The sequence below is a fragment of the Mandrillus leucophaeus genome, unplaced genomic scaffold (assembly GCF_000951045.1).
Source record: "Mandrillus leucophaeus isolate KB7577 unplaced genomic scaffold, Mleu.le_1.0 Scaffold242, whole genome shotgun sequence".
Classification (NCBI taxonomy): domain Eukaryota; kingdom Metazoa; phylum Chordata; class Mammalia; order Primates; family Cercopithecidae; genus Mandrillus; species Mandrillus leucophaeus.
The window spans coordinates 3,053,556-3,125,644 of NW_012102499.1; the positions used below are offsets into that span (position 1 = coordinate 3,053,556).

General features: G+C 38.9%; 1 pseudogene across 1 annotated transcript; it reads left to right on the forward strand.

Moving 5' to 3' along the window:
• The first annotated feature begins 30,348 nt into the window (after positions 1-30,348).
• On the forward strand, positions 30,349-33,532 carry LOC105541645 (annotated as a pseudogene). Its single transcript, XR_001006363.1, has one exon. The product of XR_001006363.1 is annotated as a probable ATP-dependent RNA helicase DDX10 pseudogene (transcript).
• Positions 33,533-72,089: the final 38,557 nt, after the last annotated feature.

A 72,089-nucleotide genomic window follows, 5' to 3' on the forward strand; every position in this document is an offset into this window, starting at 1 on the left:
CCATACAAAGTGCTGCGCAGTTTTACTCTTTAAAGTTAAGAAACTGAAAGACAGGAATCCGAAAGAGTCTCCAAAAGAACTGCCCATCATGAAAATTTCCCGATTCAGGTTCAAAGCTACTTTCTGGCCTTCTCCTGCTCCCAGATGTGCCTCTCTCTTTAATTGTGCTGTCTTTTTGCATTCCTAATACTCACTCTCTTGATCAGTTATGTCGACTCTCGAAAATGGTTGGATGCAACGATTTGAAAAAAGCATGCATTCAAAGCTTCTTTTATTAAAAATTTCATTAAGGGATTTGCAACCTTCTCCTTTGCTTTCTGCTCCAGCTTCTCTCTGAGCTGCAAGTCAGAACATTCCCCCCAGAGGCATTCACTGAAAATTCATCACACATCATCAGTTATTAAGCACACGACTCTCTGGGATTCAGGAAATAAACAGCCAAGAATTCTGAGCCACCCGTTTGTACCTTAAATTCATGAGGTCAAGCAAAGTGTCTGAAATTTTGAATCAAATCAAAATCTTCTAAATGTAAAGGATATAAAGAGAAAATTCACCATTTTACACAAATGCATTATAATAAGGGTCTGTTGTCTGATTTTCTAGTCAACCACATATGCCAGGAAAAGGAAGAAACCGGGATTTTTCCTATCAATAAATGACCGTTCCAGTTCTATCCGGGTGTATGTATGTTGCTTCTGAGTTACTTCTAATACATGTATTAAATAGCAATTCTATATTTTTGTATTGTCTAAATTTACATTCATGGAAGACAGTGTTTAATGTTTATTAACTGTGTTTTCCTTACAAATTTTTTAGCTATGCTGTTTACCCACTAAAAAAATGAGAACATAAAATATCTGGTATTCATGTAAGAAAGTCTTAAATTCAGGCCGGGCGCAGTGGCTCAAGCCTGTAATCCCAGCACTTTGGGAGGCCAAGACGGGCGGGTCACAAGGTCAGGAGATCGACACCATTCTGGCTAACACGGTGAAACCCCGTCTCTACTAAAAAATACCAAAAACTAGCCGGGCAAGGTGGCAGGCGCCTGTAGTCCCAGCTACTCAGGAGGCTGCGGCAGGAGAATGGCGTAAACCCGGGAGGCGGAGCTTGCAGTGAGCTGAGATTCAGCCACTGTACTCCAGCCTGGGTAACAGAGAGAGACTCCGTCTCAAAAAAAGAAAGTCTTAAATTCCTACTGGCTTCTTGTTCCCCTATCTGTGTCTTCCCCCCATCACGTTTTGTACGTAATAGACATCATTTTACCTAGTAGAAGATGACCAGACACCATAGTGCTGGGCATTTCTCCCCTTCCAGATACCATTTCACCTCATGATTCTCAGTCAGACTATAGAACCATGGTTCTCAGAGTGTAGCCCCTAAGCCAGCAACCTTAGTATCCCAGGGAACTTGCTAGAACTGCAGATTCTCAGACTCCAAGCTAGACCTTCCGAATCAGAAACTCTGGGAGTGGGGTCCAGCGATCTGTGTTTTAAGAGGCTCTCTAGATGATCTTTGTGTTTGAGAATCTCTAATCTAACCAACATGCCCTCAGCATGACCCACTGGAAGAGTAAGGCACTTTCATACTTTCCATTGTCATGTCTTCTGCTGGTCACTGGTTTCCTCAGCTCCCCACTGGGGAAACCCCACTTGGGTAAGTCCTCCAAAAGTCAGACCTCATATTCAAAAAAAATCCCTTCCTCTGTGCTCTCCATCAAAGTCTCTATCTCCATAGTAAGCTTTTCCAACCAGAGGGAGAAATAATGTATCCCAAAGAAATAAATGTCCAATGGTAGCATTATGATTCCTACAATAGGCATATGGGAAAGCGGAACATGCTATAAGGGACACCTCAGTGACCAATAAATCATATAAATAATCACAATATGGCTATATGGGAGGCCTCAGCAATTGTGACAGATCCAGGTGTACTAACTTTTAACGACAGACCACTTATACTTACTTAAACTCTCTGAAGATCAGTTTCCTCATCAACAAAATGGGGCTGAGAACATTTTCTTTCGTGGAATATTTGTGAGAATTAATGATTACTTCTCCCTAAAAGCATCTAGAATTGTGTCTCGCACAGCGGAGTTGCTCGATAAGCAGAAAACCTATCAGTATAATGGAAAAAAGGCAACTTCAGAGTCAAGGTGACATGAGCTCTAGTTCCTGGGATGACTCTAGGGAAATTAAAAGGCCTCACTGAGCCACAGTTTCCTACTCTGTTAAGTTGAGATAATAGCAATTTCTACCATACTATTTATTGTACAAGGTTATCAAAATGCTTGGATTAAACAACCCTAGACTATATAAATTTTGTGACACAAAAATAGAAGCTCATCTTTTTCATTCTTATACATGTAGGATGGGGAGGGAAAGTGATGACGAGTAAGACTATATATTTGGCACAAAACTGATCTGCATTATAACCTGGTTACATTTTACTAGCTGTGAAGCCTTGGACAAGTTCTTTAATTACACTGAGCTCCAGCTTCAGTATTTAACGACATTGAAAAGTTACTCTTACCTTTCAAGGTTGTTGCAAGGTTTAAATGCAGTAATGAATATGAGGAAAGACATTAACATGGTGATTGGCTTAGAGTAGGCCTCCATATTAGTGGTTTTTGTTACTACTACCACTAATTATTATTATTGTCATTGTTGTTATTAAATGGTGGCTATTTGTTGATGGGGCTGATCTATCAAAGCCTAGAGGTAGTAGCTAGGTAGACGGTTATAAAAGACAGTTATAAAACCTTCTTCGTTCTCTATTCAGTTTCCATTCGAGAGAGCAAATTTTGTTGTCTGTATAAAGTACACATATAACGTTTAATAACTTTTATTTAAAACGCATAATTTTGCAGTGGCCTTCTCAAGGAACTTTCTCGTATCCTTTATGATACATAAGGGAACTAAAGGGTCAGAGAAGTTAAGCCACTTGCTTCTCTTTTACCCACAAGCCCTGGCACAACAGACTAAGTTACCCTCTTTGGCCCTCTGCCTTTTAGAAATAAACCTTGTAGAAAAGGAGGAAAAAAACTATACATGCTCCACTCGTAGGTCTACCTCTGCCTACCTCCAACTCACCTACCCCAAGTACACTAAAGGATCCAATTTAATAAATATTTTTTAAGCACCTGCTATGTGACCAATACTATTCTAGGCACTGATTAGAACAAGTATATGTGTTGGTTCAAACCTGAATTCTTATACCTGCCAGTCATCCTTCCACACTCAGAATATCCTGAAGTTTGTCAGCTGACACTGCCAAGTCTTTGCCAGTTGCCTCAAGTCAGGAATAACACTTAGGAACTTGATCTTAATTGTTCTTGTAGTGACCAGGTGACCAGGTCAGTGTCATCCATCTGGGAGTTAGGTTAATTTTCTTACCTATGGAGTTCTCATATTCCTCAAAGATTAAGTTTGACTCCCAATTCTCCCACAAAGAATAATGTTTTTCTCTTAGGACCAAGAATCAGACATTTTAGCATTATGAGTTTTTGTTACCAACTGAATGTCCAACCAAGACATTCAATTCTGCCACTGCATCCTCATTCAGTGGGTGTACACGCATTTTACATCAACTCCCTCATTCTCGTCTTGGTTCCCAGACTCTATGTCTCCAGTTGCTACGGGAGGTTGGGAATAATTCAAGAATTAAAGATTGGAATGAGGACAGCCCCAGAGACTGTTCTTCTCAAATAAAATTTAAGTCTAAAACTCCATGGATTACAGAGATCAGGCAGATAATGTAAATATATAAATCCATTTATGTGTAACACAGAAGGGAGAGATGAGATCTGTGGTTAAATGGAGAAATCATGCAAATTCCAATTTAAAAAGAGAAACCTGGGCAGGCTACCAAGTCAGAGCCCCTGCATCCCTTTAAGGACAGGGCGGAGGTTTCTCAGGCTTTGTAGGCCCAGCACTTAGCATAGTACCTGTACTTAGCAGGTGCCTGAATCAATGAACGGATGAAATAGCAAAGAAGCAAGTGAGTAAATGAACCAAAGTGGAAGAGCTGAAAAAGTCATCTTAGATTGTACCTTCACAATATGAGAGGCAGTAAACCTCACTCATCTGAACTTTATCTGTTCCCCAAACTATCTCTGACACATTTCAAACTTATAATAATCCTAAAATTCATTTGCCTAGGGGATTTTATTGTTATTAGTACTTTATTATAGATAAACACACAGGTCATCAACAGATAGATGATAGATATTAATATTAGGTTTTTCTTTAAAACAATTCAGAGTACTGTATAATACATTTTGAAAGTTCAATATCAACTCTTCTAATGTAACCATAAGCCCCATAAAGTAAAAACGAAAGAGAAAATGAGTGATATTTGGAAGCCCACATAGCAGAAAAGTAGGAGCGGAAAACATGTAAGTAACTTAGAGTCATGGGCTCACATTATGGATCAAGTTGTTTCAGTCCAAGTCATCTTCAGACATCTGCAAACCTTCATTCTTCTCAGGCAGTGGGGATGGAAGAAGATAATGAGGACAAGGTTTGGCCATTAAGGATAAAGAGATGCGAATACTTCAGGACTATTAAACTCCCTCTTATACTGCTGCTATACTAATCCTTCGGGTGGCAATCCAAGAAAAAGGGTATTATTTTGTATTCCACAAGGCCCTATTGAGGATTCAGTATCTGGAGATGGTGGCATGTGACTTCAAGACCTTCTCCCAATCCTACAGGGACAGGTCAAACTACATGAAAGCTACCAGAATCCAAGTTCTCATGAGCCAATCCTATTCCTTAGCTTCATTTTGCTCTTTCTCTCTTTTTTTTTTTTTTTTTTGGAGACGGAGTCTGGCTCTGTTGCCCAGGCTGGAGTGCAGTGGCACAATCTCTCCGCCTCCCAGATTCACGCCATTCTCCTGCCTCAGCCTCCCAAGTAGCTGGCACCACAGGCACACGCCACCACGCCTGACTAATTTTTGGTATTTTTGGAAGAGACAGGGTTTCACCGTGTTAGCCAGGATGGTCTGCATCTCCTGACGTCGTGATCCACCTGCCTCGGCCTCCCCAAAGTGCTGGGATTACAGGCATGAGCCACCGCTCCCAGCCTGCATTTTCTCTTCTTTCTCTGTTCTTCCAGTCTCATCTGCTGCCTTTTGCCTCCTGACCTGGGCTGTGGTAGACCAGCGTCACCAGCTCCTGAACTGTTGCCTTTCCCCTAGTTTACCACCCATTTCCATGTTGGTGGCACTGAGTTCTCAGTGACTTGTCAATGATCTGATTTCAGGATTTGAAAATATATTTGGACTTGGACTGAAACAACTCCATCCAGAATAATCCTTGAATCTCAGCTGGGCGTGATGGCTCATGCCTGTAATCCCAGCACTTTGGGAGGCCGAGGTGGGTGGATCACGAGGTCAGCAGATCAAGACCATCCTGGATAAATTTATTAGTCCTATGGTAGCTGTTAAAAACAACAACAACAAACTTGGTGACCTAAAACACTAGAAAGGTATTCTCCCACAGTTCTGGATGCCAAAAGTCAAAACTCAGTATCACTGTGCCAGAATCAAGATGGTAGCAGGGCCACTCTCCATCCAGAGGCTCTATGTAGGGGAGAAAATATTCCTTGCCTCTTCCAGCTTCTGATGGCTGCTGGCACTCATTAACTTGTGACTAAATTACCACAATCTGCTTCCGTGGTCACATTGCCTCATTATTTCCTCTTTTGTTGGTATAGTGTTCCTCTGCCTCTCTCTTATGAAGACACTTGTGATGGCATTTAGGGCCCACCAGCTTGTCCAAAATAATCCTTGCATCTCAGCTGGGCGTGACAGCTCATGCCTGTAATCCTAGCACTTTGGGAGGCCGAGGTGGGCGGATCACGAGGTCAGGAGATCGAGACCATCCTGGCTAAAATGGTGAAACCCCGTCTCTACTAAAAATACAAAAAAAATTAGCTGGGCGTAGTGACGGGTGCCTGTAGTCCCAGCTACTCAGGAGGCTGAGGCAGGAGAATGGCATGAACCCGGGAGGCAGAGCTTGCAGTGAGCCAAGATCGCACCTCTGCACTCCAGCCTGGGCGACAGAGCAAGACTCCATCTCAAAAAAATAAAAAAAAAAATCCTTGCATCTCAAATTCCTTAACTTAATCACACCTGCAAAGACCCTTTTTCCAACTAAGCTATCATTTATAGCTTCCACAGTCTAGGAAGTGGATATCCTTTGGAGGGCCGTTTCGTAGCCTACTACATGGACCTTCTCACACAATCTGGTCCCATGAGCAGCCTTAACACCAAATCAAGAGTACTGTTCTCGGAAGAATTAGGGTGCTATTCCATTTGAAAGTCTATAGCTAAATGCCACAGTTATCCTGGATGGTAAAGTATATTAACGTAAGATGTTTCCAATTATAAAGGTCTATCTTGTTTAATACCTATTTCTTCTTTGTCTATATTTTCACAGATGCTTGAAGCAATAGCAATCTATATTATCTTCCTTAGTTCAAAAGTCCATACTTTTCCCATTCACCTTCTCTGATCTGGCATCCAAAATACGGCTGGGTAAGAAACTAACAGAGTCTAACGGCTCATTCCCAAATCTGGCATTGTTACCACTCCTAAAGTCAGCCTCTATAACTCATAGAAGAGATGATGTACCTGGCTGCCACCATTTTCCCTCTAAAGATTTAGACAGGATGCCAGATAGGCCCAGATGGTCTCATATCACTCTTAAGAAAGCAAACTCCACTCAGCTTTTCTAGAGATGAAGACAGAGTGACTACTCTGCCTTCCATCCTGAGAAAGCCCTCTTAGGGAGACCCATGCTGTGTTCATGTTTGTTCAGGTGGCTTGATATTTGCCACAAGACATTCTTTTCCAAGCAGCCTCAAAAGACAACCTCCTACTTCTGTAAAATATGTGGATTGAGTTTCTTTGAATGAAAAGGCATAGCATATTCAAACCACTTAAGAGGAACTCCTAAGCCTTCCAATGTAGGGAAATTGTGTGTTACCCAAACCAGCCAAAGGATGCCACTCAAGCATAGCCAGGAAAGTGGTTTCCCACTTGAATCCAACTAAGATTTCAGCTCTTTAGGGGATTGATTTATGCTTCCCTCAACCACAAAACTTAGGATAGAAGTTTCTTTTGCCAAGAAACAAAGAACATGTTCTGTATTCTTTATCAGTTCTCATAAGAGTTTTCCAATTCTCCTCACGCTGTGCTGAGAAAGAAAATAAAAATTATCCATGGCTTTGTAAAAATCTATTGCTTTTGGGAAATGTTCTTTTCTGACCAATATGAAAATCTCAGTCTCAGACTAGAACAGAGGAAAATTAAAGTGATATGTTTTTCTAATCCTACGATTTTAAGAAACAATGAGACACTCATGCTGTAGAAATTGTTAAATTTGTTCAAAATCCAAAAATAGTCTTACAAAAGCCTACAACCCTTTACAGATGTGCTGGGAACCACACTTCAAAGAGTTTGTTAATGAAGGACTAAAATGCCCAAATCCTTTAAGTAAAAGGATGGAATTTTATTTACATAGAGAATACCTCCCTCTTTTTCTTTTTGGCAGTATTTCAGGCCAATATTATGTTGGAGATTGAGCCCAGCAAGCTATAAATGAAGCTGAGCATGCATGTGGTTAGCTGTCTGCTAAAGAGGCTCATCATCAAAACAACAAAGCTTATCCCCTTTGAAATGAGGGGACAACTGTTCTTTCTGCTGCTTGCACACTTGTTTCTGTATCAGGATAATAAAAAAGTAGTCATGTGTCATTTAGCAATGAGGGTACATTCTGGACAATGTGTTATGATGCAATATTGTCCTCTTACGAACACCATAGAGTATACTTACATAAACATAGAGGCTATAGCCTACAACACACCTGGGTTGTATAGTACAGCCTATTATTCCTAGGCTACAAACCTGTACAGCATGTTACTACACTGGATACTACAGGCAACTGTAACCCAGTGATAAATATTTGTGTATCTAAACTTACCTAAACATAGAAAAGGTACAGTAAAGATACAGTAAAAAAAAAATTTAGAAATGCTACACTTATACAGAGCACTTGCCATGAACCAAGCTTGCAGGACTAGAAGTTGTTCTGGGTGTGTCAACAAGTGAATAAATGTGAAGGTCTAGGTGAGTAAATACGAAATCTAGTAAATGTTACCGTACATTACTTGGGACTGTATAAACACTATACACTTAGGCTACACTATAAATTTATAAAGAAATATTTTTCTTTCTTCAATAATAAATTAATCTTAGTTGACTGTAACTCTTTTGCTTTGTAACTTTTTAATTATTTTAACTTTTTGACTCTTTTATAATAACACTTAGCTTAAAACACAAACATTGTACAGCTGTACAAAACTATTTTCTTTGTATCTTCATTCTATAAACTTTTTTCTCCTTTTAAAATGTTTAATTTTTTTTAACTTTTTTAACTTTTTTGATAAAAACAAAGACACACAAACACTAGCGTAGGCCCAAACTGGGTCAGGATCATCAATGTCACTGTGTTCCACCTCCACACCTTGTCCCACTGGAAGGTTTTCAGGGGAAATAATATGCATAGAGCTGTCATATCCTATAATAACAATGCCGTCTTATGGAATAGTTCCTGAAGGACCTGCCTGAGGCTATTTTACAAGTTAACTTTTTTTAATAAGTAGAAGTAGTACACTCTAAACAAAAGCATGGCCTAGTAAATACATAAACCAGTAACATAGTCGCTTATTATCATGGTCAAGTATTATGTACCGTACATAACTGTAGGTGCTAATCTTTTATATAACTGGCAGTGTGGCAGATTTGTTTACACCACCATCACCACAAACACATAAGTAATGTGTTTTGCTATGATATTTCAATGCCTTACAACATCACTAGGCAATAAAATTTTTCCAACTCCATTATAATCTTATGGGACCACCATTGTACATGCAGTAGGTTGTTGACAAAAATATCATTATGCAGCACATGACTGTAATCAAAAAGTCCAGAAATACTTGCCATTAGGCCATTTGAGGAGCTATTGGAGAATATTTTCCAGGTTTTCAAGAATTGGTCAGAACTTAAACTTTTTCTTTGTTCTTTGACTCTGACAAGATTGGAGTTCTGGTTTATTGGCTGATGGCTTTAATTTTGACCTCAAGTAAGCCTCATTCAAACACTGCCTTTATTGTTTTCAGAGCACCCACTTTCCTTATATTTGAAAAAATGTGTGCATGTGTGCATATGTATGTATTTCACTTCAGGTATTTTCCTTTGGGATATTGTGCTAAAAGGAAAGAGATGATCACATGACGTTTGGGGAACATTTGCTTCTTTGCTTCTAATTCTCCTGATACTCAACAGTGTGCTATTTATGCTCTACTAGAAATGAAGGCTTTTTAGCATTCTGCATGCATCGTACTGTATCCTCCTTATGACTTCAGCTTCCCCCAACTGCAACTCCTTACCTTAAAAAAATAATAATAATTCAAGATTCAGCTTAGATATTTCGTCTTCCAGGAAGACCTGGAAGACCCTAATCCTCGCTCCCCCATTCACTGTCATAGACTGAGTTAGATTTCTCTCCTCTGTGCTACCATGGAAATCTCCACCACTCTAACCCCAAACTTCCTGCACTATATACACCTGCATGTTGACTTGTTTGGCTTCCTCATTAAAGAGAATCATATCTCCAGTGCCTGGCAAAAAGTAGATAATAAATGCCCATTTGTAAGAATTTGTGAACATTAAAAACTTAAGAATGATTTACCTTTGTCAGCTGAATGTCTTTGTAGACCACTTAGGTAAAAAAAACAAAAAAAAAAAACTCTTTTTCCTAGGCTAAGCCAGAGTCATGGGAAGAGAAATATTTCATCTCCAGTTATAGACTGAGCTTTTCCTATAGCTAAAATGCCCTGAATGTTGATTTCTACACACAGTGCCTCTGGCACTTCTGAAAGAAACATTGTTCTTAAAGAGACTGAAGGGATTTAGACTTTCAGTGAACCACGATGCAGGCTGCCTCGGCTGGACTGTTGAGTCTATTTGCCTGACACCAGAGTCCAGTCCCCAGAATAAAGCAGATTAAAAGAAAATTAACCCTCATAATTGCTTCCCAAACAGATTTTATTGTCCACATGGGATTACACACAGGATGGCCAAGTTTCCCATGACCATAACCAATGGTCCTGAACTCTCCATCCTGGGCTTATGAGCACAAGTCAAGAATCCAAATCCCTTTTCTCTCAAGGGCTAATCCTTTTCAATGAGATGTTCACAGCCCTATGTTATTAATGTAGATTTAAAGAAAATAAAAAATGAAAAAATCACATTCTCAAGGAATTCAAGGTTGCATGACTAAGAAGGGAACTCAAGATTTTCATGCATAACTGAAGGTCCTGCCAGGTGTAGAATGTGTGCACATCGCTTATACCAATGGACATCTTAGATAAAGGAGATCATCTGGATTTACATTTAATAAAATGATCTTTCAGGGCACTAAAGCTACGACATGAGAAGCTATCATTGAGCTTTCAAAAGCCTACAATGGCCTGATTTAAAATCAAATGAAAAATTTCATTTCAGATCAGATTGGTAAAAATCTGGATACAGGCCAGGAAAAAAGTAGCAAAACTTAAACGTATGAGCAGAAGTACTTAATCATGAAGTGGAGGTCCAGAAGGAATGTTAAAAGTCATTTACCTCTGCCTGTAGCCTCCAGTCCAACTCACTTTAACTCCCTCCGAGAGGTGAATGTGTAGACCAGCAGCTCCCAGACAAGAACAACCCTCCTCTAGGTGGTGGGGCTCAGTTACTAAAACCGGTTCAAGAATCCACAAGAGCAGCAAATATTGGCTAGGGCTAAAAAACAGTCTGTCTTACACAAACACAAAATACTTTTTAACTATACTTAGATACTGACTTTAAAATGTTACTGATTTCCTAGCAGTTTTTCTTCCTCAGTGGTTTCTCAAGAAACAGACACTAAAAAGCAATACCATACTCAAGGTTGGAGGCATGGGACAAATGATATGTGAATTTCTTTAAAGTTAATTTTTTATAGAAGAGTAAGATCCATCCATATAAACATCTAGGGCATTAAAATATTAGAAATCACTGTTCTATACATTTTTATCAATGATCCGGGAAACATTTGCACATTCTCTATATTTAGTTTATTCCAAAGGTTTAATTTTTCATGTGAGAAGGACTTCAAAAGTCTATCTAGAAGCTGAAGGCCATTATCCTAAGTGAATTAATGCAGGAACAGAAAATCAAATGCTGCCTGTTGTCACTTACAGGTGAGAGCAAAACATGGAGTACACATGGCACAAAGAAGGGAACAACAGACACCAGGGCCTACTTGAGGGTGGAGAGGGGGTGGAGGGTGAGAACTGAAAAACTACCTATCGAGTTATGTTGATTATCTGGGTCACAAAATTATCTGTACACCAACCCTGCCCCCAACACGTAGTTTACCCATGTAATAAACCTGCGCGTATACTCTTTGAACCTAAAATAAAAGTTGGAAAGTAATTTAAAAAAAGTCTATCGAGGCAGGGCGCGGTGGCTCACGCCTGTAATCCCAGAACTTTGGGAGGCCGAGGTGGGCGGATCACGACGTCTGGAGATCAAGACCATCCTAGCTAACACAGTGAAACCCCATCTCTATTAAAAATACAAAGAATTAGCCAGGCGAGGTGGGGGCACTTGTAGTCCCAGCTACTCGGGAGGCTGAGGCAGGAGAATGGCGTGAACCCGGGAGGCGGAGCTTGCAGTGAGCCGAGATGGCACCACTGCACTCCAGCCTGGGTGACAGAGCGAGACTCTGTCACAAAAAAATTAAAAATAAAATAAAATTTAAAAAGTCTATCTGAATCCTTCCTGCCACAATTTTACCTGGTCCTAATTTATTATTCTTCCTTTCTTAAACTGCAGGATGATTACCAAAGCTTCTCATGTAGTCAATGACTATTAACTTAGCCTCTATTCCAAGCTCCTCTTCTTGAGGCTAAAAAACTCAAATCTGACAGTTATATCTCAACATTTACTTTGCTATTCTCGAAAACAGCACGGTCCAATGGAACCTTCTGAAGTGACGAAAATATTGTTTCTGTGTTGTCCAATAGGATAGCAGCTAGCCACATGTGAATACTGAGCACTTAAATTATGGCCAGTGAGACTGAGGAATTGAATTTTGAATTTAAATTTAATTTAATAAATTAAATTTAAAATAAATTTAACTTTAATTAATTTACATTCAAATTTAAATATAAACATATGGCTAGTGGCTACCGTATTGGACAATGTAGCTCTGGACATTATCCTTTTCCTAACCATCTTATTTAATTATAGTATCCCCAAATGCAGAAAATAGCTCAATAAGAACCTAATTGATTTCATACACTGTATTATTTAATTTTACACATAGCACCATGGTGCCAATGAGGCCAATGACATAAATTTAATGGCTGTGGGGACATATTAGCTTTACAAAGAAAGATAAATATAAACACAACCTAGTCTAATATAACAAGGCCTACACAAAAGAATGCAGCTCATAAAAAAATTGTATATGTTCTTGGAAAACAGTATGTCCAAAGACCTCAGAAGGTCACCTTTCTAGGCAAAGACCTGCTTATTCCATCAATTGTATCTTAAATTATCTTAATTTGGTAACCCTCAGTATGTGATGTTTGATTCTTAGCTCCTTTTTTCTTATATACTTAAACAAAAACACGAAGAATTTATTTGATTGATACTGAGATTCTTTTTCCCGCTTTAAGATAATTTGTCTTAATGGGTCCCCACTGAGTTGCCCAAAGACTGACTGCTGTGGAGTTTCATTCAAATAATAAATATTCTTATATTGACACTGAAGCATCACAAATTGTATTGTCAACTAGGTTTGAACCCACTTAACAGTAATCTAATTTAAACCATATTTTTCCAGAAATGCAGATACAGGAACAAATCTCTCTCTGAATTTGTATTAATACAATTTACATCCAGCACTGTTCCAGGTGCTGAAAGACAACTATAAGATGATATAAGACCCAATCCCCAATCTAAAATAACTTATACATTTCACACAAATAATCGGGAAGATGAGGAGGTCTCTCTTGTTTATCTCTTTTTCATATAATTACTCTATATTCCCTAAATTTACATTGATGAATCTTGTGGAATCTCTAAGTTCATGAGCCAAGTTTCATCGTGTGATAATTAATACCTGATCTTCTTAGTACTTCTAGTTTACTGAAATTCTATTGGTAAAGCCGGCTATGATATACCTGTAAATTATTTCTAGCCTCACCTGAGGGTATTATCATTACTCAATGTTAAATAAGCTTGTGATTGATTTTGTATTGTTTTCCTTAACATAAAAATTATTGTATTGAATAATAATCACAAAATATCTTTCAGATATAAATTTTGTAGACTAATCATAACTAACATTTTCCCAGCACCTTAAATTGTTCCAGTACTTTAAACAGTTCGCAAGATCTCACTTGACTTCAAATTATCCCAAGTGCTCTCATGGTCAATTTGCACGTTACAAAACTACAGCCTAGAGGTAAAGATGACTGACTAGACACAGCCAGGAAACACCTCTCCCACTGAGAGAAACCAAAATGTTGAGTAAACCATCATACTTCAAACAGATCTTTTGAGACAAAATGCTGAAAGTCAATAGGAAGGTGATGTAGACAGTGAGATCAAAGAGGGAGGAAGCTAGGAAGCCTGCATGACATCATTAAGCACCAGGACCAGCTCTTGATCCCTAATAGATACTAAAGAAGGGAAGAGTAAAAGAGCTCCAGGACGCAACACTCCTGCCACAGACCTCTGGGGTCCTAGCTACAAGAGATCCTACGACCTGAAAAGACATTTGAATTGGCACAGGGAACTGCTGGAGAATAGGCAGAGGCAGAGTTTGAACCTCCATGGAGCCCAGAAGGTTTAACATGCAGTTGCGGCAAAATGCAACTATATGTGCCTATCCCCAAGGCTCTCCATCTTGCTTTGAGTAACTGTAGCCCCTGCTGATTGCTGGGTCAGGAGAAACCAGGGCTGCCTTTACACAGGTCTGGAGAACATCTGACCTGTGTGCCCCCTTGTCAGCTGGCCCCTCCCAAGGTCCTCCCTGGGCACTCCTACAAGAGGGTGCACACAGCACGGCTTCCACTACCCTAAGTGTTTTGCCGGTGGCTTGGGAGCAATTCAGTGCCTCCAGCACAGGTGATACTCAACCCCAGGGGGCCAGAGGACAAAGTCAAAGGTCGGTTCGAATCCCCCAGGTTTCAGGCACACTGCCCATGGGTATCCAGCTGAGATGCGTGACCTCAGCCTAAGCAGGGAAGGAGCCCCCACTCTCAGAACACTGAGAAGAGTGAGGTGTGGGTTTGTGTGCCAGCACCAAAGCTTGGTGTCCCTCCCTCCACAAGATGGGTATAGCCTGTTGGGCAGTGTAGCTGCTACCTGAGGGAGCCCTCTGGCCTTGACCAGCCCAGAGATCTGGGCCCAGAAGGTTTGGGACAAAACTAGCTGGTCAGGCCTACTCCTGGGACAGACACCAGAAGGAGTCCCAGCTGGGGGAGCCTGAGCTAAGTGGTCCCTATAACTGTATTCTGGGCAAAAACCCCAGGCTGTAAGCGCCACACCAGCTGCACACCATTAGCCCCACCACCCTGCCCACCCTGTGGGCATCACCAGACCACCCACAGACATACCCCACAACATCCTCTGACTCTGCCAAGCTCAGATGACCAGAAAGTCCTGGGGAGCTGCAAGTCTTCTGGTGGCCTAACCTTCAGCTCAGGCCTCCCTTAAGGGAGGGGAGAGTGCAGTCACCAGGAGCACTTTGGGGTTCAGGAAATGCAGGCATAGCACCAGTGATTGGAGGCAGCTTCTCCAAGACCTGGGAATAAACTTGGTAAAGGGGTAATCCCCACTCCACCCATTTCCCACTTCGCAGAGCATTACTGTGAATGCACGGAAATACAAAGGGCACAGGGTTAAAAACCTATCTGCCAGCTCTTACTCTTAAGGGACATCTACCGGATCACAGCCTGAATTACACCACCAAACAAAAATAAATTCCTACAGCATGCATCGACTGTGAAACCCAATGCAGGAAACTAGCCACAACTAAGGAACCTGTACAGAGCCTTAACCCTCTGAAAGCACTCAGAAATGAAGCCAATCAACTATACATGATATGCACTACAGTCAAACCCTCAAGGGAAAAAATAATAGAAAAACAAAAAGCCCCATCCAAATGACAGCAACTTCAAAAAGATAAAGAAATGCCAGCCCCCTAAGATGAAAAGAAACCAGTACAAGAACTCTAGCAATTCAAAAAGTCAAAACGTTTCCTTACCTCCAAAAGATCACATTAGCTCCCCAGCACTGGATCCTAACCAGACTGAAATGTCCGAAAGGGCAGACATTGACTTTAGAATATGGATGACAAGGAAGCTCAATAAGATTCAAGAGAAAGTTAAAACCAAATTCAAAAAAGTAAGTAAAATGATTCAAGGGTTAAAACATAACATGGCCATTTTAAGGAAGAACAAAACTGAATTTCTGGAATTAAAAATTCACCACAGAAATTTCAAAATACAGTTGTAAGCCTTAACAATTGACTAGACCAAGCTGAGGAAAGATTACAGAGCTCAAAGACTGATGCTTCAGATCAACTGGGTCAGCCAAAATAAAGAAAAAATAATATATATATATTTTTTTTGAGACAGTGTCTCTCTCTGTTGCCCAGGCTGGAGTGCAGTGGCACGAACTGGGCTCACTGCAAGCTCCGCCTCCTGGGTTCACACCATTCTCCTGCCTCAGCCTCCCAACTAGCTGGGACTACAGGCGCCCGCCACCGCGCCTGGCTACTTTTTTGTATTTTTAGTAGAGACGGGGTTTCACCGTGGTCTCGATCTCCTGACCTTGTGATCCGCCCGCCTCGGCCTCCCAAAGTGCTGGGATTATAGGCGTGAGCCACTGCGCCTGGCAGAAAAAATAATTTTTTAAATGAACAAAACCTCTGAGAAATATGCCATTATGTAAAGAAACTAAAGCGACAACTCGTTGGTATTCCTGAGAGAGGAGACAGAATAAACAACCTGGAAAACATATTTGAGATGTAGTCCATAAAACTCCTGAATCTTGCTAGAGAGGTAAGCATGCAAATTCAAGAAATTCAGAGAACCCCTGTGAGGTTAATTACTATACAAAATGACCATCCTCAAGACATATAGTCATCAACACTCCGAAGTCGACACAAAAAAAATCTTAGTAGCTAGAGGAAAGCGTCAGATCAATTACAAAGAGAACTCCGTCAGGCTAACAGCAGACTTCTCAGCAGAAACCTCACAACAGGAAGAGATCGGGGCCTATTTTTAGCATCCTTAAAGAAAAGAAATTCCAACCAAGAATTTCATATCCTGCCAAGTTAAGCTTCATAAGCAAAGGAGAAATCAGATCTTTTCCAGACAAGCAAACAGTGAAAGAATCCATTACTACTAGACTAGTCGTACAAGAAATTCTTCGAGGGAGTTCTAAACATTAAAACAGAATTATACCTGCTACCTCGAAAGCACACATAAGCACATAGCCCAAAGTCTGTAAAAGCAACTACACAAGACTATAAAGCAACCCGCTAACAACATCACAACAGGATCAAAACCTCATATATCAATATTAACCTTGAACGTAAACACTCTAAACACTCCATTTAAAAAGCACACAATGGGCTGGGTGCAGTGGCTCACGCCTGTAATCCCAGCACTTTGGGAGGCCAAGGTGGGTGGATCATTAGTTCATGAGTTCAAGACCAGGCTGGCCAAGATGGTGAAACCCCCTCTCTACTAAAAATACAAAAAATTAGCCGGGCGTAGTGGCAGGCACCTGTAATCCCAGCTACTTGGGAGGCTGAGGCAGGAGAATCACTTGAACTCGGAGGGCAGAGGTTGCAGTGAGCCAAGATTGTGCCACTGCACTCCAGCGTGGGCGACAGAGTGAGACACCATCTCAAAAAAAAAAAAAAAAAAGCACAGAGTGGCAAGGTGGATAACAAAATAATATCCAACCGTCTGCTAACTTCAAGAGAACCACCTCACATGTAACAACACTATAGGCTCAAAGTAAAAGAATGGAGAAAGAGCTATCACACAAATGGAATACAAAAAGAAACAGGAGTTGCTATTCTTATATTACATAAAACAGACTTTAAACCAGCAACGGTAAAAAAAGGTCAAAGAAACGCATTACGTAACAATAAAGGTTCAATTAAATGAGAAGACTTAACTATTTTAAATATACATGACCCCATCACTGAAGCACCAGATTCATGAAACAAGTACTTCTAGACCTATAAAAAGAAACAGCCACACAATAACAGTGCGGGACTTCAACAACTCATTGATACCATCAGACAGATCATTGAGGCAGAAAATTAACAAAGACTTCTAGACTCAAATTCAAAACTTGACCAACTGGACCCACAGATATCTACAAAATACTCTAACAACCAACCACATAATATACATTCTTCTTATCTGTACATGTAACGTATTCTAAGATTGACCAGATGCTCAGCCATAAAGCAAGTATCAGTAAATTCAAAACAAACTGAAATCATACAAAGAATACTCTTGGACCACAGTGGAATAAAAATAGAAATCAATATCACGCTCTCAAAACTACTCAATTATATGAAATAAAACAATTTGTTCCTGAATGATGTTTGGGTAAACAACAAAATTAAGGCAGAAATCAAAAAATTCTTTTAAATAAAAATGGAAACAGAGACACAACATACCAAATCTCTGGGATAGAGCAAAAACAGTGTTAATGTGTCCAGAGCTGGTTCCTTCCAGTGGGTTCTTGGTCTCGCTAACTTCAAGAATGAAGCTGCAGACCTTCGCAGTGAGTGTTACAGCTCTTAAAGATGGCACAGACCCAAAGAGTGAGCAGCAGCAAGATTTATTGTGAAGAGCAAAAGAACAAAGCTTCCACAGCGTGGAAGGAGACCAGAGCAGGTTGCTGCTGCAGCTGGGATGGCCAGCTTTTATGCCCTTATTTGTCCTTGCCCACATCCTGCTGATTGGTCCATTTTACAGAGTGCTGATTGGTCCATTTTACAGAGTGCTTATTGGTGCATTTACAATCCTTTAGCTGGACACAGAGCGCTGACTGGTGCGTTTTTACAGAGTGCTGATGGGTGCATTTACATTCTTTTAGCTAGACACAGAGCACTGATTGGTGCATTTTTACAGAGTGTTGATTGGTGCATTTACAATCCTTTAGCTAGACAGAAAAGTTATCCAAGTCCCCACTCAACCCAGGAAGTCCAGCTGGCTTCACCTCTCATTAAGAGGAGTTAATAGTGCTAAATGCCTACATCAAGAAAGAAAGACCTCAAATTAACTATCTAACATCACACTTAGAAGAACTAGAAAAACAAGAACAAAGTAACCCCAAAGCTAAGAGAAAAAAAGAAAGAACTAAAATCAGAGCATAACTGCATAAAATTGAGACCCAAATATCCACAAAAAGGACCAACAATGCTCAAAGTTAGTTCTGTGAAAGGATAAGCAATAGCAACAGCCTGCTAGCTAGATTAACAAAGGAAAAAAAGAGAACCAAGTAAGCACAATCAGAAACAGCAAGGGTGACATCACAACCAATCCCACAGAAATACAGATCCTCAGAGACTATTATGAACACTTCTATGCATACAAACTAGAAAATGTAGAAGAAATGCATAAATTCCTAGAAACATGCAATCTCCTCAGATTGAATCAGGAAAAAATTGAAACCCTGAAGAGACCAATATTAAGTTACTAAATTCAATCAGTAATAAAAATCCAACCAACCAAAAAACCCTGGACGAGATGGATTCACAGTCGAATTCTACCAGACATACAAAGAAGAGCTGGTACCAATGCTAGTAAAACTATTCAAAGACATCGAGGAAGAGGGACTCCTCCCTAACTCATCCTAGGAAGCCAGTATCATCCTGATGCAAAATATGGCAAACACATGGTGAAAAAAGAAAACTACAGGCCAGTATCCCCGATGAACATAAATGCAAAAATCCTCAACAAAATACTAGCAAACCAAATCCAGCAGCAAATCAAAAAGTTAATTCATCATGATCAAGTAGGTTTTATTCTTGCAATGTAAGGATGGTTCAACATATGCAAATCAATAAACGTGATTCACTACATAAACACAATTAGAAGCAAAAACCATAAGATCATCTCAATAAATGCAGAAAATGCTTTTCATAAAATCTAACATCTCTTTATGATAAAAACCCTCAAAAAACCTGGCATCAAAAGAACATACTTAAAAGAAGAAAAGCTATCTATGACAAATTCACAGGCAACATCATACTGAGAGGTGACAATGTGCTAGCAGCCCTCACTCTCAGCGCCTCCTCTGCCTCGACGTCCACTCTGGCGGTGCTTGAGGAGCCCTTCAGCCCACCACAGCACTGTGGGAGCTTCTCTCTAGGCCAGTTGAGGCCAGAGCCGCCTCCCTCTGCGGTGGAGGGAGAGGCAGGGGCGGGAACTGGGGCTGAGCTGCGGTGCTAGCTGCCAGTGCGAGTTCCGGTAGACGCAGGCGCGGGCGCGGGCGCAGGCTCGGTGGTCCCCCGCACACAGAGCCGCCGGGGGGCGCCCCCACCCCAGGGCAGTGAGGGGCTTAGCACCTGGGCCAGCAGCTGCGGAGGTTGTGCCGGGTGTCCCAGCAGCGCAGAACCGCCAGCGCTGCACTCAAATTCTCGCCAGGTTTAGCTGCCTCCCCGTAGGGCAGGGCTTGGGACCTGCAGCCCGCCAAGTCTGAGCTCCCCTGCTGCGTGGGCTCCCCCGCAGCGGGAACCTCCCTGATGGGCGCTGTCCGCTGCTCCATGGCGCCTGGTCCCATGGACAGCCCAAGGGCTGAGGAGTGCAGGCACAGCTCCGGACTGGTGGGCAGCTCCGCCTGCAGCCAGGATGCAGAATCCACTGGGTGAAGCCGGCTGGTCTCCTGAGCCAGATGGGGACTTGGAGGACTTCTATGTCTAGCTAGAGGATCGTAAATACAACAATCAGCACTCTGTGTCTAGCTCAGGGTTTCTAAATACACCAATCAGTACTCTGTGTCTAGCTCAAGGTTTGTAAATGCACCAATCAGCACTCTGTGTCTAGCTCAACACACTGTCAAAACGGACCAATCAGCTCTCTGTAAAATAGACCAATCAGCTCTCTGTAAAAGGCCCAATCAGCAGGATGTGGGTGGGGTTAGATAAGGGAATAAAAGCTGGAGCCAGCAGTGGCAACCCCCTGGGTCCCCTTCCACACTGTGAAAGCTTTGTTCTTTTGCTCTTTGCAATAAATCTTGCTGCTGCCCACTCTTTGGGTCCACGCTGCCTTTATGAGCTGAAACGCTCACCACGAAGGTCTGCAGCTTGACTCCTGAAGCCAAGGAGACCATGAACCCACTGGGAAGAACGAACAACTCCAGATGTGCTGCCTTTAAGAGCTGTAACACTCACCACGAAGGTCTGCAGCTTCACTCCTGACAGCGAGGCCACAAACTCACCAGAAGGAAGAAGCTCCAGACACATCTCAACGTCTGAAGGAACAAACTCTGGACACACCATCTTTAAGAACTGTAACATTCACCGCGAGGGTCCGCGGCTTCATTCTCGAAGTCAGTGAGACCAAGAACCCACCAATTCCGGACACAATACTGCATTGGAAAAAGGTGGAAACATTTCCCTTAAGAACAGAACAAGATGGGGATGCCCACTCTCATCACAGACACAGAGACCAATGGAACAGACTAGAAAACCCAGGAATAAAGCTGCACTCCTACAGCCATCTGATCTTTGACAAAGTCAACAGTAACAAGCAATGAGGAAATGGCCCCCTATTTGATAACTGGTGTGAGGATAGTTGGCTAGCCATATGCAGAAGAATAAAACTGGACCCTTACCTTCCACCATATTAAAAAACTGACTCAAGATGGATTAAAAATTTATAAGACCTCAAACTATAAGAATCCCAGAAGAAAACCTAGGAAACACTATTCTGGACATTGGTCTTGAGAAAGAATTGATGACTAAGTCCTCAAAAGCAATTGTAACAAAACCAAAAAATAACAAGTAGGACCTAATTAAACTAAAGAGCTTCTGTACAGCAAAAGAAACTATCAACAGAGTAAACAGACTATCTACAGAATAGGAGAAAATATTTGCAAACTATGCATTCAATGAAGGTCTAATATCCAGAATCTATAAGGAACTTAAACAAATCAACAAGCAAAAAAACCAAATAACCCCATTAAAAAGTGGGCAAAAGACACAGACACGTCTCAAAAGAAGACTTAAAAGCAGCCAAAACAAAAATATGAAAAAATACTCAACATCATTAATCAGCAGAGAAATGCAAATCAAAACCACAATGAGATACCATCTCACACCAGTCAGAATGGCTATTATTAAAAAGTCAAAAAATAATAGATGTTGGTGAGGCTGCAGATAAAAGGGAACACGTATGCACTGTTGGTGGGAATGTAAATTAGTTCAGCCACTGGGGAAAGCAGTTTGGAGATTTCTCAAAGAACTTAAAACAGAACTACCATTCGACCCAGAAATCTCATTCCAAAAGAAAAGAAATCATTCTACCAAAAAAACACGTGCGCTTGTATGTTCCTCACAGCACTATTCACAAGAGCAAACACATGGAATCAATGTAGGTACTCATCAACAGTGGACTGGATGATGAAAATGGGTACGTATACACCATGTAATACTACACAGCCATAAAAAAGAATGAAATCATGTCCTTTGAAGCAACATGGATGCAGCTGGAGGCCATTATCCTAAGTAAAATAAGGCAGAAACAGAAAACCAATTACTGCATGTTCTCACTTATAAGTGAGAGCTAAACACTGGATACTCACGGACATAAAGATGGGAACAATAGATACTGGGGACTACTGGAGAGGGGGAGGGAGGCAGAGGGGATAAGTGTTGAAAGATTAACTACTGGGTTCTATACTGACTACCTGGATGACTGCATCATCTGTATCCCAAACCAGCATCATGCAATATGCCCATATAACAAACCCGTGAATCTAAAATAAATAAATAAAATAAAATAGCCCCTGAATCTAAAATAAAAGTTGAAAACAATTGTATATAAATAAAAAAGATATAAAGTGACTTTCTCAAGAGATTACATGTAAATTATGATCTAGAACAATGCTTCCCATGTTGTCTCTAGTGGGTCTCAGTTTACCACAAAATAGGTGACCATGTATACTCTTCTTATAATTGCTAAAAGCATATTACCATATTTAAAGCTCTGAAAAGTCTTGGACTTAAAAAAAATTGTTTAAGTTTCTTAAGTTAACACTCTCCAAACTTATTTACCTGCAGAATTTTTTATTTTTTAAAATACCATTTATTGTTCTGTCAAATACCCTTTTAAAAATAAAAATATTAAGCTAGGAATATGTCCTTAAAATATCAAAGATGATAGAAATATTAGATGACTGAATAAAAGTTCTCAACGCCAACATACTTGGAGTGGAAGCCTACATGTAATCCCACTTTCTAAATGCCCTCCTTTATAAATATCCTCAGTTATTGTATTTGTGTTGTGCCTGTGGTAGAGGAATAATGCTAAAATGTTGTTCCACTAATGCTTAACAAGAACTATTACAAGTATGAATTTGTTTCTAAATATGAAGGCCAAGAATCCAAAATGAAATTGCAATTATGTAAGTGGTATCTACCATCTTGAATACTGATCTGACAGATCCTCTCTACAAGACCACATTCTCAAAGCTCCAGGCCTTCTTTGAGACTAGAAGCTGAGCCTCCCAGGTATTTCTAGAGGGTCTATCGGATGGAGAGCCTTTGCTTCAAGCAGAACCAGTCGACACCTACATCTACTCACTTCCTCCAGGCATTCAGGCATCTTCCTTGCCATTATTAACTTCCCAGGTCAGTCCTGTTAATGTCAGTCCTGTTTGTGTTCATAAAAACAGCAAACTCAGACTACCTAAAGTCCTTGGATGATCTCAAGACATGCCACTTCCTAAGTCAGCCCTCTGCCAGGCACAGTGGCTCATGTCTGTAATTCCAATACTTTGGGAGGCAGAGGTGGGATGATCGCTTCAGGCCAGGAGTTTGAGACCAGCGTAGGCAACATAGTGAGTTTTTTGTCTCTACAAAACACTAAAAAATTAGCCAGGTATGGTGGCGCACGCCTGTAGTCCCAGCTACTCGGGAGGCTGAGGCAGGAGGATCTGATGACCTATGAGCTATGTGCTATGATTGCACCACTGCACTCCAGCTGGGCAACAGAGCAAGACCCTGACTTTAAAACAAATAAACAAAAAAATCCTAAGTCACCAATTGAGAAAAAAGTGGCAAAGGAGCCACTAAATGGCACATCCTTTCAAGAAAGGTTGTTGAAGCAAAGCAAGGCACAGAACAGTGAGGGTAATGTAGAAGCTGGCACAGAATGCTTGTGCTTAAGGACAGGCATAACTTAAAGCAAGTGACTGTAGCCTCCAATAAGAGAAGTGCTCCAGCCTGGCTCTCCCCTACTTCATTCCAATTTCAGCTTTTATCACTTCATGAGAACTGTCCCATGGTAGAAGTAAGACCTTTGAATCTGCCAGTAATACTTCATCAGATCTGTCCTCTGCAGTCAGCTAGTGACTTCCTATATCTCACTTTCAGTTTGTGGCCCTTGTACCTTAGCTTAGTTGGCCCTGCATTTCCCTCTACTGCCCTCTCTTCCTGACAGACCTATCTTGTCCTGGGCCTCAGTTTCTCAGCTTTTAGAAACTTTAATCATTCTTTGAGGCCTGGCTCAGTAGCAGTCAGAATTAGTCTTTCCCTCCTCGGTTTCCCTCCCCTGTCTCCATGAGCTCCATTCTTCTATAGAGAGCAAAACTAAGGGCTGGGCCAGTTGGGTGGTAGCCCAGAGTAACAATCTATAGGAGGGGTTTTCATTGAAATAAAATGGTACCATGGTACCCACATGCAATTCCATAAATAGCTGAAAATATATACATATAAATTGACCTTAAAAATACGAAAATCAGCTGGGCATGGTGGCACACATCTATAATCCCAGTTGGGAGGTTGAGGCACAAGAATCACTTGAACCTGGGAAGCAGAGGTTGCAGTGAGCCAAGATCGTGCCACTGCACTCCAGCCTGGGTGACAGAGCAAGGCCCTGCCTCAAAAAAAAAAAAAAAAATAGATCTTGCTCATCAAAGCTGAGGGTACACTTTAATAGAAAATTAAAAATTCAGGCTGGTAATAACCTCTCTCCTGCTAAATAAATGCAGAACAAATATTTTTTAAATATTATTTTTTAAGGATATCGAATTATCTTTCTCAGCATCTCTGCCTGATATGATCTGCGCCTGTTTTTGTTATAATCTAACTACAATACAGTAAGTTGCATATCTGCCTTTGTCACTTTCATATTTGTATTCTCCAGAAGGTAGCACAGTGCCTTGCATATGGTAGGTGTTCAATTAAACTATGTTAGGTAAATTAATTGGTAGTCCCCCTTACAACCAACCATAGGCTATAGTTTAACAGAAATTGGGAAAGAAAGCTGAAAAGTACCGCAATTACACCAAGCGGTTTAATTACCTTAACTCTTCCAGGAAATCTGAAAAAGTAAACAAGCAAATTGAGAGAGAGAAACCAGTTCCCTTGGTAAGGATAACTTGTGCCTGCCTAAGAGACACTGCTATGTGAAAGAAGGAAGGAAGACACTGCTATGTTATTTAGCAGAGTTGATGAAAAGCACAGCGTTTCTCTTCCTCCTAAGTTGAACATTGACTAAATGGTTTCATTATTTGTTTTATAATTTTCTAAACCATTACACACACTCACAACCCAATGCCAAATACAAATAATTTCATTAATCCAGTTTTGAGATTTTCCACCAGACTCTTTTATCTCTGTTAATGCAGAGTAACTGAAAGTGAATAGCCAACATGGTAAATTAGACTAGAAGTAAATTCACCCATTTGGTTCTTTCCTCTGCCTTTCCTATGCTGTTTTCTGTTGACACCTCACCATCACCATAAGCATACACATACAAACACATACATGCACACGTGCGCATAGGTACCCCAAGTAAAATTATTATATGAAATAAATCACCTTCATTACACAGAAAACTATGTCCCATTTCTTAGGTTTCTTATGACACGTTCTTTGGATTCAGTCAGACTACCAGACCTAACTCTATACAAGCTCCATCATTTAATACCCATCTAACCTTTGGCAAGTCACATAACCTCTTCTTTGAGTCTCAGCTTTTCTTCTGGAAAATAGAGTTGATGATGTTCATCTTTCAGGCTTTTCTGGCAGTGTTAACTTGGATAACATAAAAATACCTAGTGCAGTTGCAAAGACACAGTGAGCACTCAGTAAAAGTATCCCCTTTCTTACTGTCTCAATTTTCTCCTAAGAAGTTGGGTCACATAGTCAATGAATTTCTTTTTTTTTTTTTTTTTTGAAATGTAGTCTTGCTCTGTTGCCCAGGCTGGAGTGCAGTGGCGCCATCTGGGCTCACTGCAAGCTCCGCCTCCTGGGTTCACGCCATTCTCCTGCCTTAGCCTCCGGAGTAGCTGGGACTACAGGCACCCGCCACCATGCCGGGCTAATTTTTTTGTGTTTTTAGTAGAGACAGGGTTTCACCCTGTTAGCCAGGATGGTATCAATCTCCTGACCTTGTGATCTGCCTACCTTAGCCTCCCAAAGTGCTGGGATTACAGGCTTGAGTCACTGCGCCCAGCCAGTCAATGAATTTCTAAAATAACCCACTATAAGTGTGAAATTGTTTGTATGTACTTAACCCCATGCCCATAGTGAGAGGTGACAATGTGCTAACAGCCCTTGCTCTCCGTGCCTCCTCGGCCTCGGCATCCACTCTGGCGGTGCTTGAGGAGCCCTTCAGCCTGCCACAGCATTGTGGGAGCCCCTCTCTGGGCTGGCCGAGACTGGAGCCACCTCCCTCTGCTTGCCAGGAGGTGTGGAGTGAGAGGCGAGGTCAGGGACCAGGGCTGCTCACTGTGGTCCTGGGCCAGCACGAGTTCCGGCAAACGCCAGCTGGGGCACGGGTAGGGGCACCGGCTCAGCAGGCCGGCACACTGAGCTGCCGCCAGCACTGCAGGCCCAGGGCAGTGAGGGGCTTAGCACCTGCAGTGGGTGCACAGGGTTCCCCAGCAGTGCCGGTCCCCTGGCGCTGTGCTCCAGTTCTTGCCGGGCCTCAGCTGCCTCCCCACGGGGCAGGGCTATCCGAGCACCCGCCTCCACAGTGGGCTCCAGCGTGGAGCACTGCCCCCTGCTCCTTGGCGCCCGGTCCCATTGACCGCCCAAGGGCTAAGGAGTGGAGGCATAGCTCAGGACTGGTGGGCAGCTCTGCCTGCAGCCGTGGTGCAGGATCCACTAGGTGAAGCCAGCTGGGCTCCTGAGTCTAGTGGGGACTTGTAGAACCTTTATGTCTAGCTAGCTGATTGTAAATACACCAATCAGTACTCTATGTCTAGCTCAGGGTTTGTAAATACACCAGTCAGTACTCTGTGTCTAGCTCAAGGTTTGTAAATACACCAATTGGTACTCTGTATCTAGCTAACCTAGTGGGGACTTGGAGAACTTTTCTGTCTAGGCGTAAGGATTGTAAAGGTACCAATCAGTACTCTGTAAAATAGACCAATCAGCTCTCTGTAAAATGCACCAATCAGCAGGATGTGGGTGGGGTCAGATAAGGGAATAAAAGCAGGCTGCCTGAGCCAGCAGTGGCAACCTGTTCCAGTCCCCTTCCACACTGGGAAGCTTTGTTCTTTTGCTCTTTACAATAAATCTTGCTGCTGCTCACTCTTTGGGTCCACCCCGCCTTTATGAGATGTAACACTCACTACAAGGGTTTGCGGTTTCATTCTTGAAGTCAGGGACACCAAGAACCCACCAATTCCAGACACAATAGCATTCCCAAGGTTCCTCCTAGCCTACACTGGGACTCCGTGAAAATTAGGCCTCCTATCCCCCAACCTTCTACCCTCACCAGTGTCCCACTGAACACAGCCCTGCAGGCCTACAACTTGTGGAATGGGGCCGGGCTGAAAGACTGAGTGTTTCTGCACTCTGAATCAGAGTCTTGCCAAACCTTTATCTTCACCTTATCTCCAATGAACAATTTCCCAGGAAAGTTGAGGCAAAAACTCCTGAGGATTCCAGAACTTGGAATTGGTTTACAGCACAGGATGGATGATTTGTGTTGCCACGCTAAGTCAGGACCCAAAATATAAATAGCACCAACTACAAATGAGAAACTTCCCTTCCACCCAGTTCTACTGCTGCATATATAATGAGGTGACATTGGGCCTTGCATTTAGTTTTCCCGAGTCACAATTTCCTTATCTACGAATACCTGCCCTATTCCTTACCCTCACCAAACATTATGAGGTCCAAGTAAGTTGGTATGTGTGAACTTTAAGTCAATACGAGACAATTTATTATCAATTCCTGCCCCCCTAAATTCATCAGAATCACAGTAACAACCCAGTTGCTTAACAAATGTAAAAGAAGCAAGCAAACAAAACACCGTGACTATTATCAAAATATTTAAGTGTCAATACCCAACCAAGGCATTACCTTTTCTTCTTTTACATTACCTTTTCTGTAAGCCCATCCCTGATTCTTCACACCATGTCACCCTCTTCACAGATGAAATGAACTTGTTCCTCCTGATGTTGCCTCTGCATTTATAGCTACTTCTTTGTTGCACATACCTCAAAGAATTATAGTTAGTTGTTTGCTTGTCTGTCACCCCTGCCAGACTGTGAGGTCACTGAGGGCTGGAGCCATATCTGTAACCTAACCCTGACCTGGCTCACTGCCTGGCACATAAATCCTACTGTAGGTATCTTCAGAGGTGAAAAGAATGAGGAGCATTCTGACCTGCATTCTTTTCTCAACTGTGCACCTCACTAATGTCAAGAGTGAGCTTGGACAAATTCCTTTTCTTCCATGAAATGAGGACATCAGACTAAATCAAGTTTACAAACTCTTGCCCCACAGGCCCAATCTAGTCCTTCAGATGTGGTTTTTGGGCTACATAGTTGATGGAGTTAAAAAGAAACCTCAATTATGAACATTTAGAGAGCAGAAAATTTCATGTAAAACTTGAATTTTTAGCTTCTGTTTAAAAATGAGATTTCATAGCACGGGTTGTCACTCTCTATAGCAACAATGGATGGAGCTGGCCGGTATGTCCCTTCTAAGACAGGCTAGGAGCCGCCCAGTCCACCACAGTTCTCTTGATCCAGTCACTCATTTCTATTACCTGCCTCTGTCCTTACATGCATTTCATTAGAGTTTCTAAATACATTCTAGCTGTAATAATATCACTCTGGGTCTTTAGAAATCTTCTCCTAAACAGCTAAACACACACATATATTTTTTACCATGCAGACCGGAGGCTCTGAAGCCACCATTCCTATTGCACTACTCACTATCCTCACCCTGGGCTAAAGCCCCTTGCAATTAATGAAAGAAAGGAAAATACACCAAATAGAGGAAAAAACAGGGAGGAGGAGGAGGAGGAGAGGGAGGCTTTAGCTACAAATAGTGCTACTAGAGGTATTATGATACCATGCGTGGAAAATTAGATAGTTATACAGTGCCAGATTTTCCATGCAGCAGAGCAATCATTTTGTCTGTGATCCTGGAAACACACATAATAGGGGATGTGAAAAACTGGAGGTTAATCATCAGAAATTATTATGGCTTTGGGTGTCCCACTGGTGTTCTCTCCCTCCTGCTCCCCATGGCCCTCTTGCAAGGAGCTGCAACTAGCAATTTGAAATTTACACACCTTCACAGGAGAGATGCCTCATCTGCAGCATATCCATAACCTCCCAAGGCAAAGCTGCCATTACTTACAGTATAATCAGTAGCACAGCAGGTGCAGAGAGGAGGAGAGACCTAGGTACATATTACTAAGAAGCCTGATGAGTCCAACATACTGCTCTTCTCTAACAAGTATTGCCCCAGGAAATTTAAAATAGCACATCTCGATGTGCATGGCATACATCTGCTAAACCCATGTGGTGTTTGATTGGACAGATCAACACCAACCTAGCCTGCATTTTCTCTCCAGCTTCCTTCATACTCTGGCTAGATCAATTTGAGCACAGAGTCCAGCATAAGCTCTGTCTTTGGAACGTTCGGTTGGCTTCTTACAAAACTAACTGCATCCCTAAATTCCCAGGTTTTCCCCTTTCCCAAAAGCCTCAAGTTGATAACTGAAAGAAAAAATTATATTCTTTTCCCATACCATCATCTTTTTAGACTAGTATTCTTGTCTCATACCATGGTCTTTTAGTCTTGAGACTGGTCCATCAGCTAATGAAGAGCAGAAAAGTCTTACTTTATAAATATTTTTATTAGTATTTATGCTTTGGAAGTAGATAATTTTAGTAAGATAAGTCAATAACAGGCCAGGCACAGTGGCTCACACCTGTAATCCCAGTTACTCAGGAGGCTGAGGCAGGACAGTCGTCTGAACCCAGAAGGCAGAGGTTGCAGTGAGCTGAGATCGTGCCACTGCACTCCAGCCTGGGCAAGAGACTGAGACCCTGCTACACACACACACACACACACACACACACACCCAAAAAAAACTCAATAACAAGCACAATTAAATTGCAAACTCTTCCACTGTCTCCCGAAATATCCAAAGCAATCTATCTAGGTGCAGCTTCCAGTAAGTTTCTCCATCTCATGAACATTGTTCTCAAAGGTGATAGGTCTGGAGAGAGATGAGAATTACAGCAAATCCATTAGCTACATCTGAAAAAGACATTAGCTACACATTATTGACAATTTATCCACACCTTTTTCTTCTATGTGAAGGATAACACAGGCCCACATCCACAGCGTTGGAGAGAAGCACAGGTTTGGAATTCAAGAATTTTGAATTCTAGTCCTGGCTTCATTAGCTAGAACTGTGACCATCAGTAAACTCCGTAACTTCTCTGGATTTTTCTTCAACTTCAAAATAAAACAGATGAAGTAACTTCTAAAGCAGTGCTTCTAAAATTTTAAGATGCAAATGAATCACCTGAAGATCTTGTTAAAATACAAAGATTTAGAATGGACTTGACAACCTGCATTCCTAATGAACTCTCAGGTGATCCTGTTAATGGTCGGCCTCATGGACCACACTCTGAGAGCAAGGTGCTGGAGCACTGTTCACAAACTTGGCTGTGCACTAGCACCACATGAGTAATTTAAAAATACCAACACCTAAGCATGTGCCTCTGTGTGTTTTCCCCATGCTTGTTCTACGAGCCTGGCCTTAGGTGCTTCATGTCTGGGGGTGACCCGAGCTGTCGCTGCCTCCGTAATGGGCAAAACTGCAGACTCTCCGGGTTCGGGAGCCCAACCTGACCCACTGCAGAGCTTCAATCGCTGGAAGAAAAAATATAGCCACAGGCAGAAAAAAAAGAAGCAGTTGAGGAAGCAACTGAAGAAACCCAAATGGCAGGTTGGGTGCGAGGGTATCAGCCGCCTCATGCAGAACTATGAGAAGATAAATGTAAATGAAATTACAAGATTTTCAGCTTTTTCCTTGTCCAGAAAAAACACTGAAAGGTTTGCAAGAAGCTCAGTACCGTTTGGTAACTGAGATACAGAAGCAGACCACTGGATTGGCTTTGCAAGGTAAAGATGTACTTGGAGCGGCCAAAACTGGATCTGGCAAGACTTTGGCTTTCCTTGTTCCAGTGCAGGAAGCCTTATATCGTCTGCAATGGACCTCAACAGATGGGCTGGGGGTTCTCATAATATCACCTATGAGAGAACTGGCCTATCAGAACTTTGAGGTTCTCCAAAAAGTAGGAAAGAATCATGGCTTCTCAGCTGGTCTCATCATTGGTGCAAAGGATCTGAAATACGAAGCTGAGAGGATCAACAACATAAATATACTTGTGTGCACACCAGGTCGGCTTCTTCAACACATGGATGAAACAGCATCTTTTCACGCTACCGATCTCCAAATGTTAGTTCTTGATGAAGTAGATAGAACCTTGGATATGGGCTTTACTGATACTGAAAATCTCCCCAAGAAACATCAGACTTTACTTTTCTCAGCAACACAAACTAAATCTGTAAAGGACCTTGCACGCTTGAGTTTGAAAAACCCTGAGTATGTCTGGGTTCATAAAAAAGCAAAATGTAGCACCCCTGCCACTTTGGAACAGAACTACATAGTTTGTGAGCAGCAGCAAAAAATGAGTTGCTGTATTCCTTTTTGAGAAGCCATCTGAAGAAGAGCATTGTATTTTTTTCCAGTTGCAAAGAGGTCCAATATCTGTACCGAGTGTTTTGCCAGCTACGTCCTGGTATTTCTATCCTTGCCCTCCACGGCTGACAGCAGCAAATGAGAAAAATGGAAGTCTATAATGAGTTTGTCCATAATACAGCTGCGGTACTCTTTGCTACTGATAGTGCAGCCAGGGGGCCGGATTTCCCGGGTGTGAATTGGACTCCTCAGTTTGATTGTCCTGAGGATGCCAACACATATATTCACAGAGCAGGTAGAACTGCTGGGTACAAAGAGGATGGTGAAACTTTATTAATTTTGCTCGCCTCAGAAAAAAGCTATCGTGCAGCAGCTTCTTCAGAAGAAAGTACCTGTGGAGGAAATCAAAATCAATCCAGAAAATCTTATAGATGTCCAGAAAAAATTGGAATCTTTTTTAGCTCAAGATCACAATTTAAAAGAAACAGCTCAAAGGTGCTTCGTCTCCTATACACAATTGGTATACCTGATGAAGGATAAAGAAGTATTTGATGTAAGTTATCTATACCTGAATATGCCCTGTCTCTTGGTCTTGCTGTGGCACCATGCATAAGATTTCTTCAGAAAGTGCAGAAACAACCCATCAAAGAATTGGTAATGAGCCAAGCTGATGAAGTAATTGAGTCAATGGCTCCCTCCCTCACTGAGGACGAAGTGGAAGAATTTAGAGTCTTCTCCAATGAGAAAATGTCCATCCTTCTGAAAGGTGGAAAAAGACTCAAAGGCGCAGAGCACAGACTGGCTAACAATACTAGTGATGAAGAACAGGAAGAAGAGGAAGACGATGAAGAAGAAATGGAAGAGAAACTGGCAAAGGCAAAAGGATCTCAAGCTCCATCTCTTCCTAACACCAGTGAGGCACAGAAGATCAAGGAAGTTCCTATGCAGTTCCTAGACAGAGATGAGGAGGAAGAAAATGCTGATTTCTTGAAGGTGAAATGGCACAATGTGTTTGGATTTGACCTTAAAGAGGAGAAAACATTACAGAAGAAAGAACCTTCTAAATCCAGCATCAAGAAAAACAGTGACCAAAGTTGCAGAAGCAAAAAAAGTAATGAAGAGAATTTTAAAGTGAATAAGAAGATAACAGGTACTGATGAAGGAGAGTTGGTTCAGCAGTGGCCACAAATGCAGAAATCTGCCATCAAGGATGCTGAGGAAGATGATGACACGGGTGGTATCAACTTAGATAAAGCAAAGGGAAGACTTCAGGAGGAGGACAAATTTGACAAAGAAGAATATAGGAAGAAAATTAAGGCAAAGCATCAGGAGGAAAGACTGAAAGAAAGGGAAGCCAGAAGAGAAGCCAATAAGAGACAAGCGAAGGCCAAAGGTGAAGAGGAAGCCTTTCTGGATTGGAATGATGATGATGATGGATTTGATCCAAGCACACTCCCAGATCCAGATAAGTACAGAAGCTCTGAAGATTCAGATAGTGAAGATATGGAAAATGAAATTAGTGATACCAAGAAGAAGCAGGGGATGAAGAAGAGGAAAAACAGTGAAGTGGAAGACATGGGACCAACAAGTCATAACAGAAAGAAGGCCAAGTGGGACACTTTCGAGCCTTTGGATACTGGCCTGTCTTCAGCGGAGGATGAAGAGCTCGTGTTACATCTGCTAAGAAGTCAAAGCTAAATACTTCCTGCGCCTGCCTTCTCCTTGAAACCTTGGTTACGATTGTGTAGACAGGAAGTTGAAAAACAATTGATTTGGGGGCACTTAGGTACCATATGTCCCATTCCCAAAGGGCACATTTCTGGATAGAAGCGATCGTATCTCCAAGTCCCTCTCACAGGACATGCTTTGTGCCATCACTGAGCATACTCAGATCAAGGGTGGATGATACCATTTCCTGACCCTAGTTTCCAGCATGTGTTCTGTTAGAATTTTATCCATGGGCTCCTACGGCTTGTCATTGGAAATGCTGCCTTTGTTTTACTGGCAAGTTCTGGAGCTCTTGTGTCATTGTTAGAAATTCCTGTGTTGCTTACTGTACAGAAGTTTCTGTGTTACTGTTAAAATTGATCATGATTTTGATGTATTTAATATTTGCAAAGAGACTGAGTATGATGGACCAGCCCTGAGAAAGAATATTTTCGAATTGAGATGATCAATAATAAACATATTTCCTATTTTAAAAAAAACCAACACCTAGGTTCCACATCAGAGTGTGATTTAATGACTATAAACTGTGTTTGAGCATGGGGTGCTTTTAAAGTTCCCCAGGTGGTTCTAGTGTAGAGCAGAGTTTGAGGCACCCTGTCCCATTCCTTAAAACTCTAAAATGATGACCTTTATTTTTCAGTCACATTACATTTGTAGAGTGAAATTCCTTGTTATCTATTATCTCATGACAACCCAGAGAGCTAGCAGGGCAAACACTATTAACTTCGATTTACAAAAGAGATAACCAAGCACCCAAAGGGCAGGAGAATTGCCTAATGGCATACAGCTAATGGCAGACCTTCTGCTACTAGAACAACTAGAACACAGCATTCCTGATAAACAACCTGTGTTTTCCCCCGATTGCTTTGCACTGGCTGTACAAACTAATAATGACAAAGAGAAAAAATGATAGTAGCTTTTCTGCCCCAAATTCCACTAAAAATAATATGAATGACAATGTAAGAGAGAAATACATGCAACTAGTTAAACAATTAAATGCGTAATTGGTGGAGGAGCTACTTGGCTGCTGTGGGTGATACTAACAAGGAGAATAAGGTTGCTAAGGTTATGTCAGCAGGACCAACCATTAGACGTCAAGTGAGCACAGCTAGATGGATTAATGCAGCACTAGGAATACAACAAAATGTACTGGGGAAGTGCCATAACAAATCCTGGGCAAGAGACCAGACAGTCTTCCATTTGATAAAACTAGGAATTTATTGGAACTTGTTGAGATAGCCATCCCACTTCTAAACACTGCAAAACCTACACAGAGAAACAAAACAAACTTAAAAGTTCTGGCTTTGGAACTAAGGCAAGTGGTGGAAATTAATAAACAACCAAGTAAACAGGAGGTAGAAAAGAAGAAACTGGTATTTTTTAATGCTTACTATGGACCAGCCAGTTGTATGAATTATCTGGCCTTACTCTTATTTGTAAGGTAAGCTTTATTATTCCCATTTTACAGATCAGAAGGTGAGTCATAGAGTTTGTCTTTTACACCAACTTACATTTGAATGTCAGAGATGGGTTTAAGCCTAGGTCTGTCTGATTCCAAACCTCTCATGTCCTTTCTTCTATCCAAACTAATTCCTGTAACTAAATCAAACATTTTCAGGTGAACTACTGTTCTTCCCCAAATCTTCATCTTGTCTATGTAGCAGAGACAAAATACTACTATAATGTCATAACTTGTTGATGCTGTTATTCCACAAAACAATAAAAACACTATGTATAGATTTGGCCAAAACAAAATCAAAACCAAAAAACTTTCCATTGACCTTCTGGCCTTTTGGCTTTGCAAAAGTGAAGCCCAAATCCTTTTCAACAGAGGCTGAGAAACTGCACCCTAGAGGTCAGATGTGGCCTACCAACATGCTTCATTTGAAACATACAATATCAACCCTCATAGTGTTTTTTAAATTTTGGAAGCAAAACCCAGTCACCTCATAGAAATGGGAATTCCTGTTGTCTCTCCAAATAGTAGGAAGAGTTGGGAATGCCCCACTCATGCTCTCATGTGGTGTCAAGAGCTAAAGTTGAGTCCCAGGTTCTCTGTAGGTGAAGCATCTGTTATCTACTAACCACGGTTCCCATCTTTCCCTATTTATTATATATGTCAGATGACAAATGTCATCACACTTAAGCTAAATATTTCCTAAACTTTTTCCTATCAAAGGTTGTGTTAAAAAATACACCCAAGAAGCCCGACCATTTATTTCAAAAAGACTGAAGACAGTATACTTTTTCTTATAACAAGCCCACATCACCCATATATATATATATGGATATATATATATACTTTTTTTTTTTTTTTTTTTTGAGACAGAGTCTCGCTCTGTCACCCAGGCTGGAGTGCAGTGGCACAATCTCGGCTCACTGCAAGCTCCACCTCCCAGGTTCATGCCATTCTCCCCCCTCAGCCACCTGAGTAGCTAGGACTACAGGCACCTGCCACCATGCTGGGCTAATTTTTTGTATTTTTAGTAGAGACGGGTTTCACCATGTCAGCCAGGATGGTCTCGATCTCCTGACCTCATGATCTGCCCACCTTGGCCTCCCAAAGTGTTGAGATTACAGGTATGAGCCACTGTGCTCGGCCCATCACCCATTTATATTTACCAGATTACAAAGATATTTGAATTTATAAATCCTGCTTTTCAGGAATGGGTGAGCTGAGAAAACCAGATGCTAAACTCTTCTATCTAATAACATAAAAGGCCTTCTTAAATAAAGGTAGAGTTTCATCTGAAAAGGAGGTTAGGTTTACTGCAACATGGACCACAGCCTGAAGGTAAAGAGAAAGGGTTTTGTTATTCTTTTTTCTTTGCAGTTAGCCCAAGAGAAAGTTGGGGTGTCAGGTCTCTGAATAAAAGGAAACCTGGTCAAATGTTCTCACTCCTATTGTGGAGGTAAACACTGCCACTGGGTTGGAACAGAGAAGGAAAATCAGTAGACATCATCTGATATTATGGAATTATAATAGGCAAATTCATATTTAAGATTTTTTTCTGTGTTGTAATTTCCTGAATTACCTGCAGCTCTTCAGCAGAGTTTGCAAAATGTTTGCGTTTAATCATAAGTATACTACAGAGAGTCAGATGAGAGCCTTGTTTTCACATTTGGAACAAAGTTGCAAGGGAGTGTGGAAGCAGCCTGGAGAAGCTGCCACAAGACTCCCAAATCCATCCCCCAGAATTAAATTTGGAAAACAGAATGTGTTCCTTGGGGATTTCCAGATACAAAAGGGATGAGAACCTGAAGACAAGTCTTCCTGTGGTTATGCTGTGGAATGTGGCAGTAGGGAGATCTACTATTACTATCAAGATACAAAAGGGGCCTGCAGGCCCTGATAGCCAGAGGACCTGGGGATACTTGGTTTACTAACAAACACAGTGGCAGTGAAACCTGATCTGTGCCATGGCTTCTATCTCTATAGGATGCCTCCAGAGCTGTTTATATATAAAAATAATAATAAATAAAAGAATTATTAAAACAATGAATGATATTATATGTGTGGCATGAATGGTATATGTCTTCTTGATAGGTTTTTCCAGGCACGTAGCCAAGAAAAATCCAAAAACTGGAAGGAAAATCAGTGTTTAATGGAATAAAAGTGTGACTAGTGTTTCAAATTAATGTTTGAACCTGTATAGACTGCGATGTATTTATCTTTACTTCCTATATATCTAGTACACAAATTCTTCACACATGGTAGGAGCTAAATAATTGTTCATTTAAATTGAAAAATTAAAATAAAAATTATCATGAGTATCTGAGAACTGTCTTAGTTCTCAGACAATAAGAGAATTAGTATCTGAGAACTAAGATAGCTGTTCCTAAAACTATATTCAGAAAAATTCTGGCTTTCTAGAAAGACATGTCATAGGAATTCTGAGAGATGTCTGCAGTAATTTACAATTATTACTAATAGGGTGTAGGTGCTGACAGGTAAGTAAGTCAAGTTAGCTTCATCAGCTTAGAAGTCAGCATTGGTGCTAGATGCTTCTTTATCTCATGCAATCCTCAATAACCCTACAATGTGAGTATTATTTAATTTACAAATTATTACATGGTAAAGACCTTTGTGGCCCTCCTGTATATTTGAAAATATAAATGTATTTGCAATGCCAAGAGCAAATCATAGAAAAAGGTACTAAAGGCAAAAAGCAGCTATTCATGACCTATTACTAAAGAAATCAAAAGATCTGTTCCTCACACTTGCTTGCTCTTTTGGAACATTCATACTGGCCAGAGAAATAATTGTTGATAAATGAGCTTCAAAATTATTCTTTGGCACAACAGATCAGTAATAACATCCGTGTAAATGTAATATCACAACATAAACACTCAAAGCCACAGAGAAGAAAATAATGCCGTTTGGTTTGGTTTCATTTAGGGGAGCTTATTACCTATTTTTTGAACAAGCCATTCTCTCTACAAAACCCAGCTAGCAAATCTGCCTTGCCTATTATCATTGTGAGAATAATGTAGCAAACAGATGGAGGGTTTCATACAATTTGTTGAACTAAATTTAACAGGTTTGGCTGTGAGTGTTAACTTATTTTATATTCTATTTGTGCTGTGTTTGTAATAGATGCACACACATGAATCAAAACAGAAAATCTGTACCTAGTACAGCTGGTTTGATAATGTTTTTATTATAGCACCACATACTTCTAATTAGAAGGCTTTATATTTGGGCCACCAAGAAATTCTGGCTGCAGAGCTGCTTGTGTGGCATTCACACATAACAAAAAATATAAATACTATGGAAACATTTGAACCCTTGCTCCACCTATGGCACCATATGTGAAAGGGACTAGGACCATAGTCATTAAATTAATAAAAACCTACTAAATAAATGAACAATCGAAGAGTACACTACAATATTTAATAGGTGGCATTCATTTGGCTTACAGATCCAAGTAGGACTGTATTGGTGACAGGTGAAACATGGAACACTATGTCAAAAATATGAGTCAAGAAAACTGAACGCCATTAAATGTTAAATGGTAGCAAGAATCCTCAAACTTCAACTCAACTTCACGATGTGAATTCTACTGTTAAGGAAGCTCTCATTTTATCAACACAAGGAACCAAATGGAACATAATTGAGAAACCATTTTTAAGCAATATCCTCCTAAAATTACTTATTAACTCATGTTACCCTGTGATCGTATTTCCCATTCATTGAAATGGCAGGATGGAAGCTATAAAAGTAATGTATGTGATGGTAGTGAGAAGTAAAGAGTGCAAGTCATCAGGAACCTCTCCTCTACGCCCAAAAATAAGCTGGACACATAGGAGACACATGTAAACACAGCCACATACACACCAAAGAAGATCCAAGTGGGGGAAAAAAATAGCAATGTGCAGGTCCACATTCAGAATTTTACATTCTCCAGGGATACGATAATATAATATACACAAAGCTGGCTTAAGAAAAAGCCTTCTAAATTTCTTTGAATTAAATAGTCCTTTATTTAAGTAGACTGTACTCACCAGTAAATTGCAAGGTATTTTGAGTTTGCACCTCTGATGTTTGAAAAAACATCTACAATTAGGAATCAAGGCCTGAGCCCTTCTTGCCCTTAATTAAAGGCACTGCTCTCCTTGTCAAGGCTTCATAGTCCCTCTTTCTCTTATGCTTGACAAAGCAAAGGGAGGTGAAAGAGTCACTGATTTTAATCTCACTAGCCTTTCTCCAGGTGCCAGCCTCAGCAAGATTTTTATTATTGAAGAGGAATATGACCCAATCTCATTCATCTGGCAAGTTCTCTTAAGTTACTTTTGTTTGAATATCAATAGTATCGAAAAAAAGTTAAAATAATCGTATGGATCAGACATGGAACACCCAGAGACTATGTTCTTTAAAGCTGATCAGAAGTTAGATTTTTAACACTTTCTAAAGCAAACCAGTATCTGTTACAAAGTAAGAAAAGTGATTTTTACATAATAATCACAGATATGTGAAAATGAGATAGAAAACAACATATAGACTGAAAATAAAACAAAGTGAAAAATTTGCTTGACAAAGTCACCATTGTTCCTGTAGCAAAAAACCTAGTCCATTCCACTGAGTTTATCTCTGTCTCTGGACAGTAGGAATTTACCCTTCAGTCAATCAATACTCAGTATGGAGGATAGAGAGAGGATACTGAGATATCCCTCTCCCTACGGGATGCAAAACACCCAAAATATTATTTTTAAAGTGTTTAAGTCCCTTTTAATTATATCAATCATAAATGGCACCTTTTGTTTATTGAGTGTCTTTATATTCAGAGATCCAGGACTTTTTACTGAAACTATCAAATTCAAACACCTTATTATTAACTCTCAATGACTTTTTTGTTTAAATTCTCTAAAAGTATGTACCATTACAAGGATTTTATATTTTTTTAATTCCCTTCTAAAAAAAATCCCTTCTGGCAATAATCTTTCTTTCAATTACTGTTAGCATTAAATATTTTTAAAGCCGTAATTACTCATATTCTTCATCTTTCTTTGTATCTCTGGATTCCATTTTTCTCCCCACTTCTTACTAAGAATCTATATGAGGATTTTTTTTTTCTTTTTTAAGTCCTCTGAATTACTTTAATTGCTCAATTTTCTAAACTATTCTTTTTTTCTTTTCTTTTCTTTTTTTTTTTTTTTTTTTTTGAGACAGGGTCTTGCTCTGTTGCCCAGGCTGGAGTGCAGCAGTGTGATCTCGGCTGATGCAACCTCCGCCTCCTGGGCTTAAAGGATCCTCCAACCTCAGTCTCCCAAACAGCTGGAACTATAAGCATGCACCACCACTCCTGGCTAATTTTTGCTTTTTTTGTTGTTTGTTTTAGAGATAGGATTTTGCCACGTTGCCCAGGCTGGTCTAGGACTCCCAGACTCAAGGGCTCTATCTGCCCCTCAGCCTCTAAAGTGCTGGGATTACAAGCATGAGCCACCCCACCTGGCCTAAACTATTCTTCATTGCCTTCATTTTCTGACTCTATCTTCTTACTTTAAAGTATACCTTTAAGTGTTTATCTCCCAATTTATGCCTACCCCTGTATTAGGCTCTGTGAGAAAACAAAAGAAGTCTAACAAAAGAAGTCGAACAAAACAAAACAAAAGAAGTCGAACCCAGTGTTCCTGCCTTTTAAAAGCTTACGACTAGGGACGAATATTTGGAACCGTTTGAAAATTTTATTTCTTGCTGAAGACATAAGACATCCATACAAACAACAGCAAAGGGTTTGGCATCAAGTTCATATGTAGTATACACTAAGCTGGTTACAGATGTTTCTAGAAAGAAAACACATAACTTCTTCTCAACCTCTCTTGAGATTCGTATTTCTAAGTGTCACCTAGATAAACCATAGATGGGTCAAATTCAGAATGTTTAAAATCAGTATCAGCATTTCTATGAACTCCTGTCATTACTCCAGTTTTCTACACCTGAATGAGTAACTACTTTAATTCACCAGTTCAGTCTCCTATAAGTTGTCCTTAAGGATGAACTCTCATTCTCCACATCTAGAATGAGGTCTGGTTGATGCAAGCTTCTACATACCTCTCAACTCTGACCCCACTGCCTCCCTTCTCTTCCCATTGTCATTGCCTTAATGAAAGTAAACCATCTTAACTCACATGAAGCACTGCTTCCATCCCCCAACTCATTCCTCTTCCTGCCTATCTACAAGCAGAAAGATCTTTCTAAAACATACATTGCAACAGAAAACAGCCCACTGATGGTTCCCTGTGGCCTAGAGAATAAAGTACAAATACCCCTTTTCAATCCCTAGGGCCTGTCCCCAGTTTAACCACAGCCTTCCTTTCCAATCTTGTTCTAGCCTCCATTCATGTGCACCCTACATTCCAGCTTCTCATCATTCCCTGCACATCTCAGGCTTCTTCACAGCTACAAACTTCTACTCACTCTGTTCCTTTCAAGAATGTCCTTCTCTCATCAAGAATCCCCTGAATCACAATGCCTCCTACAGGACCCAGCTCCAGTGAGAAACGTTTTACAAATCATTCAACTACAATTACTCTTCCCCTACGTGTCTTCCAAAGCAGTGTATCCATGTCTCTAGTACAGTGTTTTTCACATATAGTTCACATATATTTAAATAATTTATACCTTCTTCCGAACTCTTCAAATATATAAATTTGGACATTCATCTTTAGTCAGCAGTATCTAACTGGCATAATAGCTAGCCAACAAATTTTGAATGAATACATGGATAAATTACAGATGGCATTAAGAGACAATGTGGAACTTTAAGATTTGCCTGAAGAAATAAAAGATTTAGTCTGTTGAGGAGTCCACAAATACTCAGACCTCATCAGAATGAACTCCATTACAAAAATGGTTTATCTAAAGTTTTTTAGATAAGAAAATAATTTTCTTTCTCTACATACAGTCTGTCTAACAGCAGGTCTTCAGAACTATAAAGATCTTATGGATAAGAAGAGAACTGAAATCTTCACAGGTCATTGGGTCTATTATCAGGTAGATGTTATCTTTCAAATGCCTCATCTATGCCCACCAACTGCAAGAAGAGGACATTAGAATTCCCCAACTCCCACCACAAAGACAACTAATGTAATACTCAGGAATTCCAAGGAGCTTAGAGGGACAAGAAGGTGAACACATGGAATTTTTCTCATTTTCCTGTGAATTCAGAGTACACTCTTTTACTCATTAATTTAATTCTGAGCAATTGTGCACCATCTCTATTTCACTTCAGCTCTTTCAGACACATGAATCTGGAGAAAGGGTTTGGAGGGGTAATATTTCATATTTAGTCAAAGGAATGAATATTTTGGGGTGGCTGTAGACATCTGTTATGATTATTTTAACTGGAGTCATCTTGTGCAAAGGCAACAAATGTTTTCTCACTGGAAAGGTTTGCTCTTGGCCACTGGGTTTCCACTTCCAAAGTAAATTGGGAGACTTGGGCAAAGTTTGTATCTCTCCCATCTCAAATCTCTGATTTTACCTAGATTGATGATTCTCAAAATATGGTCTGGGAACCTCTGGGGATCTTTGAGACTATCAGAAGGTAAGTCAAGTCAAAACTACTTCCCTATGAGTAAGGAGATGCATGTTCATTTGAGTTTTCCAGAGTGATATTGCAACAGATTGAATGCAGTGGTAGATATGAGACCCCAACTGTCTTTCTGACAGACATTAGAGATTTGCAGAAATATAAATAATGCCACTTTTCTCACTAAATATTTTTGTCTTAGAAAATAATTTTCATTAAAAATATGCTATTTATGAAAGCATTTAATAGGTTTTTAATGTATTCATAAGTAATTTTTAAGCTTGTTAGCTTTAATTTCTAATATTATTAATATCAATAGACATAAACTACATAAACACAGTCTCTTTTTGGTCCTTAACAATTTTTAAGACTGGCAAAAAGTCTTGATATATTTTTTAGAATGATTGATATAAAACTTGAGCTAAACAAAGATAAAATTGTCAATTTTTTGTTCCCAAGCCAAATTATTCAAATTACTCTTAAAACACTTATCTCCAGCAGCGCTTTCTAACAGACCTAATTTCAGCATCCGACTCTTTCATTAACTTGTTGGGTAACCTCAGCCATGTCAATTAGTTGTTTGAGAATCATGTTTTTTGAATAATCTGTAAAATGAGAATAATAACAGTAATAGCTTAATGGATGTTACTAAGTGACTGACATTGTTCCCAGTGCTTCGTATGTATTAATCACTTAATCCTCATAACCACCTTATGAAAAAAGTACTTACTATATTATCCCAACTTTGCAGAGAATAAAATAATTGAAGCATAGAAAGACAAAGTAATGGGTCCCCTAATCAGATATCTAATAAGCATTAGAACTAGGATTTGAACCTATGCAATATGAGTTCAGTGGGTTCATTATATATATTGCCTCTTAGATCCCTTTAGCTGTAAATGGCTGTAAATAGACAGTGTCTCAAAGAATGCATGTCATATACAATGAGTGCTGATCTCCAGCCTTTCATCTTTAACTTTGTAAAACTTGCCTCCCCAGCCTCTTTACCTTTTCACTTTGCCTTATGTCTCTTCTTGTAAGGTCTTTCTCTAACATTATTTTCCAAATATGATCCTTTAGAAACATACAAAAAAAAGATCATCATGTTACTCTCAATGTTTATGACAAATTTCTCTATTTGTAAAATTCTGAATGGACCAAATACAGTATGTCTATGGCCTGTGACCCATAGGCTGTCAGTATGCAAACTCCGATACAACGGAACCAAATCAATTTCATTTCATATGATTTCATGGTATCACATTTCATGTGATATTAAACCAAAAATGTGGGGATGATTATGCAATTATTAAAAAAGAGTAGCAATACAACTACTATCACTTCATAGAATGAGGCTACTTGAACAGACAGGAACTATCCAGAGAACATATTATCTGAAACATTGACTCAGAAAACCTGTGGAGAAGTTGAGTGAGAAAGCACCTGAGAAAAAGCAAAGGGAACAATTGCAGGAGGAAGAAAAAGCAAATCATGTCATTCCCTGACTCAAAACACAGCAGTGACTTCCAAATTCAGTGAGAATGAAATCCAACTCTCAATCACTGTTCACAAGACCTTACACAGTCTTCCTGCATACCACTCTTAACCTGTGATCTCTACATTCTGGCCAGGCAGGCTTGCTTTCTCTTTCTTCAGCATACTAAACCCCACTTGAGGGTCTTTACATTGTGGTTGCCTAAGCCTCAGATATCTCTTTTCCCAAATCTTCAGCTCAAAGTCACTTCATTTAAGAGGTCTTCCCTAGCTGTCTAATGTAATTAGCACCGTCAACCCCACTCCCTGCATTATAATACTCCATTTTTTATTTTTATTTTTAGGCCTATCTAGACTAGCTGTAAAGTATCTTTATATATGGATTTACTTGTTTATTTTTCTGTCTTCTGCTAAATGCTATACAGGTAGCAGGGAACTTGTCTGCTCTATTCCCAATAGTGTCTGGCATCTAGAAAGTACTTAATAAGTGTTTTTGAATGAATGTTGAATAAATGAAGGACTCTGAAATATGTGCTGATTATGCATTACCATGGAGTCACAGGTTCTTATATGTATGGAGCCACTGCAGAAAAGTATTTTTCATCCTTCTGGGGGTAATTTCTTTCCCCTCATTGTCCAAAGGAAGGAGGCTTAATGCAGTCAAGATTCCCCGAAATGTATGAATAATTAGCCAGAGAGATGAGATATTGAGAGACAAGGTCTAATAGATACTCTGACTAAATTCTGTTGAGAGCTTCTAGATGCATTATTGATTATGCATGCATTCAGCCTCTTGCTGTTTGCACATCAGCATTTGCACCAATGAATAAACTCTGGGAGGATCTTTCTGAAGCTATCTGAACAGAAGTCATTTATTACAGCAATTAAAAATAATATGGTCATGATATTACTGCAAAATAATGATATTTATTTAGTACAGTCGTTAAGGAGTTATATTAAACTTTGTATTCTTGAGATGACCCTTAGATTTAACACATTAGATAATATCAGGCCATATTTTATTAGAAATGGATGTTTCTCTTGCATGTCAGTGCACAGTAGATAATTTGAATAAAAATATATTGGCTAAAGAAACAGTGAGCTAATAACAGCTTTTGATCTGGGAAATTTGCCAATCTTGATGGCATCAAATGTGCATTGTATATTAAGAAAAGTTATTATCCCTCTCTATTTAACTTCCTTATTAAGAACTTTCCCACATAATCTGAGGAGATACCTGAACAAAGAAGTACAATATTAAAATATCTTCTCCACTCTTAAACTCACAAATAGACTCCTACCCTACCGGATTAACTTATTGTTCTGGTCATTTGATGATTCATGACATCCTTTGAAAGTAAATGTCTTTTCAATAACTCTACAGGGTGTTAGACCTAGAGCTTATTCCTGCAGAATGTACTTTTTGAAAATATAATCTTCAAGAAACCATTGTGGGATCTTGGGTCTACCCGTACGAACGGAGTTCCACTACCACCAGTCTACGGAACCTGGTTCACAAAAGGTGATCTGTTGCTACTTAATAGCCAAGTCCAGTCATCTTCATTTCATCCCATCCTTTTGCTCATAACCAACCTTCCATTTCTATTATTTTTTCACTTTTATTTTAGGTTCAGAAGTATATATGCAGGTTTGTTACATAGGTAAACTGTGTGTCTCAGGGATTTGGTATACAAATTATTTTGTCGCCCAGGTAATAAGTATAGTAACCAATAGGTAGTTATTTTCATGCTCTCCCTTCTCCTACCCTCCACCATTGGTGTCTGTTGTTCCCCTCTTTGTGTCCATATGTTCTTGTTGTGTAGCTCCCACTTATAAGTGAGAACATGCAGTACTAATGTTCCTGTGTTAGTTTGCTTAGAAGAATGGTCTCCAGTTCTATATATGTTGCTGCAAAGGACATGAATTTTTTTGTTTTGTTTTTATTTTTTTTTGTTTGTTTGTTTGTTTGTTTTGAGATGGAGTCTCACTCTGTTGCCCAGGTTGGAGTGCACTGGTACCATCTCAGCTCACTGCAACCTCTGCCTCCCGGGTTCAAGCCATTCTTCTGCCTCAGTCTCGTGAGTAGCTGGGATTATAGGCACCCACCACCACGCCTGGCTAATTTTTTGTATTTTTTAGCAGAGACGGGGTTTCACCATGTTGGTCAGGCTGGTCACAAACTCCTGACCTCAGGTGATCCACCTGCCTCAGCCTCTCAGAGTGCTGGGATTACAGGCGTGAGCCACCGCACCTGGCCAATCTCATTCTTTTTTATGGCTGCATAGTATTCCATGATGTATATGTATCACAGTCTCTACATTCTTTAAGACTCTGCAATCCAGCACATTCAAAATCTTCACTGAGCCTCCAAAGCTCGTTTTTGTCTGCTTGATCTGCTCTTTAACCTTTATAACAATTTGTAGAAGTGAAATATGGCCAACAAATGTCAATAAAGAACAAGGAAATGATCACTCCATTATATAGAAAAGCCTATATATAGAGAAAGAGTGTGCACATATATAATATACATATATGCGTACATATATGTATACATGGTATATATAATATACATGTAGATGTATATGCAGTGTATATATAATACTGTAATATATTATCTATAGGTATATGTATATATATTACAGTATACATATGTATATATACATATACATATTATATATAATATACACTGTATATTACACACCATTATACATAGTATATCTATATATAGATATATACACACATATACAGATACAGCATACATAGTACATATAGTATACTTAGTATATATAGTATACTATATATTTATATAGCATACTATCTATATATAGTATACTATATAAATATATATAGCACATATAAATATATAGTATATAAATATATGCAGCATACATAGTATACACATAGTATAGTATATGTAGACAGTATGCTATATACATACAGTATATATACACTTTGTGTGTATATATCTATGTATAGATATACTGTGTATAATAGTCTGTCTATATATATCCAGTGTTATTACATATGCTGTGTGTATATATACTATGTATACGATATATTTACATATATACTGTGTATATAGTATACTATCTATAGATACATTGTATACTCTATATATATACTGTATACACACACACACAAATACATATATAAATACATATGTAGTGGCTAAACAGTTGTATTAGTCAGGGTTCTCCAGAGAAACAGAACAAATAGGATGTGTGTGTGTGTTTGTGTGTGTGTGTAGAGAGATCTTAAGGAATTTTCTCATATGATTACAGGAGCTGGCAAGTCCAAAATCTGAAGGGTAGGATGGAGACCCAAGCAAGAGTTAATGTTGTAGTCTCAAGTCGAAAGTTAATCTGGAGGCGGAATTATTTCTTCTTTGGACCTAAAGCCTTTCTCTTAAGGCCTTCAACTTACTGGATGAGTCCCACCCACACTGCAGAAGGTAATACACTTTACTTACTTATTTAAATGTCACTTACATCTAAAAAATACTTTCACAGCAACGTGTAGACTGGAGTTTGACCAAAAACTGGGGACCATGGCCTAGCCAAGCTAACATAAAATTAACCACCACAACAGTTAATATTATTCCAGTATTACAGAAAGAAACAGGTTTTGTAAGGCTTATTTAACCAAAGTTACCAACCACCACATGTTGGAGTCCACACTAGAAGATAGATCCTTTTGCTCCTCATTATATGCACATTCCACTAGTCTCACTGCATGTTTGTTATTGTATTGCAGAAGATTTTAATTTTTATGAGAGTTTTACATTCCCTCAAATAAGAGACCCAAAATTCAGGGTGTATTTAGCTCTGACTTGACAGCCAAAGACCTACACCTGCCCAATGTCAAGAGCACAGAACTTGTGCTTAAGAGGTGACTACTGACACATATAATGTGAGCCTTTCAAGGTAAACTAAGACATCAAGTTTGGAATGTCACTCAAGGGAGTACTTCAGAATTCACAAAGCTACTTCCTTTCAACATGAATTTCCAAAATTCAAAAGTATTTTTGAGTATACAGACCCAGACATCACAGAACATAAAGTTTTGTATCAAAAATTAAGTTTGATGTGAAAGACAATGTCAAGAGAATGAGAAGATAAACCACAGACTGGGAGAAAATATTTGCAAAGGACATATCTGACAAGGGAATATTATCCAAAATATACAAAGAACTCTTAAAACTCATCAATAATAAAACAGAATAAACCAATTAAAAATGGTCAAAAGACCTGAACAGACACTTCACTAAAGAATATGAAAGCAAATAAAGCATATGAAAAATCGTTCAACATTTTGGTGTACAGTATATGGGTTTTGGCGTGTGTGTGTGTGTGTGTGTGTGTAGACTGATAAAAAACAAAATAGCATTCGGCCTTCAAAAAGAAGGAAATTCTGCCATTTGCAACAACACGGATGAATCTGGAGGACATTAAGCTAAGTGAAATAAGGCAGACACAGAAAAGCAAATACTGTAGGATCTCACTTATATGTGAAATCTAACAAAGTCAAATTCACAGAAGCAGAGAGTAGAGTGGTAGTTACCATAGACGGGGGGTGAGGAAAATGTAGACAAGTTGGTCAAAGGGTACAAAGCATCAGTTATGCAGGATGAATAAGTTTTGTAAATCTAATGTGAAGCATGGTGACTATGCTGTATGGAATACTTGAAACTTGCTAAGAGAGTAGATCTCACCAAAAAAAAAAGATAACTATGTGATGTGATAAGTGTTCATTAGCTTGATAGTAGTAATCATTTCACAATGTATATATACATACATCAAAACATCATGTTACACACCTTATATACAGTTTTTATGTGTAAATTGTGTATTTTACAAATTTCTATTTGTAAATTATATCTCCCAATAAAGCTAAAAAAATAAAATGTAAAAAACAAAAAAGTTAAAATAAAATGTAAGAAAGAAAGGACATGGAGGAAACTTAAATGCATATTACTAGGCGAAAGAAGCCAGTCTGAAAATGCTATGTACTGTGTGATTACAACTCTGTGACATTCTATGAGGACAGATCAGAGTATCCATATGATACTATAATTGTGGATACATGTCATTACATACTTGCCAAAACCCACAGAATGGATGACATCAAGAATGAACCCTAGTATAAATGATAGACTTTAAGTGATAATGATGTATCAATGTAGAATTCATCGATCGTAACGATGAATTACATCATGTGCCCCAGTGGTGTTGATAGTGGAGGCGGTTGTGAGGATACAATGGAACTCTCTATACTTTCTGCTCAATTTTGCTGTGAACCTAAAACCGCTGTAAAAATAGACTATAATTAAATGACAAAAAAAGAACTTCAGTTTTGAGAATAAAAAGTAAGAATAAAAGTGTAGACTAAGAGACTACAAAGTAGAAAAGTGTGTAAAAGAATACCTTCAAATAGTGATCTGTGGTGAGTTGTACCAGAAAGCTTGTTCCTATAAATCGGGATATCTGGCTTCTAATCTCAGCTCTGTTATCCACCAGGTGGTTTGATCTGGGAAAATTCCCTCTCCGTGACTTGTCTAAATAGCTCATTAGTGGCCTGACCTGAACCCATAGTTTTGTCTATTTACAGTCCTCCCCCATTACCTAAGGTTTGACTTTTTGAAGTTTCAGTTACCCACAGTCAAGCTTGTTCTAAAATACTAAATGAAAAATTCCAGAAATAAACAATTCATAAATTTAAATTGCACATCATTCAGATTCGCATAATGAAATCTCAAGCATCATGCTATGACCCACTTAGGATGTGAGTCATCTCTCTGTCCAGCACATTCATGCTATATGTATACAGTAACCGCTGGTTAGTCACTTAGTAGCCATCTTGGTTATCAGAGTGACTGTTGAGATACTGAAGTACTTGTGTTCAGGTGACTCTTACTTCACTTACAAATGGCCCCAAAACTCAAGAATAGTGAAGCTGGTATATTTGTTATAATTGTTCTATTTTATTATTAGTCACTGTTGTTAATCTCTTACTGTGCCTACAAGTTAAACTTTATCATAGGTATATATGTATAAGAAAAACAGAATATATACAGTTCACTACTTTCTACAGTTTCAGGCACCCTACTGGGGGTCTTGGAACATATCCCACATAGATAAGTGGGGAACCACTGTATAATTAAATGTCTATATGATATCTATACTCAGATGTTGAAACAGTTCTCAAATTTGGCATGTCCAGAATTCAACACATAGTCTTCTTTCTTCCTGTCAAACTTGGCCCCCATCCAGTGTTACCCACCCATGTCCATCTATCTGCTCATGCCTTGATCCTTGAAATTACTTTGGACATCGTTCTTTCTCTCACACCTTGATACCTTTCTTTCTCTCCCACCTTGACATTACTTAACCAATCATTAAGTCTTGTCAATTTTACCCTTCCTCATTCTCCAAGACCATGATTAATTATCATGGCACTTTCCCTCCTCTTCATAGTTCTTGTGTAATTTTACATTTATTTGTGTGATTATTTTATTAACACCTAAATTGAATACACATCTGTTCTCTGAACACCAAATACCCCAGCAAATGTTTGTCACATAGAATGATTCAATGTATATTCTTAAATGAATGAATGTTCTCACAGGTGAAATTCATTTGAATAAGATACTTTAGACTTGCTAAAAAATTATTAAATCCTGAATATTGATCCTCCCCCCAAAAAATAAAGACCTAAAGTTGGTAAAAGTGAAAGTCCAAATGATTTCTCAGGTCTCATCTTATTTATCTAATCTGTGTGTTTCTAAAAGGCTACCACAAACAGCAAAGAAAACACTCTCTCATCATGGACAGGGGAAAAGTAACACAGGAAAAAGTGTGGGTGGAAACTCTCAAGGGGGGTCTAGGGGACACTTCTGCTGATGATGAAGATACGGAGCTGGATGTATCCACAGGGGAAAAACAAAAGATGACAACATGAAACCACGGCCCTTAGAGAATTCAAAAAGGGCTTATTAAAATATGAACTGAGTTTGAGAGTAAACCAAGCACATCTATCCACTGAGGAAGTGGGCAACTTTCTAGAATTTTGAACAGGGATGAGCAAAAAATAGAACAACCCAAAAGACTTACTATAAGAGCAGCAAGAAGGCAGGCACCTGTTTCAAGAAAGCCCAAATCAAGGGTACCCCACATTTAGAGCCATTAAAAACTAGATTGGCAGACTTTCAAAAGATCAAAAATTTGGCAGGATGGGAGAAGGAGGATTTGCCAGATTAATATACCAACCACTGACAAGAAATCTGTCTATGTTAATTAAGCATATTTATATACATGTATGGTAAGAGTTCCTGTCCCATATATCACACAATCTCAGGACAGCTGGGAGAGGAGACTATAACAGTCTTACCACATTCTGTAATACAGTGACATCTGGATAATGTAGTAATATCCAATATGAGTATTTCATTGCTACCCCACTAAATGTTATACCATAAAAGCATCTTCCTTCCTTTTCAAGAGCTATTAGCTGAAAAGACCTGAAGATACAGCAAACATAGATGTTAACACATGAAAGAAGATCAATTAAAGAAGATTGAATATTCCTCATGAGCAAAGAATATAAAGTTAAGATTCCTTTTCCTTTTTTGAAAAGTAATGTATGGAGAGAAATCTGAAAATTAAAAAACAAAAATTAAAAGCATAATTTAAAAAATCTAAAATTCAACCATGCAGCCATAAAAAAAGAATGAAATCATGTCTTTTGCAGCAACATGGATGGAGCTGAAGGCCATTATCCTAACTCAGTTAACTCAGAAACACAAAATCAAATACTGCATGTTCTCACTTATAAGTGAGAGATAAACAATGGGTGCACATGGACATAAAGATGGAAATCATAGACACTGGGAGCTCCAAAGGGGGAAGTAAAAAGGGGGAAAAGGGTTGGAAACTTACCTATTGGGAACAACATTCACTACTTGGGTGATGTGTATACCAGCAGCCCAAACCTGACCATTACACAACATATCCATGTAAAAATTTGCACATATACTCCCTTGAATCCGTAACAAAATTTTTTAAATTCAATCAGTAGTTTAAAAAGTAAAGCTAAGGAAATCTTCCAGGATGTGGAATGAGAGAGAATGAAAGAAAAGAAGAGGAGAGAGAGTGAAAGAGAAAGAAAGAAAAATGGAGAGAGAATCAACCTAAGAAGTAAAATATCTAATTAACAGAAATTCTAGTAAGAACAGAGAAAAAAAAGGGAAGATTACTATTAAAGCAATAAAATAAAATTTCCCAGAGCTTGAGACAGAAACTTTAAAAAAAAATCCAAGAAATAACAGAAAATCCATGCTTAAAGACATTTTTGTGAAATTTCAAAAAAATGATAGAGAAATCATACATTTTTTCATACTGAGTGATGATATTGGAACTGTATAGAATGAACACACATTGGTTCTCCAGTGTAATATTTACATAGTAAAGAGGCAATATGTGCAACAGTCAAGGGAATTGTGATAGAATGCAAAGATGACAATTCTCCACCTTCCTCTAAAAGCACACCACAACAATGTAACTTTACAACCATTCGTAACAAGAATGGAGTCTACTTCCTTTCTTTTTGAATCTGGGCTAATTTTGTGAGTCCTTTTGACCCAAGGAATGCAGCAGAAGTAGCAGTGTGCCATTCATTTCCAAGCCCAGGCCTCAAGAGGCCTGGCCTGCTTCTGCTGTCTTTCTTTGAACCCTGACAGTAGCCTTGTGAACAGACCAAAGTAGCATGCTAGGTGATAAGTCACACACGGCCTATTCTCCCCCTTAACCCCAACCAACATCCACCTACCTTCAGAAGAGAACTGCCCAGCTACACCCAGATGCTGGAATGAACACAGCCAAGACCTGAACAACTGCTCAGTTAAGGCCAGCCAAATTTTTGGCCCATGGAATTAATTGTGAAGTAAAGAAATGGTTGCTGTCAGCCGGGCGCTGTGGCTTATGCCTATAATCCTAAAACTTTGGGAAGCCAAGGCGGGTGGATCACGAGGTCGGGAGTTCGAGACCAGCCTGACCAACATGGTGAAATCCTGTCTCTACTAAAAATTTTTTTAAAAACTTAGCCAGGTATGGTGGCGCATGCCTGTAATCCCAGCTACTCAGGAAGCTGAGGCAGGAAAATCGCTTGAACCCTGGAGGTGGAGATGGCAGTGAGCTGAGATCACACCATTGCACTCCAGCCTGGGTAATAGAGGGAGACGCCATCTCAAGAAAAAAAAAGAAGAAAAGAAAATTTACCAGACTTAGTTTTTGAAAAACACTATATTTTTGACCTAAAGTACAGTTGGTTTGGGAATCTTTTGGTCCCTTACTTTTATAAAAAAGAAAAGTTATTAAAGTCAGAACAGAACTAATAAAAGAAATTTTGTTGTTTCACCTTTTCTCATCCTAGCTTCTCTGCAGAGGCAACCTATATGTTTCTTGTTATATCTCTAAGTAAACATGTATAGACCAAAAATTCTTGAGTTTTTACCTTTAAAATTCATTTGTACATGTATTCTTCTTAGTGTGACAGACAATAGATGATATGAGGATTGAGCTGCCTTACTGCATTTCCCACCTTTATTTCTCCCCATCTTCCTAATTTTTTGATAATACTATTATGATTTCTCATTTGTTTCCTTTATAAATATATACATTTTCATATAACCTCTATTTCTTATTTTTTAATTTTAGACCATATCTCTTGACTCTGTTAAACTCCCACTCTTTTTTCCACCTGTCCTTTCCTCTTTTGCCTCCCAGCTTCTGATAGATGCATTTTCATAAGACTGTTAACATTTTAATTTATTCTAAACTACAGTTAAGTCATCTATACCTTGTGGGTAATTTTAGATGCTGAAAATTAATAAGTACCATTCAAATTTTCTAATATTAAATAATAGTTAATATTTATTGAGTACTTATAGTATGTCAGGCACCATTCATTTCTGTACATGCAATAATTCAAATTTCTTTACATATGTATCTACATATATTAATCTTCAAACAACACAATGAGGTAGAAAGTATATTTTACTTATGCCACCGTGCCCAGCCTAAGTCTGGTAAATTTTCATAATCTTCGTAACCTAAAGAAATACAAGTATTAGTAAACTATTTAAATATTTGCTTACAGAGAATTTAGAAAACTAAAATTTTGGGGCCTAAGTGGGGTACATTTTATGCCAAAAAGAAAAGAAAAGGAAAGACCCTTTCTCCTCTGCCTCATGATTTCCTTACCTTGCCCTCGTATCCTAAAACCCGTGCAGTCTTTCTCCTCCTATTGGTCTCCCCTACATCCCACAGATGTTACTGTCTCCCACATTCATGCTCTGCAGTACAATGAAAAAAGCATCAACTTGGAATAAGACATCGAGTTTAAATAGCTTTGCTACTGGTGCTCTGTGTGGCTATGCTCAAGCTAACTTCCCTTAATGCAAAAGCAAAACCTCCCTCTCTGGCTATCTTTCAGGATTAAATAAATAAAATAGTATACTAGGATGCACATATATATGGATGGACTATTTTGAACACAGAAATTATTCAACAAATAGACATCCCCAGGTTGGAGAAAGACAAAGAGAGTATACTAACACAAACAGAACAAAAATTGCTAGAATTCCATCTACTACCTTTTCTATTACCTTATGAAATCCTAAACCCCTCTCAATCCAAGAACCCAGGGAAACTCCAGAACACTTCTTCTGTAGTCACTGGCAAAACTAACCACAGGTGTCTGCAAATCCTCCCCAAAGTTCATGGACAGATTTATCTCTTGTAAAAAGCTCACATTTAAGGATAAAATGGGTTCATCTTTTTATAAAATATTTTGAAAGCATTCATAAGAAGGGTAAAAAGTACTAAGAGATATAATATTTGTTCTAAAATAGGATCATTGGCAGATGTCTAATTCTAGCGCAGTAAAATAAATGGACAACAATCTCAAATGTAAGACCAGAGAAAACAATACTTGCTCAGCCTTTTGGAATGCTGATTGACTGCTTAAGAACAGACACTCAGATCCATAAAAACAGGGGTCCTTAAGGAACTGTAGTTTCGAAACGCCTTAAAGAAATGCTAAAAGGAGTCCTTCAAGCTGAAATGAAAGAATACTAACAACATGAAAACACATGAAAGTACAAAATTATCTGCAAAGGTAAAAATATAGACCAGGTACAGTGACTAATGTGTATAATCCCAGCACTTTGAGAGGCTGAGGCGGGAGAATTGCTTCAGGCTAGAACTTCAAGATTAGCCTGAGCAACAAAGCAAGATCCTGTCTCTACAAAAAAAAAATTTTTTAATTGTCTGGGCCAGATAATGTGTACCAGTAGTCCTAGCTACTCAGGAGGCTGAGGCAGAAGGATCGCTTGAGCCCAGGAGCTAGAGGCTGGAGTGAGTTGTGATCACACCATTATACTCCAGCCTGGACAACAGAGCAGACCTTGTCTCAAAAGAAAAAAAAAAAGGTAAGAATATAGTCAAATTCAGAATACTCTAATATTTTAGGGGTGGTGCCTAAATCACTTTTAACTTTAGGATAAAGGTTAAAAGACAAAAATATTAAAATAACTACAGCTACAAAAATTTGTTAAGCAATACACAGTATAAAAAGATGCAAATTGGACTGGGCGCGGTGGCTCATGCCTGTAATCCCAGCACTTTGGGGAGCCAAGGCGGGTGGGTCACGAGGTAGGGAGTTCGAGACCAGCCTGACCAACATGGTGAAACCCCATCTCTACTAAAAAATTTTTTAAAAATTAGCTGGGCATGGTGACGCACGCCTGTAATTCCAGCTACTCAAGAAGCTGAGGCAGGAAAATCACTTGAACCCAGGAGGTGGAGATGGCAGTGAGCTGAGATCAAGAGGTCAGGAGATCGAGACCATCCTGGCTAACATGGTGAAACCCCATCTCTACTAAAAATAAAACAAATTAGCTGGGCGTGGTGGCGGGTGCCTGTAGTCCCAGCTACTTGGGAGGCTGAGGCAGGAGAATGGCATGAACCCGGGAGGCAGACTTGCCATGAGCCGAGACTGTGCCACTGCACTCCAGCCTGGGCGACAGAGCAAGACCTCGTCTCAAAAAAAAAAAAAAAAAAAGATGTAAATTGTGATATCAATAACATAAAGTGCAGGGAGTAAAAAAAGTTAGTGTAGACATTGCATATGCAGTTGAAGTTGTTATCAGCTTAAAATAGACTGCTATAACTATGAGTTGTTTTACGTATACTTCATGGTAACCACAAAGAAAATATCTACAGTAGGTATGCTAAAAGCAAAGAGAAAGATATCAAATCATCAAATCATAACACTGTAGAAAAATGTCAAATCACAAAAGAAAACAGCAAGAGAGGAAGAAAGGCACAAAAAATCTACAAAATAGTCAGAAAACAATGAACGAAATGGCAACGGCAGGTCTTTACCTATCGATAATTACTTTAAATGTAAATCAATTAAATTATCCAATTAAAAGACATAAAGTAATTGAATGGTTAAAACATAAAAAGATCCAACTAATGAGAGTCTACAAGAGACTCACATTAGTATTAATGACATACATAGGATAAAAGTGAAGAAATGGGAAAAATGCAAATGGTAACCAAAAGAGAGTCAGAGTAACTATACTTAATATCACACAAAATAAACTTTAAATCAAAAACTGTCACAAGAGACAAAGAAGGTCATTATAAAATGATAAAGGGGTTAATTCATCAAGAAGATGTAATAATAATAAATATACATGCACCCAACATCAAACCACTTAGGTAAATAAAGCAAATATTAATAAAACTGAAGAGATACATAAACAGGAATACAATAATAGTAGGAAACTTCAATATCCCACTTTCAGCAACGAATAGATTGCCCAAGCAAAAAAATCAATAAGGGAACAGCGGATTTGAACACTACAGACTAAATGATCCTGAACGATATATACTAAATATTCCATCCAACAACAACAGAATACACATTCTTTTCAAGCATACATGAATCATTCTCCAGGATAGGTTATATGTTAGCCCACAAAACAATTCTTAACAAAATTAAGAAAACTGAAATCATATCAAGTATCTTTTCCAACCACAATGATATGCAATTTAGATATCAATAACAGTAGTAAAATTGGAAAATTTCACAAAATGTGAAAATTAAACAAACTTCTACACAACCAATAGATCAAATGAAAAATCAAAAAGAGAAATAAGGAAAAATATCTTGAAACAAATAAAAATGGAAACACAAGATACCAAACTTAGGAGATCCAGTAGAAACAGTTCTAAGAGGGAAATTCATAGGAATAAATGGCTACATTGAGAAAACAGATAGATCTCAAATAAACAGCCTAACTATACTCTCTCCAAGTAACAAGAAGAAGAGGAAAAAACTGAGCCCAAAGTGAACAGAAGAAAGGAAATAATAAAAGAGCTGAAATAGAGACTAGAAAAATAGAAAAGATTAACGAAACTAAGACTTGTTTTTTTGTTTTTTTTTTTTTAAATACAAACAAAACTGACACAACCTCTAGCTAAACTAAGGAGGTTTGGCACAGTGGCTCATGCCTGTAATCACAGCACTTCGGGAGGCTAAGAGGAGCAGATCACTTGAGGTTAGCAGTTCGAGACCACCCTGGCCAACATGGCAAAACCCTGTCTCTACTAAAAATACAAAAGAAAAAAAGAAAAAAAGTAGCTAGGCATGGTAGTGCATGCCTGTAATCTCAGCTACTCCAGTGGCTGAGGCAGGAGAATCTCTTGAACCTGGGAGGTAGAGGTTGCAGTGAGCCAAGATCATGCCAAGGCACTCCAGCCTGGGTGACAAGAGTGAGACTCCATCTTAAATATATAAATAAATGAAATGGGAGGCATTGTAACTGACATACGGAAATACAAAAGAGTATAACAGACTACTGAAACAATTATATCCTAATAAAGTGGATAATTTAGAAGAAAGGAATAAATTCATAGAAACATACAACTTACCACCGGGCATGGTGGCTCACGCCTGTAATCCCTGCACTTTGGGAGGCCAAGGCGGGCTGATCACGATGTCAGGAGATTGAGACCATCCTGCCTAACACGGTGAAACCCTGTCTCTACTAAAAATACAAAAAGTTAGCCGGGCATGGTGGCACGCACCTGTAGTCCCAGCTACTCGGAAGGCTGAGGCAGGAAAATGGCATGAACCTGGGAGGTGGAGCTTGCAGTGAGCCGAGATCGCACCACTGCACTCCAGCCTGGGCGAAAGAATGAGACTCCATCTCAAAAAAAAAAAAAAAAAAAAAAGAAAAAAAAGGAAACATACAACTTACCAGGGCTGAATAACAAAGAAATAGAAAATCTGAATCTGAACAGACCAATAACATGTAAGAAGACTGAATCAATAAAAAATACCTCCCAACAATGAAAAGCCTAGGGCCTGATGGCTTCACAACTGAATTCTAGCAAACATTTAAAGAATAATTGACACCAATACTTCTCAAACTCTTCCAAAAACTGAATAGTAGGGAAAACTTCCAAACTCATTTTATGAGGCCTGCATTACCCTGACACCACAGCCAGACAAAGACACTACAAGAATAGACAAAAATACAGGCCAACATCCTTAATGAACTCAGATGCAAAAATCTTTAACAAACTACTAGCAAGTTAAATTCAACAGCACAATGAAAGGATCACATATCATGACCAAGTAGAGTTTATCCTTGGAATACAAAGATGGTTCAACATACACAAATAAATAAATGTGATATACCACAATAATGACATGACCATCTCAATAGTAGATACAGAAAAGATATTTAACAAAATCCAAAATCTCTTTATGAAAAAAACTCACAACAAATTAGGTATGGAAAGAAGGTACTTCAACATAATAAAGGTCATATATGACAAATCCACAACTAATATCATGCTCCACAGTGAAAAGCTCAAAGCTTTTCCTCAAAGATCAGGAACAAGACAAGGATGCCCACGTGCTCTCAACACTCTTATTCAACATAGTACTACAAGTACTAATGAGAGAATCATACAAGGAAAATAAGTAAAAGGAATTCTAACTTGGAAAAGAAGAAGTAAAACGGTCTCTGTTTGCAGATGACATGACCTTATATACAGAAAACCCTAAAGACTCACACAAAAACTGTTAGAACTAATAAATTCAGTAAAGTTGTAAGATACAAAGTTAGCATACAAAAATCACTTTCCTTTCTATGCACTAAAAATAAACTATCCCAAAAAGAAATTAAGAAAATATCCCATTTATATATTGTGATATATCCCAATATGTCACATTTATTAATAGCATCAAAAAATAAAATACTGAGGAGTAAATATAACCAAGGAGGTGAAAGATCTATACATTGAAAACTATAAGACATTGATTAAAGAAATTGAAGAAGACAAATAAATGGAAAGTTATCCATGTTCATGGATTGAAAGAATCAATAATGTTAAAATGTCCATATTATCTAAAGTGAGCTACAGATTCAATGCAATCACTATCAAAATCCCAATGGCATTTTTCACAGAAATAGAAAAAAAAATCCTAAAATTGATATGAAATCACAGAAGACCCAGAATCAACAAAGCCATCTTAAGCAAGAAAAGGAAAGCTAGAGGTATCACACTATTTGATTTCAAAATATATTAAAAATCTGTACTGATCAAAATAATATGGTGCTGTCATAAATGCAGACATACAGACTCATAAAACAAAATAGCGAGCCCAGAAATAAAACCACACATTTACAATCAACTGATTGTCAACAAAGGTGCCCTGAAGACAAAACGGAGAAAGAACAGTATCTTCAATAAATGGTGCTGGGAAAACTGAATATCCACATGCAGAAGAATGAAACTGGACCCTTATCTCACATCATATGCAAAACTCAATTCAAAATGGATTACAGACTCAAACATAAGACCTGAAACTGTACAACCACTAGAAGAAAATATATAAAAAATATTTTGACACTGGTCTGGGCATTGATTCTTTTGATATGACCCCAAAAGCACAGGCAACTGAAGCAAAAGTAGGCAAATGAGATTGCATCAAACTAAAAGCCTTCTGCACAGCAAAGGTAACAATCAACAGAGTGAAGAGATGACCTATAAAATGGGAAAAAAATACTTGGAAACCACACATTTGATAAGAGGTTAATATCCCAAATACATAAAGAATTCAAATAATTCAGTAGCAAGAAAACAGATAACTAGATTTTAAAATGAGCAAAGGGCCTGAATAGATATTTCTCAAAAGAAGACATACAAATGGTCAATAGGTATATAAAAAATGCTCAACGTCACTAATCAACAGAGAAATGCAAACAAATACCACAATGAGGTGTCACCTCACATCTGAGGTGATAATACCCATTAGAATGGGTATTATCAAAAATATAAAAGATGACAAGTGTTGGCAAGGATGTAAAGGAAAAGAAGCCCTTGTACACTATCGAAGGAATAAAATTGGTGTAGTCCTTATGGAAAACAGTAGAGAGACTCCTAAAAATACTATAAATAGAACTACCATAGGATCCAGCAATCTTGCTTCTGGGTATATATCCAAAGGAAATAAAATCAGTATGTCAAAGAGACATCTACACTCCATGTTTATTGCAGCATTATTCACAATGGCCAAGATATGGAAACTACCCACGTTTGTAGATGGGTGAATTAAAAAAATGTATATACAAACAACAAAATATTATTTCCACCTTTAAAAACTGTGCCATTTGCAACACCATGGATGAATCTGGAGAGCATTATGCTAAGTGAAATAAGCCAAGCACAGACAGGGTAGAATATTGATTGCCAGACTTGGGGGCTGGGGAAATAGAGAGAAATTGGTCTAAGGATACAAAGTATCAAGTATGCAGGATGTGTTAAGTTCTAGAAATCTAATGTACTGCATGCTGACTACTGTCAATAACATTGTATTAAACAGTTTAAATTTTCTAAGAGAGTAGATCTTAATGTTCTTACACAGACACACAAAATGATAACTATGTGAGGTGATAGATATGTTAATTAGCTTGATAGGGTTAATCGTTTCACAATGTAGATATAATCAAAACATCACACTGCATTCCTTAAGTACATACAATTTTTCCTTGTCAGTTATTCCTCAAAACAGCTAGAAAAAAGTTTAAGATAAATAAATAAATAAATTTTTTAAAATAACAAACCCTTGGGCTGCATGCATCAAAAAATGTGAAAAAAAAATAAAAACAAAGAATCTTTTAAAATCCAAAAAACAATGATGAATGAAATGTAAAAGTTTTGTTTTATCAGTATTACTCAAATATTTGAACTTAAATGTGAATGAAGGAGGCAGAGAATCCACATGGTGAATTAGTTCAGGAGACCCACTCCTCAACAAAAAAAACAATTTAATTAGTGAAAATTCTAAAAAGCAATTCCTTGAAGTTTCTGCAAATTGTCCCAGGGGCATAAAGCAAACAGAGAAATATTCATTGAAGAAAATATACTAAATCTCATTAAGAACTGCAAGAGTCTGTTGGGTTTGAGCCAGGACTCTCCATTATATGCCCTCTCCCCCAGTTCCAGTCTAGGGCTACAGTTCCATCCCATGCAGGCTGCTAGTGTTTCTCATATCCCTTAGCCCCATGTTTCAGAAATTATTCACTGGCTGGTACAGTCAAGAGGAGCAGGTCCTTTTCCCAACTGGCCCCCACTCTTAGGGTGGAAGCTCTACCCCAGGAGCAGGAGGCCAAGAAAACTGGGGCCTCAACCTCCACACCACAGCTCACTCATAAAATGCAGATTCTTCTTCTTATTATTATTATTATTATACTTTAAGTTCTAGGGTACATGTGCACAACATGCAGGTTTGTTACATATGTAAACATGTGCCATGTCAGTGTGTTGCACCCATCAACTCGTCAGCACCCATCAACTCGTCAGCACCCATCAACTCGTCATTTGCATCAGGTATAACTCCCAATGCCATCCCTCCCCCTTCCCCATAATAGGCCCCAGTGTGTGATGTTCCCCTTCCCGAGGCCAAGTGATCTCACTGTTCAGTTCCCACCTATGAGTGAGAACATGCGGTGTTTGGTTTTCTGTTCTTGTGATAGTTTGCTAAGAATGATGGTTTCCAGCTGCGTCCATGTCCCTACAAAGGATTCAAACTCATCCTTTTTTATGGCTGCATAGTATCCCATGGTGTATATGTGCCACATTTTCTTTATTCTTTGATTTTCATTTAAGAGCTAACCACTATTGTGAATAGTGCCGCAATAAACATACGTGTGCATGTGTCTTTATAGCAGCATGATTTATAATCCTTTGGGTATATACCCAGTAATGGGATGGACTCAAACAAATTTACAAGAAAAAAACAAACAACCCCATCAAAAAGTGGGCAAAGGATATGAACAGACATTTCTCAAAAGAAGACATTCATACAGCCAACAGACACATGAAAAAATGCTCATCATCACTGGCCATCAGAGAAATGCAAATCAAAACCACAATGAGATACCATCTCACACCAGTTAGAATGGCAATCATTAAAAAGTCAGGAAACAACAAGTGCTGGAGAGGATGTGGAGAAATAGGAACACTTTTACACTGTTGGTGGGATTGTAAACTAGTTCAACCATTATGGAAAACAGTATGGCGATTCCTCAAGGATCTAGAACTAGATGTACCAAAATGCAGATTCTACGTAAAACTAACAGTGGTTGCCACCTCTCCTCACACACAGATAGGGTAGCGGGGAAAGGGTCACTGTGGACAAGCAAGTCCCTGTCCTTATACCCAGTGCAGCAGCTTAGGGGTTCTGACCATGTAGAAAGGCAGACGATAGGGGTAAAATGCTCTACAACTCTGCTTGAAGGGCCTGATTTATTTAGAACAAAGAGTGGAGAACTACATGCCTAAGGGTGTGGCTGTGTTACAATAAGATTTTATTTACAAACACAGGTGATGTTAGACTTAAAACCAGATGTTCAAACGAAAATTTGTACATGAAAGTTTACAGCAACCCTATTCACAACAGCCAAAAGAAGGAAACAACCCAATGCCCAACAACCGATCAATGAGCAAACAAGATACGGTACATCATACAACAGAGTATTATTTGGCAAAAAAAAAATGAAGTACTAATACATGCTACAACAGGGATTAAACTGGAAAATTGTACTAAATCGAAGAAGCCAATCATCACAAAAAGTTATAAATTATATGATTCCATTTATATATATGAAATGCCCAGAATAAGCAAATCTATAGAGACAGAAAGTAGATTAATGGTAGCTTAAGGATGGTGGGGAGGAGATGAGGGTGACTGCTAAGAAGTACGGAATTTCTTTAGGGAAAATAAAGTGAAAATATTCTAAAATTATACTTTGGTGATTGTTATACAGCTCTGTGAATATGCTTAAAAAAACACTGAATTGTATACTTTAAATGGGTTAATGTTAAGGTATATGAATTATATCTCAATAAAGATGTTTCTATAAAAATAATTTATATTGACCTAAGTCATATTCCAATAGTTACTTTTTAAACTATCTGCAATGTCATTTTCTTATAACATGTTTCTTCCAGAAGTTGAATATATACCATCTTTATTTAATGTATGAGTCTGTTTACCAGAGCTTTGAAAAGGCTAAACAGATTAAGGGAAAAAGATGTGAATGGCACAGGGTAAGAAAAGGTTAAAGAAGAAAGTAGATTTTCTTCCTAGTAAGAGCCTGCAAAATCTCACCCATCCTCACTCCCACTGCTCCTACGATGGCCTTGGCTAATCTCGGGCCCCACTCTGTGCGCCATAAGCAGAAATTCATTCCAGCCGGTTAAAAAGTATGAAACTGTACAAAGGTAATCAGACCCTCAGATGTGAGTACACTTATACTTATGTCTCTATGCACCTGATTATCCTGACAGATTGACTTCTCCCAACATTCCAGGAGCCTTTTGCCTGCCCCCAGGTCATCAGTCTTCTGTAAAATGCTTAGGTATACTATTTTCCAAAGGTCAGTTGGATGTGGTTTCCCTGTGATCACTCCAGCCTATGAATATAAAAATTCCACAGGAAAGCCAAACTTGTCAATTTATGGATATTGACAATCACATACTTTTGAAGCATTTATTTTCAATTTTTTACATTAAACATAGGATTTCTATATAGAATGTTAAACACATGTGCCCTATTTTATTTGTTTTGAGTATGTCATAGAAGCAGACTTTTGTTTAAGTATATTTCATCAAGAAATATTTCTTTTTTTTTTTTTCTTATTTTTTTAAGATGGGGTCTCACTCTGTCACCCCGGCTAGAGTATAGTGCCAAGATCTCAGCACACTGCAACCTCCACCTCCCAGGTTCAAGTGATTCTCATGCCTCAGCCTCCAGAGTAGCTGGGACTACAGGCAAGCACCACCATGCCTGGCTAATTTTTGTATTTTTAGTAGAGATAGGGTTTCACCATGTTGGACAGGCTGGTCTCGAACTCCTGACCTCAGGTGACCCACCCACCTTGGCCTCCCAAAGTGGGATTACAGGCATGAGGCACTGTGCCCAGCCTCATCAAAAAATATCTCAACATTCCAGTTCTATATTTAAATAAAACTTTCTGTGACCATATTTTTTAACTACTTGAACTTACATTACCTAAAAAACAGTTTGGCAAGAGCCCTCAATAACCAAGTAAATTTTCAAGAACTTGGATTAGGTTTGTAAACAGGAAGCCACATTTTATCATGGGCAAAAATCTCTTAATATAGGAAGACTAGTTTTGGTTTCTTGTGTCAAGCTCTCCATCTCTGAATAGATTTCAAACTTCACTAAGTATATACTTTTTTCACTAAGTATATATTTTTTTATTCTTCCTATTTGTTTTTACATCTCTTAAAAGATACATATGATCTGAAGGCTTAAGGCTTTAAGAGACAAGAGAAGGGTTGGAAATAACCTTTAATGAAAACTTGTAAAGTAGTTATGCCAAGGAAGGGAAAAAATGAAGTCCTGTCTAGACCCAGTCAGCTGTGCTTGACCTAGTTATGGTTAAATGAAATATCAATGGGAAATTCAAGGTAAGCAAAGGAGCCAAAGTTCTGCAGGAGGTGGCTCTGATGACTTGAGAAGAATGACATCTGATTCCTCTAAAGAAAACACATTTCTCATGGCTGTCAGCATACTACGAAGGAAGAGAGGAGAATAAGCTAAAGCATAAATATTACTATTCCTAAAGGATGCCCTTCAAGAAAGGAAGGCTTTGTCTTGGCTGTGTTTATATAAATCTTTAAAATATTTGACCAAAAAAAATTACACAAATGTAAGTCACAGCCAATGAAGTAGAAACAAGTTAACTGTGTCCAAACACAAACTCCAGGCCACCACAGAAAAAGTATCATGTTCTCTTGGACCTTCCATAGTAAATAAATAATGAAGATGACATGCTAAGATTGTACAACATCAGTCAGGCTTCAAATGTAACTTAGTTAATAGGCTGACTAAATGGAAACCCAAGAATGTGTTACAAAGAGCTGCTACAAGATGGGTTAGTATAGATTTGTTTAGAAAAATGAATCAAGCACTTCTAGTGAGTAGAATTAAATATTCTCAACTCGATACAGCAAATGAAGCTATGGAGTATACTGATGCCATCAGTTTTTTATTAATGGTTTTCCACTAAAAATGGAAAGGATTTGGGTAGGTGTTAGAAACAATCACCTTACCTCAGCTCAGTGGGCAAATAGCAAAAATAAGCTCCTCTTACCCAAAACCCAGTCATGTGAAGATCTTACATATCGATTCACCTCACCAAGCATTCCTACTCATTAGAGAAATAGGGAATATTTCTTGGGGCACCCATAGCTTATTTCCTTTATGGAAAATAAAAAGTTGACTACAATGCAAGTCTCAGTAAATAGCAGTATTTCCAAACATCTGTGATTATGTAAATTATGTGTCTCTAAGAAATAGTAAATAAAGCGATTAAAGTACACTAAAATAGTCTGCATTTGGCATCGTTCTATGGTCAACCATTCTTTAAAATGAACTGTCTCTCTGTCATTCTTCTTCTCCCTCCTTCTCTCTCTCTCTATATATATACATATGTATATTTACTTATGTATTTTACTCTATATTTACTTATGTATGTGTATGTACACATACACATATGCATGTATATGTATATATACATATATACATACATATGTGTGTACACATATATATTTATGTATTTGAGATATATATGCCTTTGGCGTATCACAAAATTTATCTGAGAAATAAGGTGACAACAGTAATTCCACATTTATTTAAAGTCTTTCCCCTCAAGATATTTATATCAATTCTTAAAATATCTCTTTAAGAGAACCATGAAGTCAAACTCTTTGCAAGAGTAAACTGGACAGGCCTCATCAAATATAACTGCAGTTCAATTAAAAATAATACCTTATTTCACTGACTATTAGCTCAGACTGTTCACATAGGATCTCAAGTCTTACACAGCAATTCCTAGGAGTCCCTCAGGTGTGTTTTACAGGAGTTCATGAACAGTCCTCCCTATTACCAAGTTGGTTCCACCACACTCTTTCCGTTCTAACCCCTTTCAATGATGTCTGCAGCTGGAGAAATAACATGAGGCATTTATTAAATTCAGTACAGCAGCAGCTCAGTATAACTATGTCTATGGTTGTGGAAAGGTGTCGCCTCCTGTTGCTTGCAAAGCTGCCTGCAAAACCTTAAGACAAAAACAATACTAATCCTCCCCAGAAACCTCAATGCTCTGACACAGCCATGCCATTTATGCAGAAGTGGGAAGGCTGTGCTTCTTCCCCACTTTCTGACACCATTTACCACAAGAGGATTAAAGTAGTGAAGTATGTGCCCATGCATCTCACAGAACCTCTAAGAAAAGGGTTTCCTCAGCTTTCACACATATTCTCTTCTCTTTGACATGCTCAGACAAATAAATATTGATGTGGCCAGACCCAGAGGTTAATTTGAAAAAAACAGACTTGTGTTATAATCCTCATTCCCTCATTCCCTACTCCCATCTCAAGTATATACTTCTCCAGGCTCCTCTAGCCAAGACAACAAACAAACAAAATGGGAACTCTCATGCAAATTGGTTCATCTAAATAATCTCTTGGCAGTCTGCCCCACCAGCTCATTAGACATCTCCCAGATAAATCTGATTCCCTACTTCAATTAATTTAAAGACCCTGTTACACAAGGAAACTGGAAATTAAGCAAATCCCACCTGAGACCATCTGGTGTCTGATATAGAGAAGTCCAAACCTGAAGCAACTGTAGGCTAAAGGGTGAAGAGAAAATAATTCTATGAAGAGCCGTCAATACTAGAAGGATTCCTAAGTTAGGGATACAGATGGTGATCCCTGACCAAAAAGACAACGGGAGGGCAGTTGTTGGGGATATCTTAACACTGGTAGCTATAGGAAGGAGGCAAAGGCCTTTTCTTTGCTGGCAAAGGACGCTGAGCCCAAAGAAGATAAGCATGTGGCATGTCTTCCATCTGTCAATCTGTCATCATAAACCAGATAATATTGTGACAGAATCTGAAAATGATATGGGAAGAAAAAGAGGGTAATGGGGAGTATAAATATATATCAGTCACCAAAATTACTGTTTTCATCAAATGATATATATCAGGGGGTTTTAGAATTGTCCTGGAAACAAAGTAAGCAGGAAACACAATTCTGAGAGGTGTAAAATCAAGTGTAACAACATAGTCTTATAGAACTAGCACATCCTTTAGAATTCTGATTATGTCATTTTTTGTAAAGGCAGGGGCGGGAGAGAAGTACCACATTTTAGTCCCTTGCAGACCATGCCTAATAAGCTTAACTGATTTAAGCCCAACAAGGCCTTTGATACAACATGGAAGGATGGTTCGTTTCCTCCCACAGAAGGAAGCAAGGAAAATCTTTCTCCCACTGCCATCTGTTTTTTCTGGCTGAAAGCTCTCATATGAAGGGCTTAGACACCCTGGGTATTCTGGGATAAAAGCTCTGGAGAACCCATCAGAAGACCTGGCAGAGTCTAGAAAAGGGAAATTTCAAGAAGAATAAGTAAAATTCTCCTTTGTAACAAGAAAGAAAGGTCACATGTCTGCTCTTCAAAACCCTGTTCTTGGTTGAAGCACCATAAGGTCAGGAAGCATGTAAGTCAATCAGTTATCTTTTTGCTTAAACCAATTCAAATTGTATTTCTGTTCCCTTGCAACCAAAAGAGTTCTCACAAATAACACTGCACAAGAAAGAAGAAACTAAGAATAATGAAAAATGCAATGGATGCCCAGAAAGTAAACCAACCAGCTAATCAGCTGAGAATCATTTTATGACACGATTTTAAATTCATTTCAGAAAATTAGTTAACAGGAACACAGGGATGACAAATCAGAAATATAGGGTCACATAGGTTTTCGTCTGTGGCATCTGAGGTGAAATTGCCACCTAGAAATCCTGTAGCCAACCATTCTCCCTAGCCATTATGCATTAACAATGAGTCCTCATTCAAGAAGGAAAAAAAGGAAGCAGCTGATTATGGGCATTTACTCCCTTGACACGAAATATTTGAAACAGCCCACTGGTCCCTATTTTTAGATTAAAAACCAATCACTGGAAAAGCCCATAACCAGTTCAGTAATGAGCCCACGGCCGTTTATTTATAGTTAACTCTAGCTGATTCATGAGCTGCAACTCAATGTCTGGTAAGTGCTATGTGACTCCTGGACTTCATCAACTTGTTTATGTGTGGCCAAGACTTGTTCCTAGACCATGTATATATGCAGCCACGCTGCCTAGTGTGTGGGTTTAGAGAAAGAAGAAAGAAATATATATTCAGTAGTGTATGATCTGACTACATTTTATGAATCTGTCCAATCACATTTGGCTTTCCCATAACTTACTTAGACCATCCACCCCGAATTTACTGCAGTATGCATGCAAAACTAGCAGAGCAGGCAAGATGGTAATGAGAGCCTAAGAGAGACACATGCATTTTCATGTATATTAATAGTTCATATGGAGAAAAAAACTGAAGGATAAAAGAGGCATCAAATATTGCCAGAATGACAGATGAAATGCTGAAATGATGAAATACTGAAATTACAGTCCTTTGAAGTAGGCTCCGGGTAAACTAACTACATAGCACATGGCAAGAAATGTGTGACAACAGTTGTGATGGAATTTGTCTTGATTAATGCTCCCATGTGAAAAGATAAATCTTACTAAGGAGGTTCTGGAAGTTCAATGAATGGAAGCCAAATAGTCATGTTGCCACTGTAGTTCAGAAAGGGAGTTCATCCTAATACTAACCTTGCATTTGCATCATCAACAAGCCTTACCTGTAATGCCTTAAGAAAGGTGTATTGTGTATTCACCTTCTTCCCATGTTTGCTGTGACTGTTCTGAGTGTTGCTCATTCCATTCCTGAAGTTAAAGCTTACAAATGCATGTGTCTGATAATGTGTTTGATGTCTATTAGCTTTTATAATGTGTCTATTACTATGATCAACTATAAAAAGTCATTTTTAGAAAATATGGTGAGGAGAGAAAAAGTGGTTCTAGAATGATATCAATAGATTGATAGTATATCTAACAGCAAAAAAAGGCTGGCATTAGCTGCAAACTGAAGAAAATTATATTTAACGTTTCTATTGAATAATGTATATAACAACTAGTATTCCGTCATAATTAGACTGCTGTGGTCAAGAGATAAAAGATAATACTCTACTATGAGGCCAGGTGTCCTAAAATTAGGTTAGTTTGGACAACCTTTAAGTCACTGGGCAAGTTTCTTCTGCTGCATAAAGAAAGAAAATTAAAAACACAGTCTCCTTTCTTAGTGCCTTATCATGGTCAATGAAGCCGTGGATGGCAATAAATGGCTTTCATTTGTATACAAATTTATCGTTCACAAAATTGATTCTCATTATGTTTGATCCTTTCTATTCATCTCATTTTGCAGAAATCTGAATTTGGAGACGTTGAGTCATTTGTCCAGAATTATACATCTTATAAATGTGGGAGCTAAGGTTAAAACTGGCCTTTCCCATGGAATATTATTTAAAGAGACAGAAGGAAGAGGAATTGCCTGCTATATGTTATACAGCATTATAGAGAGTTCTTAGCTCAGATAATTCTGATAACCTTATGAGATAAAAATCATTTATTCTCATTCAGAGATGATAATGCTGAGGCATCAAGCATTATAAAACTTACCAAAAGTCTCACGTGCTGGGCAAGGATGAAAACCTAATAGTGTCTGATACCAAAACCAGATTTTTTCCATGACAAGCAAAGTCATACTTGCATACTTGTATGACATGTACAACTTTTACTATGCAGTGTCAGACAAGAGCAAAATTAAGGAGAATAATGACTTTCTTTTCAGAAAATTACTCCATCAGCAAGTACTTATTAAGTGTCAATTAAATACTTAGCAACGCACTCAGCATCATGGGAGAAATGGAAAAAGTATGAAAGAGCCTGCCTTTTCCCAAGAAGATTTCAATGCTGTTAGAACAACTTTTAAAATGCCAAAAACATACATATTATTATACAATAATATTAAGGAATACTCAGTACAAACAAGCAGGGGAAAGGCATTAGTAAAAGCTATCACTCTATTTCACTGGGAAAGAGGATGAGGGCAAGAGGAAAACAACAAAAATATTATGGGCTGGGTAGGTGCGCTATACCAGCGGTATTTAATGTAGGATGGATGATGTTGATCCATGATCTGACTTAATATGGAGTACTGTTTCATCCAAAATTTTACGCAGTTATTAGTTAAACTCTGAATTAATTTCCCGTACCCCTCCTTGTGTTGTCTTTCTCATTGTAATTGAGAAGAAGAGGGTCAAGTAGTCAACACCGGTGTAGGTGAAAAGGCACTATATCTAGGAGTGGAGTTTACTAGGGTAAATGTCTAATACATCATTATAAAATTCACGTCATCACTAAACATCATCTATTTTTATTAATCCATTTTTTGTTTACTCTTCCCTTAAATATATTTACTGAGTGTGTGCTGCATGCCAGGGGCATCAGACTAGACACTGTGGACACAGTGGTGACCAAGAGAGCCATGGACGTCACCAAGATCATCTAGAGCAATGCACACACTTCACGAGAATCAAGCCATATAATCTAGGAAGAAAAAGTCAGAATTGGGGATCAGAAGATCTGAGATTAGTCGCTGATTCAGTATTTGCATGACTTTGGGCAATTATATGAGACTTTGAGGCTCAATGTCCTCATCTGTGAAATAAGAATAAAATAATACCTGTTCACATGTTTTGTACAAGGAAAAACAAAAAAAGCATTTGAAAGCAACTTCAAACACTAAAAGTCTACACAAATGAGATGAATTATTACTTTTACATTATGTGTCTGGTCTCATAATTCTGGCTCCTCCTCCATATGGGAAGTCATATGTATGTACCACTTCTTCTCAGAAATACATGCCCCTGCCTGAGTCAGAACTCAGTTTACTCTGCATGTGAATAGTGGCTGACTTTTGGTTGTTTACTCCTGTTCCATTCGCCCCACCGATACTTCATGTCAATTAACCTGCTATTACTAATTGCTCCTATGTGTGTGTGTGTGTGCGTGTGTGTGTGTGCGTGTGTGTGTGCGTGTGTGTGTGTGCGTGTGTGTGTGTGCGTGTGTGTGTATAAACTTTCTTTGCACACAGCTTTTATATTTTCAAAAACTCTTACCTTCCTTGAAGATCACAACTCAGAGGATCTCATAAATCGGAGTCATGGAAGCCTCCCTCACTCCAAAATATTCCAAGATTCTTATTTGAGCTACAGTCAGTTCCTATAATACCCCAGCCCTATCTCAGCTGTTTGGCATGAATATCCCTGTCACAACCCTACTCTAGAACCAATAAGAAACCTGGCAGCAGTAGCCTAACAGTATGCCCCACAGCAAGACGAAAATGAATTAACTGCCTCTGGCTGGCAGAGGGATAGCCAGGAATTCCCAAGGTACCCTCCAATGAAAGCGTATCCTAAGCGCTATTCCCTAAGAGAAGCTCTACCTTGTTTCTCAAGGAGTGTGGAGCCTGTTTGCCTGACCCATTCTCCCTTATTGGTCTCCCTTATCAGCCTTTATAATGTAACCCACTGAGAAATCCTGTATCTCAGCATCTTGAAAATTGTATCTCTCTTTCCTCTTTGCAGGAACTGAAGCTGGTGGATCTCATAAAATGCTCCAGATTAGCCTCATTCCGTTTTAGACTCTATATCCAGTGCTCAGACCCCTTCTCTGGGGGCTCCATTTTTACACTCATTTTGTCCCATATTCATCCTGACTTTCCTCTAGTGCTGCCTTCTCCTGGCTCATGGCCTCTTCTCTCCCAGCAAGCCAAGCCACGTGACTGCAGTGTTTCCAACCTTTTGCCGGAAGCCAGCACTGACAGTTGCAGAGTAGGAGGAGGTGTGACTCACTCTTTTGAGGATTGGTTGCCACACATGTC